Source organism: Podarcis gaigeae, assembly GCF_964106915.1.
Source record: "Podarcis gaigeae genome assembly, chromosome: 6".
Taxonomy (NCBI): domain Eukaryota; kingdom Metazoa; phylum Chordata; class Lepidosauria; order Squamata; family Lacertidae; genus Podarcis; species Podarcis gaigeae.
The window spans coordinates 69,103,075-69,175,163 of NC_139682.1; the positions used below are offsets into that span (position 1 = coordinate 69,103,075).

At 43.1% G+C, this 72,089-nt stretch overlaps 2 protein-coding genes and 1 long non-coding RNA gene across 3 annotated transcripts; 2 read left to right on the plus strand and 1 right to left on the minus strand.

The window, feature by feature from the left end:
* Nucleotides 1–6,275: 6,275 nt before the first annotated feature.
* On the minus strand, nucleotides 6,276–42,835 carry LOC310846622 (uricase-like). The gene is made up of 8 exons (XM_083743547.1): nucleotides 42,239–42,835; nucleotides 14,441–14,659; nucleotides 13,312–13,428; nucleotides 12,980–13,058; nucleotides 12,444–12,633; nucleotides 11,112–11,235; nucleotides 9,599–9,682; nucleotides 6,276–7,969 (listed from the first exon to the last, which is right to left on the minus strand). The coding sequence occupies exons 1-8, from the start codon at nucleotides 42,284–42,286 to the stop codon at nucleotides 7,823–7,825; spliced, it is 1,008 nt and encodes a 335-aa protein (XP_083599673.1). The 5' UTR covers nucleotides 42,287–42,835; the 3' UTR covers nucleotides 6,276–7,822.
* LOC310846666 lies at nucleotides 6,342–9,044 on the plus strand. The gene is made up of 2 exons (XR_014565431.1): nucleotides 6,342–6,481; nucleotides 8,423–9,044. It is a non-coding gene; the product is annotated as an uncharacterized lncRNA (long non-coding RNA).
* On the plus strand, nucleotides 22,090–37,914 carry DNASE2B (deoxyribonuclease 2 beta). The gene is made up of 6 exons (XM_083743520.1): nucleotides 22,090–22,232; nucleotides 25,832–26,009; nucleotides 30,812–30,893; nucleotides 32,129–32,290; nucleotides 34,418–34,618; nucleotides 35,333–37,914. Exons 1-6 carry the CDS (start codon nucleotides 22,123–22,125, stop codon nucleotides 35,710–35,712), a joined length of 1,113 nt encoding a protein of 370 aa, XP_083599646.1. The 5' UTR covers nucleotides 22,090–22,122; the 3' UTR covers nucleotides 35,713–37,914.
* Nucleotides 42,836–72,089: the final 29,254 nt, after the last annotated feature.

A 72,089-nucleotide genomic window follows, 5' to 3' on the forward strand; every position in this document is an offset into this window, starting at 1 on the left:
TGTTCTTTGAATTTTAAAAGATGTTTTGTGAAAAGCAGGGTTCTTTTTTCAAAAGAAATAACAACAGTTTGTGTTGCTCTGTAAGACATATTTTGTTTTGTTCTTGTTCTAATTTATAACTTATTAACAGTTCTGCTGGGAAAGTGTTAAAAGCGACATCTCTTTCATATTTTTAAATATTGTATTCTGATGGTGCTGTAAAAAAATAATAATTTGGCAACATGACTGGATTTATGAGCTGAACACCTCTATTTCCGAAAAGCAAAAGGATGCTGTCTTATTATTGTGAATTTCTGTTGAAGGACAACACTGTAGTTCAATCTGTTTTGATCAGTTCCTTATTTTAACTGCAGACTTGTTAAGTCAACAAAGATGTTGCTTGTGTTTTGATTCAGTTTGGTGTTGAGCTTTCTTTTATTTCAAAGTGTTTATCTCTCATTGTGAACCACCACAATCCCTGGCTCCGTATTGAAAGAAACCTTAATACTGCAACTTTCAGAACTGCAACCAACCTCACTTCAGCAAATGAAGATTTTCTATCTGCTGTTCTTCTATGTTGGGAGAAACTTCCGCTTCTGTGAAATCCATATTGGGATTTCTTCTACTTAGCATAGGAACTCCCGATAACAACAAAAAAGTGAAAGTGCTGCATCTTGATCCATCATGCAGATTTCCCAAAAAGTTTGATCAATGAATCATTGAGGACCTTCAGAGTATTACCTGAAGCCCCAAACTGCTTACAGTTGCCAGCATTCAAATTGTGCAGAGCTATGAACTGTGGATGGCACTGTGGTCTAAACCACAGAGCCTAGGGCTTGCTGATCAGAAGGTTGGCAGTTCGAATCCCCGCGATGGGGTGAGCTCCTGTTGCTCGGTCCCTGCTCCTGCCAACCTAGCAGTTCGAAAGCACGTCAAAGTGCAAGTAGATAAATAGGTACCACTCCGGCGGGAAGGTAAACGGCCTTTCCGTGCGCTGCTCTGGTGCACCAGAAGCGGCTTAGTCATGCTGGCCACATGACCCGGAAGCTGTATGCTGGCTCTCTCAGCCAGTAAAGCAAGATGAGTGCCGCAACCCCAGAGTTGGCCACGACTGGACCTAATGGTCAGGGGTCCCTTTACCTTTTTTTATGAACTGAGGAGGGCAATGGACTTCTGGTTTTGTTTTTGTGTAGTGGGGGGCAGAATCTATCCATTGGTTCTAGTCTAGTACTGCCTATGAGACAATGGCTCTCAAACAACTCTGCTGCTTGAGGTAACTGAAGGGATTCACCCAACCTGCCCCACCAGCAGAAGCCCTATAGATGAATTTCTCCTTGCCCAACAGGGCCTTCCTCCCTCCTTCCATGCCCGCCCTGGAAATTGGCAGGGGTGTGTGTGTCAAAAAAACTCCCAGAACAGTGTGTAGGGGAGGGGAAGGGGGTATCATTCTGTCTAGCAAGCTGAAATGCGCAGATGCAATGATTGGAAGATCGGATTCCACTCAGCCTAAGACTTTGTAATCGGCTGAGCAAAATTGCATCATTCCGAAATGTATTCAAATTCATTCACAAGGGAGGTGAATAGATTCGTAATTGCAGCACCATATCAGTAATTTATCTACATGTATTCCTGTTTCTTCAGGAGTGTCCATACAACATAAAGGAAGGAGGGCGGTTGACATTTGGATGTCTACCGTACTTTGATGAATTGCAGAAACGTGCCTGGCTGAGATGGAGCAATTCAGATATGACATGTTCCTCGCTGATTGATTAAGGGTGTTGCTGCATGTTTGGAAATTAATTAATCGGTTGCCACATGCTACATAGCAGCACTGCGTCACATTTCCAGAATTTAAAAGGTTCCCTTTGGAACGAGCAGACCACATTTCAAGAATGGGATTGAATTTCCTTAATAGAGAGATACTGATTTAACTACACTTGTTGTGATGTTTAAATGGGCAATTAACCAGCTTCTAAGTAACACAGTAGTTACCCGAAGGCAGCAGCCTTTATGGGCTGCAGATCCATTTCCGGCCCTGTCAATCTAGGATTATCCACCAAAGCTGAGAGTGTATGTGTGGAGGAGCCATGTTGCAGAGGAATGCTGCAAGACCATCTTCCTGAAAAGCTGGATGTTTGGCAACCAAATGGTTTGGCATGTTATTTCTTAAAGGGACCCAGTCTCTGCACAGAGCCTAAATTTTATTGATGTTCAGCTCCAGCTCTGTGCCCCATCTGGCTGCGTTCATTCCGTTCCAGGAGGGGGCTGTGGATTTCAAGGAGGAAGATAGAAAATGCGGAAGTTTTTTTCTGCCCCGAACTACAGCAGGGTTTTATGAATAACCGCCACCCCTGGTGGAGGAGACCCACTGGCTTTCCCGTCGCAGGACCCTGACACCACAGAGCAATCTCTTCCAAGCACATCTGGATGGCGACTGCCCAACGCAGCATTTTAGGCATCCGATTTCCATACATGTCCAGAATTTTCCGGGCATATGGCAAGCCTACTCCATTACAGATTTGTGTTTGCATAACACCAGTACAGAGAGAGAAAGTACCAGGTGTCTGGCGTTTCCCCTTAGATAGCAGCAGGTTCTTGTGTTGATATATTCCACAGATACCTTCATTGTACAGTTTTTGATGCCTACTTCAGGCAAACCTGCCCAGACATGTGATTTTATTATGTACCTCCTGTTTTTTCCTGTTGATTTTTGTCCATATGCTTACTGTTTTAAAGTTGGTTTTCATTGCTATTTTTAAAACGGATTTACCATTTTGTGTAAACCTCATAGAGATTTATTTATTTTTGATTAACTGGTATATAAGCTAAGGGTTAGGATACATAAGTGGGACTGCAACAAAATGCTGCAGCATGGAGCATGGGCCTTGTTCCAGGATGCTGGTAACCCTAACCTTGTTTTTCTCCCCATCTGCAATTATCAGGCAGCGTTTTGTACCCACTGAGCCTATTTGGTCCTCATTGGGATGTTTGGGGAGGAACTTCCCTTTATGGCTCTTAATTTTGGGTCGTTCTGCAAGCCTTGGGGTTTCCCTAAGCCTGCTAATGCCTTCCTCTTGAGTGCAAAGCCCGCTTATCCCCTTTTAGGGGCATGGTGGCTTTGCAAGACAGCCAGCGCCTCCCCTCCTGCCAACGATGCAGGGCTGGGTGTCAGGGTCTGATCCTTGCCGGAGCGCGAGCTTCAGCTTGAAATCCTGCTCTGCGTCAGCCTGTCGAATTGGCCAATGGCAGGCTGGCGTGGAGAGCTGGGCTTGAGGGAACAATCAGGCTTCCCTCAGGTCAGCCTGGAAATAAATGCTTACCCAATGCCTACGCCAAACCATCTGTAGCCAATAAAGTTGTGGCCTGATTCAATCCCATTCAACTGTGTTGGTCTCCTTTATTGGTAGTTCACCTGAGCCTGGGCCTGCAACAGTACTGCTTTGAGTACATAAGGATAACGACTTTGCTATTAGCATACAGAGTAAGGTTGATAGGAGCACCAGGGCTGTGTCTTGGCTGCCACAGGAAGTGTTCTTAGGTGCAAACTCAACAGGAAGTGTTCTTAGGTGTACACGGACTTCAAAAACCACATGTGCAGTTCTTGGGTTAGCATACAATGTTGGGGGCTTTGGACTGGTTCAAGCTCTTGGTAACCGCGGAGACTGAAGTGAGATGTTGTAGGCTTTTGCCCCTCGTAGACGTGTAACCCAGACTGCAGCTCAGTTCACTCAAGGCCACACGATTTAATGGGTCTCACTGAGAACCAAGCCTGTGCCTATCTTGGATTCCATTTGCTGGTCACGTAAGAGTCCGATGACAAATTTGGAATCGGAATGCTATTATGACTCGTAAAATGCACAACATGATGATAGGAGCTGGTGCAGCCCAGGGCCTAAGATCAGAGAGCCCCTGGCTTGATTCTCACCTCAGCCCTGGCCTTAAGCAATCTACTTTCTATCAGCCTCAGCACCTGCCCACCCACTGACATCTGTAAAATGGGGGATAATTATACTGACTTCCAGGGTTGTTGCAAGGACTGCAATAATACAGGGCATGTGAACTTCTTTGATCATTTAAAACACTACACAGTGGTTAAGTAATGCCCTCATTATTATTAATAGTATCTGTGTGAGAGAGTACGTGCATAGAGGGCTTTCATTTGAGGCTGGAGTTGGGGCGTGTGCCTCTCAAAAGGGCAGAGTTCAAAGGAATGAATGGCACCAGCTTAACTTGTATTAAGTTGAATCCCATCGCCTCACTTTGTCATCGGTAAATATAATGCCTGCCACCCTGCATTCTATTTAGTGCACTTCCTTCCATTGAAGTAAATGGTCTCGAACTCATATTATTGGATTGGTGTCGTGACTTGTACTAATAACACCGTCTTGCCCTTCAGAGTTAGTGGGACGCGGGTGGCGCTGTGGTCTAAACCACTGAGCCTAGGGCTTGCTGATCAGAAGGTCGGTGGTTCGAATCCCCATGACGGGGTGAGCTCCCGTTGCTCAGTCCCTGCTCCTGCAAACCTAGCAGTTCGAAAACACGTCAAAGTGCAAGTAGATAAATAGGTACCGCTCCAGCGGGAAGGTAAACTGCATTTCCGTGCGTTGCTCTGGTTCGCCAGAAGCAGCTTAGCCATGCTGGCCACATGACCCGGCTCCCTCGGCCAGTAAAGCGAGATGAGCGCTGCAACCCCAGAGTCATCTGCAACTGGACCTAACGGTCAGGGGTCCCTTTACCCTTTACCCTTCAGAGTTATAATTACATACAGCACCAGCATAAAGAAAGGGTGTGGCAAAACCATCGCCAGCTGCAGTCAGTCAGGGGTGGGGAACCACTGGCGTTCCAGTTGTTATAGAATATGGAATTGTAGAGTTGGAAGGGATCGCAGGGGTCACCTAATCCAATCCCCTGCAATGTAGGAATCTTTCATCCAAAGCGGGGCTCGAACTCATGACCATGAAATTAAGAGTCTCATGCTCTACCAACTGAGCTATCCACCTTTCCTGACATTGGTCATGCTTGGCTTGGGCTGGTGGGAGTTGGACATCCACCAGCACTTGCAGGACCACAGGCTAGTCACCTCTGAAGTAAACTCCCTAAGTAGAAGGGACTGGTCCAAAGATACTGGGACCAGGCTAGACTGTAGTACCTCTAGGACTAGAGACATGGGTGACGCTGTGGTCTAACCACTGAGCCTCTTGGGCTTGCCAATCAGAAGGTTGGCGGTTCGAATCCCTGCGATGGGGTGAGTTAACGTTGCTCTGTCCCAGCTCCTGCCAACCTAGCAGTTCAAAAGCACACCAGTGTGAGTAAATAGGTACTGCTGTGGCGGGAAGGTAAACGGCATTTCTGCGCGCTCTGGTTTCCATCATGGTGTTCTGTTGTGCCAGAAGCAGTTTAGTCATGCTGGCCACACGACCCAGAAAGCTGTCTGTGGACAAATGCCAGCTCTCTCGGCCTTTCACTGGACTTAACCATCCAGATGACCTTTACCTTTTACCAAACTAGACCACAGCTGGAACTTCAGTACAGGCCCAGATGTCCCACTGCTTCCCTCCAAATGTGCACTACAACTCCCATAATCCCTGACAATTGACCATGCTGGTGTAGCTGAAGGGAGTTGCAGTCCACAACATCTAGAAGTGTCCCAGCACTTTCCCTGGGTACTCCATGTCTTCTCTCATTTGTCCCTCCCTACTTTTTGACTTTTTGGGACATGGGTGGCACTGTGGGTTAAATCACAGAGCCTAGGGCTTGCCGATCAGAAGCTCGGCGGTTTGAATCCCCGTGACAGGGTGAGCTCCCGTTGCTCAGTCCCTGCTCCTGCCAACCTAACAGTTCGAAAGCACGTCAAAGTGCAAGTAGATAAATAGGTACCACTCTGGTGGGAAGGTAAACAGCCTTTCCGTGTGCTGCTCTGGTGCACCAGAAGCGGCTTAGTCATGCTGGCCACATGACCTGGAAGCTGTACGCCGGCTCCCTCGGCCAATAAAGCGAGATGAGCGCCGCAACCCCAGAGTCGGTCATGACTGGACCTAATGGTCAGGGGTCCCTTTACCTTTACTACTTTTTGACTGAGGATCCCTCAAACCTTTGAGCTGACATTAAATGCTTGCAGCTCAGATGAATTGGGCACTACCAATTCAGTGCATCAGCTCAACCCCCGTTGGTTGTTGTTTTCACCTTTACAACACACGTAATGAAATACACGGGTCCAAAGTGGGGTATAATAATATAAGTTTTTATATTTTGACACCAACAAGGTTTCATGTTTCGTTCAATAAACAGATTCAAACTGTTTTGTCGTTGCTCTTTATTCACCCATAATACAGATACATATCGAAACCTTACAACCCATGAAGGCATAATAATTAAAGAAACAGGAAATCTATAACTCCCTCAAGTATTAGCAAGCAGCTTTCTGCATGGAAGACAGGATGGGACAAAGAATAAAAAAATGCTGTAGTCCAAATTACTTAGTCAACTTTTGGCTAACATAAAGGTAAGTAACACCAGGTGATGTGAAGAAATCCATCTCAAGGTATAGTATAGGCAAGCGTAGAGTCCCACTATACTTTTTTACGGGCAAAAGCCAAGGCTGTTTTCAAACTTTTCCCACCAGTACAGTATGTCAAATTTCCCCACACATCGGAAATGTCCAAGGCTGCAAAGCAGCCATCAAGTTTTTCATAAAGCTTGACTTGTAGCAAAATCAGGAGAAACTTGCCTCCTTGAAGGACCACAACAATGGCTGCTGAGGTAGTAACATCAGGGCAGCACCAGATTTAGGGGGGTGCATCCGGTCCCCCCCCACAGGGTGCCAAGCCAAGAGGGCACAAAATAATAATAATAATAATAATAATAATAATAATAATAATAATAATGATGATGATGTTTTAAAAGCAATTTTTATAAGGGCAAACACATGGGTAAACTGAACCAGAAGGAATTATTGTGAAATAATAAATATGGGGGGGGGGGGAGAGCAAATTTGGTCCTCTCTTAGGGTACCACATTGCCAAAGTTTGCCCCTGATCACGGTAAGCATTCTTCAATTCCTCCTTTCCCCATGCATGCAATCTGCTTGCTCAGAAATCAAAGCACTATCAGGAGAAGAAACCCAAAGATTGAGGATTATTAAAGATCTACATAACTCTATAAAGGTAGCTCAAGCATTTCTTAGGATTATATAAATAGACATAGTTATTTTCCTACTCACACATGTCCCAGGCTTTGTGTATCAGAGGAGCAAAATACAGCGGACTCAACATGTTACTTGACTATCAATTAGTCAATACTGACATTGAAACTTCTATGGCCAAATTAAACAATATATGTCGGATGCAGCTTTTTTGCCGCGTTTATGGGCTAAATTTATATGGCGAATGCAAACTTTGCTAAGTTGGGGGAAAGAGGTCCAAATCTTTGGTTAGTGCAGCTTAGTGTCGTGTGGCACCATTGGAAGTCAAGGGATCTGGCATGTAAGCTTGCACTTGTCTTGTTAATATAAAGAAAAAAGGAATATCTTAATAGTTACTGCTTTGAAGTATCTACCGGCAGGCTTCCCACCTGTGAAATAAGCCCAGATTGTCTAATTCATATGGGAGGCCTGAAAATTCCTTGAACTCTAGGGGGCTGCTTTGAAAATTTTTGTTTTGATTTGATTTTCAAAAGAAGCAAAAAAGAAAATCATGGTGGTGTCAGCATTCAATTTCCTTTAGGCCACCTTGAAAATGTTGATCGCGTGTACACACACAAAGCTATGGAAAGTGTGGAGTAAATTAAGCAAGCTGATAGGAGATCAATTTTGCCGGATGTGATGATCTAGGAAGCCGCCGGCTGCTTAGTTCATCCCAATGCAGGACTTAAATCCAACGGAGTAACGGGGTTTACATGCGACGGGGCGTTGCTGGTATGTCCCTGGGCAGTCCTTCTTCCTGCGCAGCGTAGATGCACAAGCCCCAAAGGGTGTATCCTGAGGTGTCAAGATCTGTACATGGAAAACACATGTGTTAATGGGTTTGCCTCCAGCAGGAGTACCTACTACTCGCTTGAGAGTCTATATGTTCATAGGAGTTTTCAGCACAGAAATTACTTCTACAGTGGTACCTCGGGTTAAGAACTTAATTCGTTCCGGAGGTCTGTTCTTAACCTGAAACTGTTCTTAACCTGAAGCACCACTTTAGCTAATTGGGCCTCCTGCTGCCGCTGCCGCGCCGCTGCCTGATTTCTGTTCTCATCCTGAAGCAAAGTTCTTAACCTGAGGTAATATTTCTGGGTTAGTGGAGTCTGTAACCTGAAGTGTATGTAACCTGAAGCGTATGTAACCCGAGGTACCACTGTACTAATAACAACCATTAGTGGTTGGTGGTGTGGTGTCAGGGACTGGACTGAAGAGGAGGAGGAGGAGGAGTGGTAAAGATTGCCTCCCCTTCTCCTGTAGCTTCCAGAGAAGGGGGACACAGTATTGAATTACAGCCGAACTTGGAAGGAGATAGCAGATCAGAGACAGGTGAACAGATGAGTTATGAGGTGTTTGAAGAGGAATGAGGGGAGGCAGAGCAGTCAGCTGAAACGTCTCTGGACAGCATAGGTGAACCACCACCATCCCTAAAATTCGGCATTCGTTAAGAGTGCAAGAGCAATGGGAAGAAGAAGAAGAGTTTGGATTTGATATCCCGCTTTATCATTACCTGAAGGAGTCTCAAAGCGGCTAACATTCTCCTTTCCCTTCCTCCCCCACAACAAACACTCTGTGAGGTGAGTGGGGCTGAGAGACTTCAAAGAAGTGTGACTAGCCCAAGTTCACCCAGCAGCTGCATGTGGAGGAGCGGAGACGCGAACCCGATTCCCCAGATTACGAGTCTACTGCTCTTAACCACTACACCACACTGGCTCTCAACGCAGGGACGCAGAGGCATTTGTTCATGGGGGACCACCGTAGAGTCCGATGCTGTTGCTAAGAGAGGGGAGGAGGAGGAGCCCAGAGCGAACAACTCCATCCTTGAGGGATGTCTGGATTCTTTGTCTCTCACCATGAGGACTAAATAAAAGCATAAGCAAAACCTTTCATGTTTCCTCCCTGCTCCTTGAAACCATCAAGGGAGGAAGAAAATTCCTCAAGCCTGACAGGTGGAGGCGCTCACCTGACCAGCTACTGGTGTTGCTTTTGCTGACTAGGAGGAAGAGGGGGTGGGGACGGGGAGCTTGATGTGGTGCAAACACAAGCAGGACCACTTACACCACCTTGCCCCTTCTTCTCCCAGTAAGTCACAGCTATCAGGTGCAATTCTCAGCATCTCCAGGTGGGATGGGGAATGTTCCCCTTCTGAAAACCCAGGAGAGCAGCTGCCAATCACTGAGGACAATACTGAGCTCGTTGGACCAATGATCTGACTTCTTATAAGGCAGCTTCCTAAGTTTCTAAGAATCCTCTGTTGGAGAGCCCCAAGCCCAGCCTTTCCTCTCTTTGTGGAGAGGGAATGTCTTTGTAAATGGCTTCAATCTCCAGGGCGGATACGCTCAAAGACTCTGTTAAATTATCCTTCCTTGCCCCACCTCACTCCCATACAGCTCCACAGCAATTTATCCTGAAAAGAAGAAAAACACATTTCCTTACCTCCTTGTCGTTGCACAGTCCCAGTTTTTCTAGATCCGCCACAGAATAGTGGATGTTGGACATGATCACTTCCACTTCCTCAATCTGAAAGCATAAAAACATATGCATATTAGACCACAGGATGACCTTGTGCACTACAACTGCATTCACTCAAGTCTCCTTCCTCTGTTCTTGGCAGTGAGAGCAGAAGTCCGAGGTAACGGGAGCCAAGTATGTCATGGCCAGCCTGCCAATACTGTGAGAGGGGCTGAAGTCATTGGTAGACGGAGCCAGATCTTTCTTCCCGACACACCCTTCTCTCTCCTCCTGTCTCACTCACCCTTTTCCTCCCTGCCCAGCAGGCTGCAAGAAGAACAAATTGCTTTTGCCAGAAATCTGAACAGATTGATTACACAAACGGGATTTGAATTGAGGTTGTGGGCCACAGGCATTCCTGGTCTTGTAAACAATGCATAACAGCTACGTCTCCCTGTTTAAACTATGCATCTCATGGGATATGGGTGGCACTGTGGTCTAAACCACTGAGCCTCTTTGGCTTGCCGATCAGAAGTTTGGCAGTTCAAATGCCCATGACAGGATGAGCTCCCATTGCTCTGTCCCAGCTCCTGCCAACCTAGCAATTTGAAAGCATGCCAGTGCAAGTAGATAAATAGGTACCGCTGCAGCGGGAAAGTAAACGGTGTTTCTGTGCACTCTGGTTTCCATCACGGTGTTCCATTGCACTAGAGGTGGTTTAGTCATGACCTGGAAAGCCGTCTGTGGGACAAACGCCGGCTCCCTCGGCCTGAAAGCGAGATGAGCGCCGCAACCCCATAGTCGCCTTTGACTGGACTTAACTGTCCAGGGGTCCTTTACCTTTTACCTTTACTATGCATCATGGCCTTTGGCTACAAGAACAGAGCAAGGCACTGCATGGTCATGTCACATCATGTGTTGGGTTTACATGTACCAAAAAAAGGTACTGTTTTCACATGGAGAACCATACATTTGTTTTGTCCTTCCCTAACAGCGGGGATATGTAGAGAGGGGTTATTACTGAGCGGTAGAAAGCCCTGTGCGTTCCATATAGAAGACACAAACACACATATACACACACAGTTTACATCCAGGGCAGTTCCAGTCATACTGGATCTGAAGTAGCAGGGCTAGAAAACACATCTCCCTGAAGCCAGAATTCCCAGATTCCAGCCTTGGCAACTGCAGGCAAAGTCGGGAGAGAATGCTGTCTGAAATCCTAGACAGCCACCCTGCCAGTCCTTGTAGACAATATTAGCTTGGTGTAAGGCAGGTTCCTATGCTTTAAATTTCTTCATCTATCCACCCTCTATAATAGCCTGAGAGAAAGCAAAATATAAGCTTACACGATGATCCGCACATTGCCCCTCAAGTCTGAGTCATGGGCGTCCGAATTGGATTGGATTTGTGTTTTTGATGTAAACCTCGGTTTTGTAAGACTACGGTTATTTGAAGCATATTGCATGTTGTGAGGACAAAGAGATACGACGAGACTGACCTGGGGGAGTCTATCCAGGATGTAGGTCTGGATGCAGTTGACCGTCTTCTGGTAAGATGGCGAGTAGTGGCCTGTATCAGGTGGCCCGGCAAAGGCATCGAGGGTACACTCGTGGGCAGTTCTCCTTCAAAGCAACATGTAGCCATTAGAATCAAATCTGTACACACTCCATAATTCAGCTCATGTGTGAACTTGCAAGGCCAATGTCCTGTCTTCAACTTGCTTAGCTCTGTCCCTTGTTAGAGGTCAGGTCATGAATTTTAACAGCGCAGTCAGGAAAAGAAGAGAGAGAGAGTTCCAATGTGGGGCATGTGTCTAGGAATGAAGGGCTTTCCATGTGGTCGCATTAAGCCTGGCACAGATGATGCCCAGAGAATGGTCTGGGACTGTGTGACGCTGCAACACTGCTAAAGAGACACATGGGTGCATCTGATCAATTCCTTGGATCAGTGGAGTAAGAGTGAGACAGAAGCAGAATAAATATCCCCCCCAATTAATAATAATAATACCCCATCCATCTGGCTGCACTTACCCAGCCACTGTAGGCGGCTTCAAGCATATACAGAAACATAATAAAACTTCGAACATTAAAAACTTCCCTATACAGTCAAAAGAGAAGATAGACAGGGACTGGAAGGTGTTTAAAGGATACTTGTAAAACCATATTAAAAAATCAGAACTCCTATTAGAATGAACAAGTTCCATTTTAAATACTGAAATACTAAATAAGATAGATAACAATGTGTAATAGAAAAAGAAGCATGAAATTAGGTTAAGATGTGTGAAAGAAAGTAATCGAAATGGAAAGAAATTGCAATTGAGTAGATTGGAAGTCTAACACAAAGGGTGAGGGGTGGTGGATGGTGATGGGAAAAGGAATTATCTGTGGGATTGAGTGTAGGTATGTTTGAACATTTTTAAGGATTGTATAAAATGTATGTTTGTATGCTTGTATATTTGCAATATGTGTGTATTAATGCTGAATTATTTTAACAATAAAAACTTTTTTAAAAAAACACTTCCCTATACAGGGCTGCCTTCAGGTGTCTTCTAAAGGTTATATAGTTCCTTATCTCCTTGACAGCTGGTGGGAGGGCGTCACTACTGAGAAGGCCCTCTACCTGGTTCCCTGTAACTTCACTTCTCACTGTGAGGAAACAGAAGCTTGTTTCCACTGTAAAATGACAATACACACACCCTTCCCCAATTTGGATATTTCCGATCGAAATATTTCCTTTTTTTCATCCATCACAGGGCTATAATCATACTTAATATCAGCCATCTCTTCTACTGTGGACAAATGGGGTTGGGTTGGTTTGTATTTTACAGTACCATATGCAGTCGTAGTCAAGACAGTCTGTGCCTTCTCCATAACACCACTTGATGAGTGTTTCTATTGACAGTACTCGATCTCTTCTTTCTGGAAGTGTGGTGTATTTATCCTTGAAGAAGCCTTGAAATCCAGACTGGGTTGTTTTCATAAGCTTCAGATCCTTAATGCCAGAAAAAACAATCGGACTACCTGCAAGAGAGAGAGAGAGAGAGAGAGAGAGAGAGAGAGAGAATGGAAGAGAGAAATAGTCAGTTCTTTTTACAATGAAATAATTTAAAATGAGAAAATCGATATATGCAGATAAATTAAAAAGCACTTTTTAACAGGGCAATCGAGTGGGGGCTCAGTATGAATACTGTATTTCTCTTGCCTTCCAGGGCAAGGTAAACAGAAACACAAGAAATCCCACCTCTCTTTCTAACACCCACAAACACTTCAATGGCCTTGACAGCTCCTACTTCTCTTCAACAGAGAATAATAAAAGGTGTTACGTTTCTGAGGATTTCTGTCGAAAGAATGAAATTTCGTGTCTTACCTTCCAGAGTCCGTTCCACTTCACAAAACCGAACCCCTTCTGAGCTATAGAGAAAAGCATGGACGTGGGGGACACCATCCTAGAGAATGAAGAATATGGGAAATGTGCAAATAAATGTAGGCAATTTTAAAACAATTGGGGAAGTAATAGAGCTGGTTTTGGGGGGCAGCGGCGAAGTCTTATAAAGGTTAAGGTGATTCTGTGCCCTATGAACCCCACACACATTTGGTCCCCCTCCCTCCCTCCTTCTGACAACCCCACTTTTCAGTTGTTCCCCCCTGTGTGCAGGGAGCAACCTAGTCAGATGGGTGGGGTGTATAAGCTCAGTATACCTTTTCTAGGCGTTGCCATGGTACTTCTTGGATGAAGGCATTGCAGTATATCACATGGCAAAACGATGTAAGGAAGTGTTCACAGATGTCAAGGCCAAACTCCTCTATTGTTCTGATCTAGTAAGACAAACAGGGTCGTCAAACACCATCAGTTTCTGCCCTTAGATAAATACCGAGACATGACACTGTATTTTATTTTATTTTATTGCAATACGTTCATGTCATTGCAAACCTCTTGATTAAATGGGTGAAGCAGTCAAGCAGGCATTATGAAATGTATAGTTTATAAAATAAATGCCTTTATTGAGCCAATTGCCCATAATACTTTGGAATAAGGAGACCTGTGATTCTTCCAACTGCTAGCAAAAATTAAAGACAAAACAAATCCCTGGGTTAGCTCATGACATTTGGCAGAAGATTCCTGAATTGATGACCTTCATGTTCCCTTCCATCTCTACAATTCTGAGAGTCTATGATTCTGTGAAATAGATCTCTTCTGGCTTGTGCAAGATGCTTCCACTCAGTGGAAGCTTAGTGGAATCTGTTGGACTACAGTTCCCATCATCCCTGACCATGGACCATGCTGGCTGGGGCTGATGGGATTTGGAGCTAACAAATCTGGAGGGCCACAGCATTGCTATCTCTGCTGTACATGAGTAATAGCTGTGCCAATCTTCATCGACTGAAAGGCTTGTAAGACTGCACACTTCCCACAATGATACTAGCAATCTTGTGTTTCCTCTTTGGAGAAAGCTTTTCTTAAGAATTTTGTTGTTCTTTTCCTTTGGAAAGGTGTTTACATTTACCTTTGCATCCAGATAAATCTGCCAGTTGTTGTTGGCTGGCACTCCTAGCTCTCTGTGAGAGTTATAATACCAAAAAGGAAAGGAAAGAGAAAGAGATTTGGCCACAGATGGGTCTGTATCACATGATACGATCCATCTGTGGCCAAATCTCTCTCTCTCTGTTCCTTGCTCTTTGAATTGTCACAGACTCTCATTATTATTTTTGCCCGAGGACTGATTTTGCAATAGGAATGCAATTCATAAAAATGCAATTCATTAAGACAATATCTAGCTACACAAAGATTAAATAAAAAACGGTTGGAAGAGTGCTTTGCAAAACATACCCCTCGGCATTTGGCCAAAGCTTGGATTGTATTCTTTATGGTGTCTGTGGGGATCACTTGACTGTTGTCAGAATTCAAGAATTCGTTGACGGTGTTCAGCCTTATATGCACAGAGACTTCCAGTTCTTTGATGCAGTGAGTCGTGCCCTCTCGTCTAATGTACAGCAGTCTCACTGCGTTCTTCCCATACTCAGAATTCACATATTCCACATCCTTATTCTGTAACGGGAGGAGAAAAGCAATTTTGCACAGAATAAGTCAGGGCTAGAAGACTGAGGATGTGTTGGTTGGTACAAATGTCTTCGTGTGTATCCAAACCTGGTTAGAATTATCAATTTGCTTTAACATGAATGTTTGCATGGGATGCGGGTGGCGCTGTGGGTTAAACCACAGAGCCTAGGACTTGCCGATCAGAAGGTCGGGGGTTCAAATCCCCACAACAGGGTGAGCTCCCGTTGCTCGGTCCCTGCTCCTGCCAACCTAGCAGTTCGAAAGCACTTCAAAAGTGCAAGTAGATAAATAGGTACCACTCTGGCGGGAAGGTAAACGGCGTTTCCGTGCGCTGCTCTGGTTCGCCAGAAGTGGCTTAGTCATGCTGGCCACATGAGCCAGAAGCTGTACACCAGCTCCCTCGGCCAGTAAAGCAAGATGAGCGCCGCAACCCCAGAGTCCATCACGACTGGACCTAATGGTCAGGGGTCCCATTAGCTTTACCTTGCATGCAAAATGCACCAGATCTATAGACATCTATCGCATAGTGTTCTGTATGGCATCACCTTGAGTGCACTTTACCTACACATTCAGAATTTACGCTCATCGGTCTCGCACTTTGAGTTAGGCATATGGCACTGCAGGAAAACTACTCAATGCATACAGGTTTCCTGAATATTCTTAGTAGGTCAGCTCCCTGGGAAACAGTGGCTCACAGTGTTTATAGCACCTCACTGAACTTGTTTCTTGGTGAGACCACCTACCCCCCCCCCAAAAAAAAACCACACGAAAGCTACATCCAGATGGAACTGATATAGTAACTTTTACTAAATCAGATGCCCAGGAAGGAGTGGAACACCTATCAGTGATAAGAATCAAATTTCCATAAGTCATTTTTCCACTGTCCGTCATCACTATTAATGCTTTTGTTAATGCAGTTATTAATTGTTTTTCAGCTGCAGTGCTCAAAGAGATAAGCATCAGACACAACAACAACACAGTTAATGCATTAATGATCTAAGCACAAAGGTAGCCTGCCTCCTAATACATTTTTGCACAATTGGATGTTGCCTGGCCTCCAGGCAGAATCATAATTTTAAAAAAAACAACCCGCAGCATCAAATGTTGAGGAGTGACATGAAGCATCAACCTCATGCAAAAACGGAGCCCTTTCTTCCTTTTCAACAACTCTTTAAAATGTCAGATCTTGTCTGACAGGAGCATTTCAAAGAGAGATTTTCATTACTCATCGTTTTTGTATCTATTGACAAAGAGAATGCTGGGAAAGTTCAGTGGGGATTTTGGGGGATCTTTTTTTTCTTCTTGATGAGAAATTCCTGAGGGGAATTTATTTTTCCACAAACCTCCATAATATAAAATTTCTCTTGAAGCCTTGAATGAATTTACCTTCACCCAGAGGAAATATTTGATTTAGTTTGTTTGTAGTCCAAGCAAACAGCTAAAGTGTACTGATTAGAGTCTCTAGGATAGGATTAAAAATCGAATGAATGGATCAAATTAAATAACCCAAGAGGTTTAGATGAAATATATTGCTATTATCTTCTGATTACCAAGAATAAACAATGGACCACTTGGAGGTTCTTTACTGATGTGAATATAGGCTCGTTTTTAAAACACCTGCTTTATTAGAACTATTTTATTTTTGTCACTTGAAAAGTTGCTTCATCCTCATGAGTAATGGAGTTATCTTTAGTGAGTGACTTTAGAGGCAAATTAATGGACGACAAGGCCATCAATGCCTACTTGCCATGATAGCTATATTCTACCTCCTCTGTTAGAGGAATTTAGACAGGAGAGGATGGGTGGATGGCATCAGAACTACAACTGGAGACCCCTTGAATAGTTGGTAGCAAAGCTGCCAGGAAATCTTTTGTCAGGGAGATTTCTGGCTGGACCTCCCTTAAGTCTTCTGAAGGGGGCAAACCTCCTCTCCACCCCTCAGCTAAGGACGATGCACTCTATGGCTACCTGCAAAAGGAAATGAAAGACCAGGCAGGCCACAATTTTTGAGTGGGAAGCAGAAGAAGAGGTAGAGATTTGTGTTTGGGCTTTGTAAACATTGTTGGGAGGCAACGGTAGTTTACACCCTCACAGAACTACAATTCCCAGAACCCTTAAAGTACAGTTCCCAGGATGCTTGAGGGGAAGCCATCTGTGGGTTGTGACCTTTGCCTCCAGAGATCTCCTTCCAAAAAAAGCTGGATCTTCCCTCTGCTGAGAGAAACAAGGTGTAATTTGTGCCTATTTATAACCTGAGATATAAAGCGATGCTATTACTAAGATAACCAGCTAGGGAAAAATAAAATAAAAGTCTGATTTATGTTTTACAGATGCCTTCCTTTCCCGTTGTGTATACACACCAATAAAATCAGAAACCCTGTGCATCATTATTGAACACTTCTGCCCAACTTAATTTAATTACCCATCTTAGTGAAGTTTTACACAATACAGTGGACGCTCGAGTTGCGAACGTGATCCGTGCGGGAGGCACGTTCGCAACCCACAATGTTCTCAACCCGCAGCGCTGCATCTGCGCAGGCATGGGTCGCAATTTGGCGCTTCTGCACATGCACAAAGTGTGATTTGGTGTTTTTGTGCATGCGCGAGCACCAAAACCCAGAAGTGACCCGTTCCGGCACTTCCGGGTTTGGTACGGTGCGCAACTTGAAAACGCTCAACCTGGAGCATATTTAACCCGAGGTATGACTGTATGTGTAAATGTGTGTTTTGTTTACATGAGCAGCTGCATTTGTCAGTGGCACACTCTGAAGAGGTTATACGAGAGCTCCTTTTAGCTTTGTCGTTAAGTCCTATATATGTCAGCTCAGTTTCTTATAAAGTGCTGACGATGCGCATAAAGGTCTCCAGGCAAGAATCATCATCTCTTGTACTACAGGTTTCTCTTTGAAAATTACATTGCGCCTCACCTGCCGGTTTAGCAGCTTCCCAAAGGCGACTTACCTCCCGAGGAGGCTGGACGGGGCTGACACCTCACCTTCAAGTAAGCTGGATTTCTTGGGATGCAGCCTCTGAGGTGACATTAAATGTTACAACTCTCTCCTGTGACAGCAGCCAAATTCTTATGGAGGTTGTAATTCAGGGACGAGGAACCTTTTTCATCCCGGGGGCCATATTTCTTTCTGGGTAAGTTTCCAGGACCACATGCCAGTGGCAGGCAAAGTAGGCACAGCGACTAAGGCGAATGTTACTTTTGTACGGTAATCTAATTTCCACACACTTGTCCATCCTTCTCTATCCCCCATCTAAGTCAGCAAGAAACATGATTGGTATACAAAATATATGCCACCCTTTCCAGTTCATCTGGGTTCAAGGACATGTTCCAGCAGAACAAAAACAGTCTAGGAGGGTGCAAAGCATGGCCGTTTGAAGGGTGTGATGGAAGGGGGTGTGGCCTGCGGAAGACTCCTAAGGGCCAGTTGCAGGAACCTGGAGGGTCACATTTAGGCTCTGGGTCTGAGGTTCCCCAATCTATGATTGGGCTGTACCACTTAAAACAGAAGGAGGTGGGGTTCATGGAAGTCAACTGGGGAAATTCTACTTGTAGCACCACACCCTACAGAATGTCAAAGGGCACTCAGCCAACAATGGTCTCTTGCCCGTTTCCTATGGAATGCCCTTCCCTCTGCCTTTGCGAAGCTGCAACCATCAATTGCTTCAGACATCTTGTAAAGACATATCCCTGGCCCATATTTTCTCCAGTCCCCGCTTTATGTATTTGAATCCCCCTAATTCCTGTTTTAATCCATTTTTATATGTGCCTATACTTTACTGCCTTTATATTGTGTTTTCATTTTTTTCATTTGTTTTTAGTGAAAGATTTTCATGGATACCTACAACATCTCTGCTTTCAGTTCATAGAGCCTTTTCTACAGGTCAGCAACATTCGGTATGATGATATTGTCTTTTTATGTTGTGCACCGCTTACAGATTGTGCAGTTTATAAATGCTTTTATATAAGGAAGGAAGAGGAAGGAAGGAAGTCCTCAAATCCTGTATTTATAACAACCAACAAAAATGGTGGTTTGATTCCTTGCTAGCCTTCACTAAGCTCAAGCTCAAAATCATATTTGGATTAATTATCCTTTAGCATGACATGCCATATATACCATCAGGGGTATGTAAAGTGTGGGTGAAGAGCCTTTTCCACGGTTGGGTCTACCTACAGAACTCACTGGCAATAGAAATCCATTGGGCTGCTTCCCAGCTTTCTTTTCATGCACCTGAGATTCTTCATTCATTCATTCACTTATTTCTCAAAGTTTCTCAGAGCTATTTTCAGAACTAGCACACGATAGCCTTATGCAGAATAGGATCTTCCCATAATAGCAGGTGCAAAACCTGCCGACACATCACCTCCATAATAACTATTAAAATGCACATATAGCAACCATTTGAAATGCATGAAACTGAGACGTGGCCATCATACCATATAATCAAGCCTGCCAAATGCATTACAACAAAGACTAAAAAGCAGGTGTGAAGAAAAATTAGCCTGAAACAGAATGACCTCTCACTTCTCTCCACATGAATCGCCTACCATTTGTCTGTTGGTGCATCAGCAGGTCCTACAAGGGACTTAGTACAATACCATTACAATATGTGGTTGAGATCTCGAATATAAAACCATATAAAACTTTTTCACTGCAAAAGTAGGGGTTGAAACAGAGCCCACATTCGCATACGGTGGTCAGCCAAAAATCCTGGCTGGGGCTCCATTGTAGTCACTTTGCTTCTCGATTTGTCTGAGCAGCTGAACAAGCCAGGATTCAGCACATAGCTTCTCATTACATGCAGACTGGAAAGTCTTCTTCTTCAGAGATCACTCAGAGCCTAGTAAGATTGTCTGACATGAATATGGTCTTAACAGTGAGTCCGTAAATGACTGTGGAGGCCAATTCTGGATCTGCACATCCTTCCACAGTGGGGACATACTGGTAGGTTTCTGGGCAGGAGTTGATCACGGGACGGTTTGCCAAACATCCCTTTCTCTTAGCTCGTTTCTCCCTTTCATCCTGAGTTTGTGCTGGTAGTACAATAGCTTTGTAAACAAGCATTTTGGTTTCCCTGCAAATGTCCCAGTCCTCAAACACTCCACACTTCAATTGGGAGAAAGCTGCACTCAACTGGAAAGTATGGTCAATGTCTTCCAACCAAGCCAGGACATTAAGCAGCCTCTAAACCATATGGCTTTGTATCCTGGCTTTTTGGAAGACAGGAACCATAGTTTCTGGCTTTGCATGTAGTGGGAAGCTAAGGTTACGGGCTTCATCCTGGTTCTCCCAAAAAGGGAAGTATGTAGTGTCTGCAAAAGGGGTTGCATACCTTATGCATCCGGGCTTGTTCATCCAAGATCTTTGGCTCAGTGTTGCTTGCAATCATGGCTGAAAACTCTAGGCTGATTCATGCACCCAAATCCATCACTCAACGCTAAGTGGTAGCAAGCACTTGTGATCCAACGCAGAAGTCACATATTACCTCACCCCGCCCCCCCCCAAAAATACAGTGCCTTCTGGTAGAATGAGTTTGCACATTCAAATACGAGTCATCGAGCATTGAATATCGAAATAATGAGATATCAAAGGATGGACTGGGCTCTCCAGCAACACCATGAGGTCCTGTCACCCATGCTATGTGCGCTATTGTCAGCAGTGATGCCTTGATATGCTAATGTTTGTTTTTCTTTCCAGGAGTCTCAGACTGAAGAGATTGCCTACTTCCTAGCACAGCCAGTCATGCTTTGTTCTGTATGCAAGCATAGAATTAACTCTACTGGAAGGTGAGCTCTAGGAATTTCAAAAGCAAACATGTTTTTTAAAAATAAAATAAAATAAGGTGGTCTAATAAAAAGTGTCACATTGCCTACTTTGTGAGCACAAAAAGGGTAAAAAGATAAAGGACCCCTGGACAGTTAGGTCCAGTCGAATCTGACTATGGGGTGCGGTGCTCATCTCTGCTTTCAGGCCAAGGGAGCCAGCATTTGTCTTCAGACAGCTTTCCAGGTCATCTGGACTAAACAGCTTCTGGAGCAACCGGACACTGTGACGAAAGCCAGAGTGCACAGAAATGCTGTTTACCTTCCCACCACAGCAGTACCTATTTATCTACTCATGCTGGTATGCTTTTGAACTGCTAGGTTAGCAGGAGCTGGGACAAAGCAACGGGAGCTCACTCCGTCACAGGGATTCAAACTTCTGACCTTATGATCAGCAAGCTCAGGAGGCTCAGTGGTTTAGACCACAGCGCCACCCACATCCCTCTGTCAGCTACAAAGCTTTTTGAGTGACTTTGGAGGGTGGTCACTATCTCTCAGCCAAGCCTTCCTCACAGGGCTTTTGCAAGGATAAACAGATGTGGCTAAGATTTCCAGCTCCTAGGGTGAAAGTCAGGTTATTAATGTAAAAAAATAAAATAATTTTCAATGCAGTTTTGCTTTTCCCTTTCTGCTTCTATGCTCTAAATAAGGGATAGGGAAACGGGTTTGCCCAGTTGATCTCAGAATGACTTGCGGTGGATCAACAAGACCACCTCTCTTCCAACTCTTTAACATTAGTTACAACTCAGATAATTGGTTAATCAGCTATAAGTGGCATTGGCTTGTTTATTTAAAGTACTGTATTCAGTTTGACCTGCTTGGCCAATGTTGAATGTTAAATTTGTCTCAGGTCTCATTATATTATTATTACAGATAGGTAGTCGTGTTGGTCTGCCATAGTCAAAACAATCTGAAGAAGTGTGCATGCACACGAAAGCTCATACCAAGAACTAACTTAGTTGGTCTTTAAGGTGCTACTGGAAGGAATTTTTTTATATTATTATTATTATTATTATTATTTACTGCACACTTCTCCCAAAGAAGTCTGGGAACTGCAGTTTTCTGTTGCAGAACTATAATTCCCAGCAGCCTTAAGAAACAGTTCCTGGGATTACGTGGGGGACATCATGTACTGTAAACATGTGTTGGATATGCATTAAATGGATGGTTTGAGTGTGCCCTACATCTCTCTCTCTTTTTTCCAGAAGAAAACTCGGGGATTGGAAAACGGGGATTAGAGTTTTGTGTGAAAAGGCTGAGAGCACTCATTTCTGGTAATGGGGGGCGGGGAAATCCTGGACTAAGCATGACCCTTTTTTAATTCTAAGTGTATATCTCTATACTGTATACAAACACTTGGTCCCATTGGGTAGATCTTAGTGATCTAGTTAAAAAACAAACGAAAAGGTAGATCATTCTCACAAGCCTGCCATCTGCCCACTCATACTGTATACTATACCGTGAGTGACAGTGTGCCAATTTTTGCTGTGGTAGTTTCACTGCTCTGACGGCTGACTGTAAAACGAAACTGAATTGAATGGAAGGAGACCAGCGAGCTTCAGATAAGCTTAAATCGTCTTGCCAGTTTCCCCTTTTGCGATCTGCTGATGGAGCCAAGATGACTGTCAGAATTTTATGGAGCATATCTTTGCTGTTCTTTGGTACTGCCCTGCCCCTGTGGGCATCTCAAATTTCCTGCATAAATGATGACGGCAAGCCAGTGGACTGGTAGGTAAAACAGCTGGGTTTGAAGGAAGCCGAGGCAAGTCCCATATATATATGGGACAACATGAAGCTCCAACACTCAACTCTAAGAGAAAATAATTAGCAAATTAATATCAGAGGCTGTTAAAGTTGCCTTTGAACTATACCTCCAGAAAATGAAATGTAAGCTACTGAAATCTGATTAGTTTTCTGCGCAATTTATGCACATCATCGCATTATGACTAATTGCAAAACAGCCATTGATTCACAGAGGGCTTGTTTCTTTTGATCAAGAGAGAAAATGATTATGCATTACAATTCCAAGCCTCAGGGAAACAAGAGCAGTAAGAATAGCACGTATGCCAAACTTGCATCTCATTGTGGAAGTGTTTCCCTTCCTTCTCCCTCCCTCTCTTATCCAGCAGTACAGGGCTGACTAGGGAGGAGGCAGCAGGCAGCTATTTCATAATGTCTCCATTTCAATCTTGTTCTTCAGAAATATCTCTCGCATAACTATCTTGGGGAGTGAGCTGTCTCCTCGTATGACAGCCTTAGCATGGTGACACAATCTGGATCCCTGAAGCACATCATCTGCTTTGTTAATCAAGGCTCATTTTGCAGCTAGGCATATCAGTATGTGAAAGCTGACAGATAGGAGAAACGAATTGCTTGTTCTACACCTGTGGAGACGGTACTGTCAACTGTTGCAGAAAGTCTTTCGGCGATGATTGCATGTGCTGTTGAAATTCAGTCTCCAACGTTCATTTAAATCTGCTGACTCTAGGTCCACATTTGCAGATCCTTTTTTTTTTGAAAGACATGTTGTTACTCATACAGAGCCCAACTGGCAATGGGGGGATTTTCCTAATACAGTGGTACCTTGATTCTCAAACTCCTTGGTACTCAAACAACTTGGAACCCAAACACTGCAAACCCGGAAGTAAGTGTTTGCAAACTTTTTTCGGAAGCCGAATGTGCTCCATTTTGAGTGTTATCCTTGCAACTGAAGTGCCACACTTCCGTTTTGATTGTCACGCTGAGGTCTGTTCTGTTTCTGCTATTTATTTTGTGTTTTTGCTTTTGTGGCTCTTTTTGTTTTGTTTTTGTGACTGTGTGGAACCCAGTTCAGCTACTTATTGATTGATTGTGTGACTGCAGTACATTGTTTATTGCTTTCATTATATGGGTCAATGGTCTCGTTAGATATTAAAATTCATGTTAAATGGATGTTTTAGGGGTTATTTTTAAAAGTCTGGAACAGATTGATCCATTTTGCATTACTTTCTATGGGAAAGCGTGCCTTGGTTTTGGAACGCTTTGGTTTTGGAACTGACTTCCGGAACCGATTAATTTTGAGAACCAAGGTACCACTGCACTAATTGAAATATGCAGGGGGTGGGAGTACCAGGATTGCTGCTGGGGAGGGAAGGCTTAACACTATGCTCCCTGCACACTGCAGTGCCCCCCCGGGCTAATATTTAGTATTTTAGAGCTCACAATCTCATTCCTAACCAGGCATTGTAGTTAGGTTCTCAGCTAAGCTCCATTGACTTTGTGTACATCTATGCAAAGTAGGAGGAAGAAACGGCCAAATTTTCTTTCAGTGTGACTTTTAAGTTTTGTAAAAACAAGAACAACCCACCACCACCATCTTGCAAAACAAAACACAATTAAAAATCCCAAGCCGGCTGTTTTAAACTGACAGTATTTATGGCTTCCACATTTGTGTGGTTTGAAGTAACGAGGGGCAGAGCAGAAGTGAAACTCTTGCATGAAAAACTACTGCTCCTTGCAGAAAAGCAAAGGGTGCATTAATTTCTAATGACAACTCTTAGCAGAAAGGTGAAATAAGTTTCAGCAGGTGTGTTTCATAACCTCACTAATTATTAATCTGCTTGCATCCTCATTTAAAGCACGAGCTATTGTGATGGGGCATTGTTGTGATCTGGTAGGGTAGATTAAAAAAGAATGTTTCTCTGAGACCCATGGAAATTCCAAGGTGAATTGACATGAACTCATTTTTATATACTGTATAGGAAATGGGTTCTTTAAAAATCTCAGAAATATTTAATGCACAATGTGATCTTGGTGGGTTTTAGTTTGCATTCACGAAACAGCCTTGCAAATAAGTATACTATATACTAGCCCACACAAAAGTTTAACTCTCCTAACATGCCTAAATGCCCGTATGCCCGTGGTATATAATTTTTTTAAAAAAACCAGCTACTGTAAAGAGTTTCTCTCTGGTCAACTTGGAGATGACACTTACTTGCCACAGAACAAACAAGCCGCTATATATAGGCCAGTTCTGGCCTAGAAAAGGTTTACTAGACTATTTGCTCATACGCATCTGCATTAGGTATTTCTGATGTAGCCTTTAAAAGAAGGTATCTCTGCTTTACAAAAGCAACCTGGTAGCTGGGATGAATTTCTCATTTTCCATAGGTGACCAGTCTAGTGAATATTATGAAGGAGCTGACATAGCTTACTTGTACTCATAGGAGCCAACTCCTAGGGGCTCAGGTCTCTTCATCCCCCCCCCCAATATTTAAGGGGACCAGGCTTCCACAAAGTTGATGGGCATTGCCATTCAAATGGTGTGTGCCATGTCTTGTGATGGATTATGTGGGGTGGGGCTTACCTGCCCCACCCCAATATTTTATTAAAGTTGGCTTGTACTTCATATTATATAGAAACAAAGACAACTTTTATTTAGGCAAGTATTAAGTTTGGAAAGATAGGGTGCTTGCTGCCAGTCCTCTCCACTGCTCCCCACTCCCCCCATACTTAGCTGGAGAGACAGCAGTACATGGTGTGGAGATGTTTAACAAAGACCACACCTTTTCAGCACCAAGAGTTCCCTGATTCTTCTAAGAATGTTCAGGTGTTTGGGTTGTATTCAGCTAATGCAATTTATTTGTCATGGCTGAATTAGTCATGTTGGTTCATTTCAAAGGGTCTACTTTGAGTAGAATTTGTATCGAATTCCACCCACAGGGTAATGTTATTCCCAGTGGATCCCAGGTCATTTAATTAAGCAGAGGGGCATTTGGAACTGCATTTCCCCTGCTTTCTGGTGGCAGCCGGCACTTCTGACCTTTCTTGGAGTAATTCAGGAGTGTCTGAGACTTCTGCCACAGTTAAAGCATCCCACACAAGCCCTCTGTGGTTTCTTCAAGGTCATAATTGGAATCAACTATATATAATAGCATGTAATGAAGGCACAACATAGCTATAATGGCCAGAGCACAATGCAATTTTAATGTAACAGCATGCAAACCAGGATGTCAAAATATAAGTCCAAACTTCCAGGGAAAATATAATTAATCGAAAAATAGGAAATATTGTAAGAACTGGCTGTGCAACAGGCATTCAGACCATTAACTTGTCATCTGAATTTTAGCCATTCCCTTTCAAATGCAGTGATATACCTGAAGTTCAAGCGAGGTGCATCTGAAAAACTCATTTCAAGCTGGCGCGTTTACATAATTAGCTACTGACAATTTCCAAAGCTGACCATGTTTGCATCATTAGCTACAATTTGTTTTTAAGGTATAATTTTGATGCATAACAAACCTTTTCTTAAAGCACTCCCAATTTAACCCTACACATTTTTTCCCTAGGTATGTTCTTTACAAATTCCCTAAGCACATGAGTCACGATGTGGCTGGAACTGGGCTGGAATACATGTTTATGGATTCTTTGGCTCCGATTTGGAAACCAAGCAAATATTTTGTCAACATGACAGAAAGTGCTCTGGGACAAACGTTGCAGCAGCTCTACCAAACGTACAAGTCCGAGGCAAGTGATAACTACAAAAGCAAATGAAGCAGACAGAAAGGCCCTAAAAAAAAGTACTGAGGGAAATCTCAGTAAGAGTATTTAGGGCAGGGGTGTGGACCACAAGCAATATATTTACTATAACCATTCAACAACCAACGAGAACCGAGCAAATAAGTTACAAAACAGGAAACACACATAAAAAATACAGTGGTACCTCAGGTTACATACGCTTCAGGTTACATCCGCTTCAGGTTACAGACTTTGCTAACCCAGAAATAGTGCTTCAGGTTAAGAAATTTGCTTCAGGATGAGAACAGAACTCGGGCTCCGGCAGCACGGCAGCAGCAGGAGGCCCCATTAGCCAAAGTGGTGCTTCAGGTGAAGAACAGTTTCAGGTCAAGTACGGACCTCCGGAACGAATTAAGTACTTAACCTGAGGTACCACTGTATCCATAATACATACTGCAACATTAAAATACACCAGTTAAAATTAACTTGAATCTTCATAATCCACATAGATTCTAGATAAACAGCCAACAACTTTATTAGCACTTCCTTTTATATGTCAAATATAAACTATGTCAAAATCAAAATCCCGAAGAGTGAGACTCCACCTTAAAAGCTTTTGGTTAGAATTGTTTACTCTTGTCTGACCAACATAACGAGGAATGATCTGTTTCGATCGTAAACCATTGACCCCAGCGGTAAGAGCATAATTTATCAAGGGCCCATACTACAGCCAAACACTCCTTCTCAACCGCAGCGTAATTGCGTTCTCTGGGCAATAACTTCTTACTGGTAAATACAACAGGACGTAGTTCACCTTCAACACCATGTTGAAGCAGGATGGCACCAAGACCAGCTACTGAAGCGTCAGTCTGAACTACGAAAGGCTTCTTTTGATCAGGTGCGGTTAACAATTGAGACTGCAGCAAAGCTTGTTTTAAGGCATTAAAAGCATTTTGACAGCTATCGTTCCATACAATTGTCAGGTTGATATTTTTAACACAAATCAGCAAGTGGTATTGCAAAGTCAGTAATGAATCACCTATAAAACCCAATTAAGCCTAGGAAAGACAGGATTTGACGTTTGGCCTTAGGTACTGGCCAGTCCTGAATACTTTGGGCTTTAGACTCTAATGGCTTAATATGACCACTCCCCACGAGGTGTCCAAGATATGCCACCTCTCCTCAGGCAGACTGGCACTTCGAAACATTCAAAATTAGATCGGCATGTTGAATCTTGACCAAAACACTCTGTGCATGCTTCAAATGATCATCCCAGGAGTTACTAAAGACTGCAATATCATCTAAATAGGCACAAGGAAAGTTAGACATGCCATTGAGCAGAGAATTAATCAAGGCCTAGGAGCATTCCATAATCCAGAAGGCATGTTAATGAACTCATACAAGCCCATATGTGTAATAAATGCTGATTTGATAGATGTATCATGGTCCATATTAATTTGCCGATATCCTTGCCGTAGTCTGTGGCACTATCAACTCTGGGGCAGATCTCTTTGGAAAGAACTGTCTATAAAGCAACTCTTTCTCCCGCACTTCTACATACTTCTAAATTTGGGTCCTTAAGCAGTTCTTTCTTAAAGTCATGATCAAGAAGGGGTGAAGGAGAAGTCATGGTATTCTCACCAGACTTCGCCAAAGAAATTTCTGTTGACTCACAACCTTCATCAAATTGATTTGCATTTCCAGTGACAGGCTCAACACATTGGCTAGCCAGCCTTTCTCAACCTGTGGGTCCCCAGACGTTGTTGAACTACAACTCCCATCAGCCCTAGCTAGCAACAACATCTGGGGACCCACAGGTTGAGGACAACTGGGCTAGATAATTCACTAGCCTGCTGAGCTAAATGCTGTCTAAAATGAGATTGTTGTCTATAAGGCAAGGTGTAAACATACCATTTTTATGTACTAAAACTGGTAAGGACACTTTAAAATCTTTGTATTCACAATTCACCTGGGCTAGACTGGTTTTTACTGCTTGGCCCCCATAGGGAGTTACAATCAACTCTTTACCTCTTTACCTGAAGGAGCAGGAGCACAGCTTGGGAGTCATTTTGGACTCACAGCTCTCCATGGAGGCACAGATCAAATCTGTGTCCAGGGCAGCTGCCCACCAGCTCTATCTGGTACGCAGGCTGAGACCCTATCTGCCCGCGGACTGTCTCGCCAGAGTAGTGCATGCTCTAGTTATCTCCTGCTTGGACTACTGCAATGCACTCTATGTGGGGCTACCTTTGAAGGTGACCTGGAAACCACAACTAATCCAGAATGGCCTTGGCCCAGTATACCTGAAGGAGCGTCTCCACCCCCATTGTTCAACCCGGACACCGAGATCCAGCACCGAGGGCCTTCTGGGGGTTCCCTCACTGTGAGAAGTGAAGTTACAGGGAACCAAGCAGAGGGCCTTCTCAGTAGTGGCGCCCGGCCTGTGGAACACCCTCCCATCAAATGCCAAGGAAATAAACAACTATCTGACTTTTAGAAGACATCTGAAGGCAGTCCTGTTTAGGGGAGTTTTTAATGACTGATGTTTTAATGTATTTTTAATCTTTTGTTAGAAGTCACCCAGAGTGGCTGGGGAATCCCAGCCAGATGGGTGGGGTATAAATTATTATTATTATTATTATTATTATTATTATTATTATTATTATTAATATTATTAACCTTCTAAAATTTGGCCAGGTTGTAATAGCTTCTTGGATACTGAGGTAATATCAGCACCTGTGTCCCATAACCCAACTAATAAGAGGTTATTAATTTTAATTTCCTCACTGAATTGCACCTTAGCCCATCTAGATTCACACAGGTCAATTAATGTCATTCTCACAGTCTGTTGAGCCCCATTCGGCGCCTCTTCTGCATAACCATTTTCTGTTGAAGCACCTCTCCCCCAAAATGGAAATGTGACACACCCACACACGGTCAAAAGAGGACATATTTTTGCATAAGATGTTCACATGCTAATTTACAGGTTATAGGTGCTAATTTAGAAATGATTGTAAAATAGAAATAGAAACGCAATTATCTCACCGTAGTAGAGAAGAGTGTCCTTAAGTGACCTATGTGCCTGCTCAGTCCACTCCATCCTTGAAGTTCATTGCTGGACAACCAGACGGTCATTCAGTAGATGATGACCAAACAGAGGGTTGTCCTCTGAAAGTGGGGCACATGGCTACCCTAGGTAAAAGGGTGACTTGAGCGGCCATAGAAAAAAAACAGCACACAGGTGAGTCCTCATTAGGGATTGGCAAATTTGTCCATTTTAGTTTCTCATCTTAAATCCTTCATTCATCATGTTTTTCAGTTCTCGGGATTTCTGCAGCAATTTGCACACATGGAGGGAGAGGAATTAAACCCTCGTGAAAATTTGTCAATTTTTTGGGGTACAGATTTCTCCTAATAAACTTAATTTTGTATGCTGTTTTGACAAATATGCACATTTTTTGCAAGCAGTTCCCCCAAATATTTTTTGCATGTATGCATCTAATGAACATTCTCCCATAATACGTATGCATAGTTTGGTTGGAGAAGTGCACTGGAAAAATTGTAAAAGTGCAAATTTTGAAGAATAACTCTGTTTTGGTTTGTGCATTGAGTCGAGAAGTGCAAATTAGTTAGTGTTACATTAAAACACAAGCAAAACTGAATCCCCACTCTTAGTCCTCATATTTTTTAGATTTTTTAGGGGAACTTTTGCCATGAAAGAGCACTGAGAAAGCTAGGTTTGTGGTTGTCCTCCCAGAAACCTATGTCTACAGGCATTTAGCTATACTACACTGGGTTTCTTTTTAATAATTAACAGGAAGGATTAGCATCACAGCTAATTTCCACATTGTTTGGTCCCAAATCTGTGAATGCTACTAACCCTGAAACACACAGATGCACACAGAAGTATCCATGTGTCAAAAAAATGCTTTTCTCCTAGAGTATTGGGTGTGAGGCAGAGAATTCGCTCATCTTGGGGAGAATGCTGTCTGAAATGTTTAATGCAAGTATGCTTGTTTCTCTAGCTTGGTAACTTTCTCAAAAAACCAGGTGCAAGCTCTCTTTTGATTATCATAAGCAAGGATTCTGCAAAATGTAAAGTCGGACAGACTACTAACTTGGTCTTTTGATGTGCACCTTGTTGAATGAGTTAATTTTCTTATCTGTTCTCATTTTAAGAACCGAATCTATGATTTTTTTTAAAGTGACCAACAAGCTATTAAATTTGCATTCTCTTAGGAGCTGTTTTCTAAGTAGTGTGTATATTTAAATATGTAGTTAATGATTGATTGTTACTATTCATTACAAATAACATTTTTTACTAGGAGTTCTTAATTATATTGAAATAAGTAGGCATTAATATATATTTTAAAAAGTTGGCCAGACTGCCAAGATTGTATTAGCTTCTTGCCATCTTTCCAGCAGCTACATTTAAATACAATTAAGTTTTTTTAAAACTAGAGCTATGCATCCACTTATAACACACAGGAGAAAATGCAATGCAAAAAGTTCACTCTGTACAAAGGGTAATTTTGTAGGAGGGTAATTTTAATAGCATAGGCTGTGGGCCAATGTGACTGCTCGCTAGGGATGTAAGAATTTCTGCTTCAATTTCTGTTTTCTTTGGTATTTCCCAGCATCCCTACTTTTTACAACACTAGAGGTGATTTATAGCTGTGTATCTAGATTGTGCCTTTGGTTTCAGACCAGTGGCGAAGGACCCTCTTGTGTCAATGATAAGGAGAGTGTTGCTTTTTAGAATCATGTTTCCTTAAATAACATATTTAATAGACTGGTGTCTGTCTGTTTAGGAAAACAGCACTGCCTATGTGATATATAATGATGGACCACCTAACAAAATGAATTACAGCTGGACACATGGACATTCTAAAGGTATTATCAAGTGGCTTTTGGGCCCGTTTCCACCTGCTACAGATGAGTAGGGGTCCAGAAAACCACACAATGCCCTGCACACCTTCCTTGCTATGTGAGGGAGTTGAAGTGGGAAATCGGTGTAATGGCCATTCTGAATGGGAAAGCACTTTCAAGGATGAAAACCTTCATCTCCGCCACCAAAAAAAATTATAAAAGGAAAGAAATGTATTCAACCTCCTGAACAAAATAGAAGGATATACGTAAGCAAATGATTTGGTCATACTGAATGGATTCATATTTCATACTGAATATGAAATATGAATTCCTGGACAGAGAGTGACTTCTGCACCCTCGTATCTGGGTGACCCCAGAGCAGAACTTGCCACCCATATGCCATTCTGGAGCTGAACTCTTTTGGGAAGCTGTTTGGCGGTAGCAGAAAGTTAAGTGTGTAAAATTTGGCAATCTGAACCTATACTGAAGAAATGGCTATTTCCCCACAGATTTAGTCTTGATGACTCCACGTCTAATTGCTCTATATCTAGCAATCCACATTTCTCCACATTTAAAAGGTCGTGCATATCCTCCCCTTAAGGCAAATGCTGAAATACTTTCTGCAGTGAGGAAAGAAGATTTTTTAAAAACTATTCTAGAGAGGGATAATCAACTTCTGCAAAGTCATACGCTGGGATCTTGGCCAAACTTGTCACAAAATGTGGAGAAATCCTTGATTACAATGGCCAGTAGGCTGTTGCGGGTAGATTTTGAACTAATTAGTAACTTCAGCTATCAGGAAAGTGGCCCTTGGGAAGAAGGTGTTTAATGCATTCCTCTTTGAAGTTTTCTTGCTATTAGCTTTGCCCAGAAGTACAGAAGGAAAGGGTTAAGCACCCCTTTCCCTATTGGCCACTTCCCCAGTTAGAGATCCTGGTTGCCGAACTTTCACATCATGTCCAGTTTGACCCCAGAACTTTCAGAATCCGCTGAGAAAATGAGTGAGTTGCTGGTACCTTTTTTCTAGGCAGACACTGTCACCGTTGACTGTGTGGAAGACATGTGTGAGACTGTGCTGGGTGAATAGAAGGATCCCGTGCTGGGAAAAGTGATTCCAAGCCACATTCCTGTGTATTAGTCAGACCATTAAATTATTTAACTGGGATAATGCAAATGGAGAGAGGCTTTTGACTTTTATGTTCATGAAAATTCCCACGATGACACAGTTCCTTGCATTTTTCTTCCTTTATTAATGACAGGGTTTTTGCTCTTGGACCAGTCCCAAGGTTTCTGGGTTATACACAGTATTCCCGAATTCCCTCCATTTCCCGAGGACGGCTATGGATATCCACGCACGGGAAAGTTCAATGGGCAGATAGCAATCTGCATAACATTCCGATATGAGCAGTTTGCGGAAATAGGTAATGATAGCTTACTGTCTAGAAAGTGAGCGCAAACATGTCTAGATGAGTTTCTGGCTGCCGGTGTTTGTTACCTTAGATGTGCCTTATGTATGTATGGCTTGTTTTGAAACTTGCAGGACGGTCATCTTAAATCGTAATTGGTAGCACTTCAAGTTTTGAATCAAGAATGTGAAACTTGCTAAGTGCCAAGGCTCATGTGCCGACACACATTGACCGCAGGCCTCAACGAATTTGGCATACCATTTTCATGCATGTGGCAAATTATAATCATTAGCTGGGCATGCTGACTTGGAAGTCAAATGGGCCTTGTCCCCTAGGAAGAGCTTTTGAAACAGCAGTCTTAATCTCAGCTCCAATGAAAAGAGTTACAAAATGGTTGTTCTAGGGCTGGAAAAAGTTTACAAAGGCTTAACGCTAAGAGCAGTAAGTACTGTATGTCCAGAAACACAGATCTATTCAATGGTTGTGATTCATAGAATTGTACAGTTGGAAGACACCCTGAGCATCATCTAGTCCAATCCGCTGCAAAGCAGGAATATGCAGTTGTCCCATACGGGGATCAAACCTGCAACCTTGGCATTATCAGTTCTAACCAACTGAGCTATCCAGGCATAAGAACAAAGGACACATGGATATAAGGATGTAAGTCGAAGCACGCATATTAAGTGTCCCAGAAATTGAATGTTTTGCAACCGAATGTGTTTAGAGTTCAGAGATGAGCCATTACCTTGATTTTTGAAGGACTAATGTGACTAATACACATCTGAACTGTAAGTGTGAGATTAAGGCTGCAATCCTAAAAGTTCAAGTATTGCCTTTTCTCTCAACTCAAAAACATATTCAGCTACAAAGAAACAGATTTCAGCAATGTAGCCATACTTAATATGTTTGCTTACGATTACAACCTTTATCACAAATATTGAAATCAAATGGGTTTTTGTTACATTGTTTTTGGTTTTAGGGACATAGACTTATTGCTCTTTGGGTGTTCAAACTAGCCTTGGCAACCATGAAAGCTAGAACCTTTTTCAAGTCCCAGAGCAGCCATTGCAACACCTTTTTCTTATTTCCAGCATGCATGCATGTGTGCAGTTACTTTAAAAGGTGACTTTTTGAAAAAAGGAAACTTTTTCAGTGTTTTATATTTGCTGATTCTCAATTCCACATGGAATAAGCTGCATTTCTGCAAATCTAAGGTGTCTGTCTCAAACTGTTAACAGTTTCCCACTCAGATTCCAAAGTATGGAGATGCTATGTTGTTGTTGTTGTTGTTGTTGTTGTTGTTGTTGTTGTTGTTATCATCATATAGATACCTACTGAGAAGTGAATTAAATGGGACTTACTCCCAGGTCAGTGTGTATGGAATTGCAGCTCAAAATTTGGTCTACATCTTTTCCAAGTTTTTTCTGAATGAACATGCCTATGTTTGGGCAACATAATCACCTGATCCTGGGTGAAGCACAGACCAGAAGCAGAATCTATGGCTAAAGATGAACCATATCTGCTCAAAGACTCTCAGGAGCATCAACTTTCACACAAGCACTAAGCAGGGGATGAGGAGAACTTTCCTTGATGTTCCTGGGACAGTGTCAGGGGAGAGGTCCATGTTGACATTTCTGCTAGGAGAGGTATAAGACTATGCTAGCTGTATGGGTTGCAAGATCACACGAATCTGCTGGGCACAGGAACAAGGAATCAGTGGGCTGAAACTAGTGTTCACCCATGGAATATGATAGGCATTGGCTGTTGTTTCTTTAAGTCTGCAAAGGATATATGATTGATTATACCCTTCTCTCAATTTCCACCATGTTTTCGGTGCATTGAAGCGTATGGAGTGGAATAAAGTAATGACAAGGGAACAACAAGACAAATAACGTAGTTTTTGGCAGAGGAAGAACTGCAGCAGTGTGGAAACAGCGCTGCATGCAAAAGTGTAAAGCAGAAAACAATTCATTCTAGAAACTCAGGAATCAGATGGGTGTGTAATAGATCCTGCCTACATCCTCTCAAAAAAATTCCTTGTACCAATGCTGCTTACATACGTTCTTCAAAACCAGGACAGTATTTAGCACTTTCCCTGATTTTTTCTTTTAAACATAGCTTTTGTTTTTCCATTTTCTTCAGATAAGCAATTGTTATTCTACAACCCAAATGCCTACAACTGTTCCATCCCAAAGCCCTTTCAAGCAGAGCTCCTCAACTTGCAAACAATGTGTGCAGGAGCACAGCTGCCTTCAGTTCCTTCAAATCAAAGCCTTATCAAGCTTCAGTCAGCCCAGGGAGAAATTCTTTTCAACTTTGCTAAAACACGGTATGATCACGAAGGTAAGAATATCTATCATGAAGTTATTACTTTTGTGGAAATGGGGGAGGAGGGGGCTTTGAGGGGATTCGTGACAGGAAACCTGATGCATCAACTACTGGACGTCTTAGAAACATTTAGCAGTATATCTATATATTTGCATATCCGTAATAACAAAGGGATGGATAATAATTCACCTCCCGCTGAGGGCAGAAAAATTGTGATAATGGCAGTGAGGATGCAACCCAAATCTGAACACTGTAACACCTTAATCAAAACTGAACAACCGGGGCCTTAATCATTACAAACATCTAGAGGTCCTTCAAAAAATGTAAGTCCCTCTAACAGGAAACTCCAGGGTCCCCTTGTGGACAAGACTGGAGCCATTGAGAATGAAACGAAATAAAACAAAATGAAATTGAAACCAAAGTGGGGTGGGGGTGACCTTCCTTCAAACTAGCCTAATGAGTACTGAGTATGCCCAGTTCTCACAGAAAGCCATAAGATACTGAATGTCAGCTGAATAAGAAAAAGAGACAGAGAAGCAGGGAGAGTTTATTTGCCACTTAAAAACTTCAAAGCCATGCTGGATCAGACCAGAGGCCTGCCTAGTCCAGCATTCTCTTCCCTCAGTGGCAAACTGAAATGAAGTATACAAACATTAGCCCTAATGGAGTCAATTTAAGAAGCAAAGCCAGTGACAATTTCTCACTTGCCCCCAACTCCTTATTTGCCAGATATCTACATAGCCTGGATGGCTCAGAAACTGCAAACAAACTTCCTGGTGGAATCCTGGCAGCGCAAGGGACACCGACTGTTCTCCAATTGCTCCCTTCCTTACCACGTCTACAATGTAAACCTTGTTGGCACACCATGGAACTCCTCATTCTCATCCTATTACGACCATTCTAAGTGGTGCGTTTCTTCGCGCCCTGAAGACCAATGGACATGCGTCGGAGACCTAAATTATTCCCCTCAACAGGCTAAGAGAAGTGGTGGCTTCGTTTGCACCCAGAATCCGCATATTTACATGGCTTTCAGGGCATTGGTTCTCCATTATTATGATTGCCGTGAGTTTCAGGAATTTACACATGCAGCACAGACCTCTGGCCTCTAGGTCCTTCCTGAAAAGTGTAATTTTTCCTTCTTTCTTAAAAAAGAAACATTTCTGGTCCTCATGGCTTTGGAGAAACAAAAAGAGGCTTGGGCATGATTTCAGGAAACAGGCTGGTTTTTCGTGCCTGTCCTGGAAGATCACATCTACTTTCTTTTTTTACTCCTACATTCTCCAGTCTTTTCTAAGGACTTTGTATTCTGTAAAATACCCTAATATCAGAATTAGATATTATGTAACTTCAAGCAGGCCTGTATGATTTAGATAATTGGTTCTTAGAGCAAAATTGGAGAGATAATGTTAGTGAAGCATGTGGGCTTCCTTGGTATATAATTTGGGTTTGTTTTTAAGCTTGAAGTGACTAAAAACACAGGTTGGGTTTATGAACCTAGCATGCCTACCAGTTATGTAAAAGAAGGAGGACAGTGTTGTTTTAAGTGCAGTTTCAGAACTGCTTCTCACAAATACTCCTGAAAGAGAAAACCTGCTGAATTGGAAAGGGGGATAAAATTTGATTCAGTTTGCATTTAAAGGCCAAACTACCACATCCACACTTCCTGAAACAATACGAAAACTGAAACACAGCCATCTTTTGCAATTAGTAAGCGCCTGGATTTTGCAACACAGTTTCCCAGCCATTTACTAGTGGGGGTGGGACGTACATGAATGCTTTATATTTGGCAAAATTACTTTGCAAAAATGTATGTATTTGGAGAAATCTACACTGAAGTGCTGATGAATTTTCAGGGTTTATATATACACGTATATCACAAACCAATGTGGAGATGTAGAAAACTGAATTTATATTGGAAAAAATAAGAAACTGAGAGTGCTCAGAATTAACAGATTCTCCCACCCCTAAAGTGTATTTTAAAGGGGAATGTGGCCTAACCCCTATACTTAATAGTTCTTTTGTACCTGGGTCTTAGTACCCATCTTCTCAAGATGACTGAGGGGACCAAACGCAATGTCTTGAGGTAACATGCGTGACGTCGTGTAGAGCCAGGGGAGCGGGGCCAAACACCTTCTGAACACTGAGGGGGCCCAGACCCCTAAAGAACCAGGGGTGTGAAAGTACCTCAGCCCCTAAGAGCTGGTGCATGGTACCCCATATGATTTAGCAAAATGTTTTATCAGTCAGGATGTTTGTCACCAATCAGAAGCAGGGCTTTTCCAGTGGTTTCCCCCGCAAATGATGGTATTCTCTCCTCCTATAGGTCAAATTGGCACATTCTGGCCCTCTTCTGCTTTCTCTTCTGCTGTTTCCTCTTCTGCTTTCTCTTGTTGTGTAATGTTAGTTGTAGCTTTAGAAGTAATTGTTGTTTTGACTGATATTACAACTGCTTTGTTATGATTATTGCGAGACACCTTATGAGCCACAAGGGTTGAAAAGCAATTTTTAAAAATCCAAACCAATAACGAAGACTGTAAGCCTGTCTATACCTACTTAGCTGGGAGTAAGACTCATTAAATGTCTGATCAGGCGTGTAAAGGATTGCACTGAAAGAATCAGCACTCAGAAGATCTAGGTTCAACCAAGTCAACAGTTTGGGCCTCTGCTTCTAATGTTGCAAATTGCAAAGCATTAAGATGCCTGTAAATTTGAGTTAGCATATCCCCTGCAGCTGTGTCATGGATAAACTTGGGTTCCAATAGTAGTGCTTTACAGTATGTGCATGAATTCTTGACAATGAATTCTTGACTCTTGACAATGTCTCTACTTGGAGGGGGCAGGGGTGATGTCAGGGTGGGAGAGAGGGAATTACAATAAAGTTGCACTCAGCAACTGCAAGGATTGAGCAAAGGCTTCCCTTTTCACTTTCAGAAATATTAAAGCAAGAGCAAAAAAGCATATAAGGAGGTTTTTGAGCTGAAGGTCTTTGTATTGAGAGGTGGGGTATCAGGGCTTATAACCACGTCCCTGCATAATGTCCATATTCCTATATAATGGGAAAGTATGGGTAGTTACCCTTCCTTCCCGATTAGTGATGAGGAAGATGATTCAATTCAGTTTGCACTGAAAGGCGATCCTGTCATTATCACACTTCCAGAAACATCCACTCTTTCTGAAATGCGAGAAGTTAAACGCAGCCTGATCTTTGCACTGGAAGTTGGTTTTGGTAAACCGCTCAGAAGCTTTCTTATAATCAAGTGGCATATATACATTTTGTTGAATAAATTTTAAAAAAGATTGATCCTTTGGCATTTTGGTTGCATTTGTGTCTTATTGGTTTCAAACTTGTGAACTGCTAAGAGGACAAGCTTCAGTATGTGACGGTGATTGCTCTTTGCTTGGAGAAGCTGGTGGATGCCTAATTGCAACCATGATTAAGGTCCAGATCGTAGCTCCAAATTGGCTTCCGCAAAGAACAAAGCTTGGAGAGACAAGGTGAAAGGGATGAAATATTTGTTCCTAGAGTCAAGCAGCACATACAAACAGCTAACTTAAAGATTTGGTCAAAAACTTGGGTGGAAATAAGCACTTTAGATAGGTTACGTTGACTCAAGCTAAGGTCACCAGAAGGCAACCCAGAGAATATTTGCCCTGTTGCAGGGAGGGCAGACAAGAACACAGGGGGAAGAACAGCAGCCTCACCTTCTGTTTGATCTGCATCTTTAAAGGTGGCTTCACGTTTTCCAATTGCAACGTGGCAGCCCCCACCCCAACTGAATCAGAGCAATGAACAAAGTAGACCATTGCAATAAAACGAAGGCTAGTAATTAGTAAAGATCTGAAGGCAGCGCTCTTGTTTGTTGCACAATGTGTTTCAGAATAAATGCATCCTTTGCCATAACTGTAAGTGGCAGGGAAGGAGGAGTCTGGCAGAATTCCTGCTTCCTCATTCACGCCAGACTAATCTTGGCAAATTTTGAATAGGACGTGTAGCAAAAAGGCACAACTGAAGAGAACTTCTTGTCACTGCAAGCAGGCAGGTTATTTTGTCCACCCGTTTGGTTCCCTCTCTGGCAGTAGGCATTTAAGCAGTGTCTTTCAGGGAAACAAAAAAGAAGCATCTGCACCCCTAATCCAACACACCAGCAGATGTTGGGCTTTTTGCTGTCTGTGATAGATCCTCCTCTACAAACCAAAGAACATCTGCTTCAGAGTCTAGTGCTGCCACACTGGGTTAAGTGTAGAATATTGCAAAGCAATGTCAACCATTCTCAGAATGATGACCACAAACAAGCATACAAAGCCAGATTTCCAAGGAAGAACTAATACCATATGCACAGCATGCACAGTTTAAGAACTAAATTTCTGGTTAAGGTTGCAATTTTCAGGAAATGTTCCTGGCAGTAGATCCCCCTGGGCTGTTAGGAGCTCCTAGGCTGTTAGGAGCTATAAATGACAATTGTGTGGTGTAATAAATTATTAGATTTACTTCTGGGATAATCCCTTTCCTGCCTCTCTTGACAATCCCTGCTTCAGCCATGAACTCAGTGCATGATCTTGGACTATAGTCACTGACTGAGTTTGGACATCGTGATAAACAATGGTTTATCATGATGGAAATGAATCTAGTCTCTCTAGGACTCAGACACCCTCCTCCTCTGATGAGGCCATACAGAATTTGTTTTCATTATTTATTAGCCACAGTTTGTCATATTGTTCAGCCTTGACAAACTGTGTTGTTGTTGCTTTCTTATCTTGAAACAAGACAGCTCCAAACCATCGTTTATGAAGCTGGGTTTAAATTAACCACAGTATAGGGTTTGGAAGTGGCCGCACACAAAACAGCTGTACTTGGTCAATCTGTCTGTCTCTTAAAATAAAAGCTGTAATACATGTTTCTTACAACTGATAACTTACCACTTTTACTGAACTGTAGCTTATACCTACACTTTTAAAACCAACACGCAGATGATAGTTCTACCAACATTTTATGCTGTGAAATTTGGAAGACTTACTGGAATTTCGAACAGCAAAAGGGGTGAGGAATTGGGCTTCGGCAAAGATTCCCCACATCTGGAAACTGTATTTACACAGAGGCCTTTCTCTCGCAGAGACCAATGACCGAATATGGTTCTACAAGTTTAGAAAATTACTATATATTTCACAGGCACGCCCTACATTCCAAAATCCATTTCATTTGAGGGCAACTCTTTTCCGTGCTTCCTCACCATCTTCCATAACAACAAATCTTGAGTCATATGTTAAACACCAGTTCCATTTTACACAGCTAAAATGTGATAGCTTACTGTCTCGTAGCACATCTGACTTGGAGATTTGGAAATAAAACAGGGAGGGGAGGATCAACACACAGTGATACACAAAGCCTTCAACAAAATATTGAAAAGAAGAGGGAGATTCTTGAACAGAAGCAGACAAAGATGTCTAAGAGGCAATGCCACATGTTTTTTGCTGTGTATTCAATGGGAAAGCACACATTTTTTTATCTCTTCCAATCTCTGGGAAATGTCTGTGACATTCGCCCTTACTTATGCTTACCACTTGAGATCAACAGGACAATTACTGCTGAGTAAATGTGCTGAGGACGCGGCCTTAGAGAGTGAAGAAATAACTCGGATAGCATATGATGATTGGAATTTTTTCCTGGTAGACTTGCATAACAGGAGTTGTACCAGATCAGATAATCTTACTACAGAAAGTTCCCCCAGTTGCTGCCCAGGTTCTCCCAAGAAACCCTTATAGCTTTCCCATTGTATGCACCCATCCTCTGATTTTCAGAATTAGACTGCCTCTGCATACATAATAGTCATGGACAGACTTGTCCTCTGTGAAATAATTTAACCTGTTTTAAAATCAATCTAGTGTGGTGGCCATCACCAAAAGTTAATTATACAGTGGTACCTCGGGTTAAGTACTTAATTTGTTCTGGAGGTCCATTCGTAACCTGAAACTGTTCTTAACCTGAAGCACCACTTTAGCTAATGGGGCCTCCCACTGCTGCCACGCCGCCGGAGCACGATTTCTGTTCTCATCCTGAAGCAAAGTTCTTAACCTGAAGCACTATTTCTGGGTTAGCGGAGTCTGTAACCTGAAGCGTATGTAACCAGAAGCGTATGTAACCTGAGGTACCACTGTACACTGAATGATACAGTACCCCATTTGTCCTTTCTGAATCTACTTCCAGTCCACATCATTGGGTGACCCTGAGTTCTAGTACTAAGAGAAAGGGAGAAAAATATATCTGTCCACTCAATCCATTGAATGCATAATTCTATTAACCATGTTGTCTTTTCCTCCTGAACATCATACACTGACCCCAATTTCACCATAGTTCAAACACTTAAATCTGTTCCAGAGAGCATTAGAGATAAAACACCCTGAAACTCATCCACCACAGTCCCTATTGCTAGTCTGACATTTATTATGTCTACAAAACACATCCTCCTTGCTGTAGATTACAATATAAAGTGAAAATTTCTCTCTGTCACGCATAGCAGAGTGATGAAGTAGTTGCCTAGTTCTCCGAACACAATTTTACTCCAAAAACGGAAATCAAAATATGCTCCCTGTCTGACTCCAAGCTTTCTCTTTTGACTGCATTTGATAATAAAAAGAAGGATCTCTTATATCAAGTGTGTACTAATTCATAGCCGCTTGCAATGAACTAGACCACCAGTGGAAATTACCAGAATCAATGCAGTCTTGGTACCTAACGATTAATGTTGTTAGGAAAGAGAACATGGCAAATGGACCTATCCCATAGATTTGGTCAAACCAGATTCCTCTCTGTCACATTTCACAGGTCAGTAAAGATTCTTTCCATACAAATACTATCTAGCTAGTATGTTCAATATGCTTCAAACAAGTCTGAAAAACTCCTGCTGTGATTCTAACTCACTATCTTTCATCAAGATCTTTCAGTTGGTTATAGTTTTGTTTACATGGTCTTTGTAATCATGCTAAAAATGTTCAATAGAAACATTTTTAAGAAATATATCCGAAACTCCAGTGCGTAGAAGCCAAACATTATGAACACAGAACATGAAACTGAAACTGATTTCATTAATTATCATGGTGTAAAAATACACTAGGTAAGAGATTGACAAGCTAGATAATCCATTAAAACCTCTGTAGTGTGAATTTAATTTCACAGGCATCTGCAGAACTTGAATGGAGAGTGTTCCAGTATAAGCAGTTTGGCATCATTAAGAAAGTACTACTCAAAACATTCTGCCTATGAAAGGCTCGGTCACTTGAAGACTAGGAAATAGAATTTTAGACATCAAGGAAATAGGATTATGTGTGTTTGGTGCCATATCCTTTTTTCAAGCTGGTGGCTACATTCACACATCTTTCATTTAGAACTTTCCTCAGTGCCATAAACAGAATTTCCCTTTTATTTAGCACTCCCCATTATCCCCAGTGCTTTCCCTAAAGACGTTTACATCCACACACACACACACACACACACACAAACAAACACCACACACACCCCGTGATTCAAACACTGACTGTAAAATCTGCCTACAATAGCATGTTCATCTATGTTCATCTGAGATGCCTGTCCTTAGCGATGTGCTAAGGCACAAAGCTTTTTAAGAACGAGATCCGACTTACAGTAAGGTGGCACGAAGTAGGTCTCTGACACACTGTAGGTCTCTGCATTCTTGACTCTTGGAGATGGCTCAGGAAAGTAATAGCAACTCAAATTATCTTCTGGCTGCGGCAGCTGCTGCCGGTGCTTTATAAAAAGTGTCGTCTTCATAATATGTAAGGTGGAGCGATGATTGAGGGGTTGGCTTGACAGATGTAAATATTGCAGCACTTATTCACTAGCGCTGCATTTCTTCTTTTTTTCTGCCTCGGGCAGAAATTTTAATGAAGGAATCTATCCGTGACAACAAAGGGAGCAGAGAGGCAAAGGGATGAATCCTGCCACTCATATTTAAAACAATGGGAGTTTACCTTCAAACTTAATGGTAACAGGACTTCAAAGACTGAGCAATTCCGGATTGAAATAAATAAATAAATCCGAGGGCAAGATGCTAATTTAAAATCAATTGGCACTATACAACATAGCTAAAAGAAGGCCAATTTCCACATTATCGAGTCTAGGGTTGCCATGTTTTCTCAACAGTGGTTATGGGGCTGGGAGTGTCTTTTGCTACAGAAATTACCTTTACAAAAAAGTTGGTGCCAAGTAGCAGTGAGGGGTATATGGGTATGGAGCATAAGCACCATTATCCATCAGTGTATATGCAGATCCTTCAAGTGCCCCTATTTTCCAGGGACAGTCCCAGATCTACAGAAGCTTTACTGGTTTCTGATTTGATCACAGAATGACCCTATTTTCATCAGATAAATGTTGGAGGGTATGGAGTTATGTGTGACACACACACACGCCCACAACCAAGCCAAGGAGATATGTAACTACACAACCTTTAGAAGACACCTGAAGGCAACCCTGTATAGGGAAGTTTTTAAATGTTTAATGTTTTATTATGTTTTTATATATGTTGGAAACTGCCTGGAGTGACTGGGGCAACTCAGTCAGATGGGTGGGGTATATTAAAAAAGTTATTATTATTATTATGGAACAGAACGTCCCTATTTTCACCAGATAAATGTTGGGGGGTATGGCTTGACACTTTACAAAATACTAGAGGAGAAGTCTGTGCTCTGAGATGCAGTATGACAGGATTAAGGCAGGATAAAAACCATCCTATATACTAATTCTTTCTTTCGATAATGTGGCTTTAATTCATTTTCATATTTAAACTGTTTAACATAGTTGCATTGAGATATATCTTTGTTTACATTATAGCATATGACATGCAAAAATTACATAAAAATAAAACAACAATAAACACTCAGATAAATGTCTCTGAATATATTCACAAAGTTGTGTCAAATTATATATACCTAAATGATTAGAGTCATTACAGATAGGAAATGATGTAGGTTGCATGTGTATTGCTCAGATTGGTGATCATAAGTAAAATGTATTTTGTGTTAATAACAATTAGAACATACAGGAATTTATAGGATGTGGGGAAGGAGGGGGGAGGAAAAAAATTATCACCTGTACTTCATGTACACCAGATTGTGCTGTAAACTATGAGTTCTTTTCTACTATATGACTCAATATTTGTGTAATCACTAAAGTCACACCAGTCTGCACAAAAAGTGTCGTGTTTCTTTTGACCTCTTGCAACTTTTAATTTATGTGTCAGTTTTTACAATTACGCGGTTTGCCATTACATCATTATGCCATTGCTCCATAGTTAATAAATGCAGTGATTTCCATGCCCTGCAATAGTTGCACTTGCAGCTGTTAATAGATGTGATATGATGCAAATTGGAAACAAAGAACTCATAACACGACTATACAAGTTAAGTAGAGATGGTGCTGGGGGTCGGAAGGGACATTCTTTCACCTCTGGTGGACCTGCCCGAAAGTGAAGGCCTTTTGGGAAATGATTCATAATGAACTAAAAAAGGTACTTAGATTTACCTTACCTAAGAAACCAGAGGCCTTCCTCCTGGGCATGGTGGACCAGAGAGTGCTTAAGAAGGACAGAACCTTTTTTATGTATGCTACTACAGCAGCAAGGATCCTGATTGCAAAACATTGGAAGACACAAGATTTACCCACACTGGAGGAATGGCACACGCAGTTGATGGACTACATGGAACTGGCCGAAATGACTGGCAGAATCCGAGACTTGGGAGAAGAAACATTCGAGGAGGATTGGAGAAAATTTAAAGACTATTTGGAAAAACATTATAAGTTGTATGAATGTTAAAAAACGCACCTTTTAGGAAATTCTAGCTTCAGTAATGTTAAATTAAAGAAATGGAAATTAAGGTACAAGGAGTCAGAGATAGAATAATGAAACAACTTTATTGTGTTAAAATGAAAACGTACATGATTTGGGCCACAATATATTTGAAATTGGGTAACATGATAAAAAGGAAGATACAATAAGTATTGAAACAAGTTAACAAATTGCAGACGTTATGCTTCACAGAGAATGCAGGGTTGGGAGGACGTGGGGAAGTCCAACAGATTTGGAAGAAAGAGTAAGAAAAATTTGTAACTTTCCTTTTCTACTTTTATAATATGCTCTTTATTCTTTTTTCTGTATTTCATAAAACTAATAAAAGTATTATAAAAAAAACAACAGAAGGCAAAAAAAAAAAAAGAGAGATGGTGCTGGGGGTCGTGGGCACTGTCTGCCTTGTAATCAAAGATATATTTTTTGTAAATACATTTCCCCAGAACCTTTCTATTTTTGGACACTCCCACCACAGATGCTGATATTTCCCTATATACCAATTCTGAGTGTGGTTCCTTGTACAGTCAAAACAACAGCCCAAACACAAGAGGGAGGTATCAGTAGGCTTGAGGGAACCCAAAGTTTCGTCCACCTCCCAAACAAAATATTGGGAAGGGGACTAAGGGAATTTGGGAGCGGGGAGCCCAATGCAGAAATGAGATTCCGACTAAACATTAGGAAGAACTTACTGACAGTAAGAGCTGTCTCTGTTATCAGAGCTTTTTAAACAGAGGGTGGATGGCCATCTGTCAGGGATTCTTTAGTTGTGATTCCTGTATTGCAGGGGATTGAATTATATGATCTTTGATGTCTCTTCCAGCTGTCCAATTCTATGATTCTACAATCATGCACCTCAGTGTAGGAGGAAATGTGGGCTAAGCGAGTGATTAACGGGAAGTCATGTAAACACCCCGCAATATCAGGATGAATGCTCATCACCTTGTAAGTAAATCAGAATGCATGTTCAGTAAAGACCAGACATAGCCCAACCATGGCGTAAGCTTTGTGTATGCAGATCAGTATGAATGCTGAATAAACAGCTCACCTGGAGGAACCCATATACTAATATCGCCCACACACAAGAGGAGCGTATCAGCAGACTCAGGGAAATCTTGAGGGTGGGTTTTTTTAGATAGTTCTGAGGTTTGCAGAAGTACAGTGGTACCTCAGGTTAAATACTTAATTCGTTCCGGAGGTCTGTTCTTAACCTGAAATGTTCTTAACCTGAAGCACCACTTTAGCTAATGGGGCCTCCCACTGCCGCTGCACCGCCGGAGCCCAATTTCTGTTCTCAACCTGAAGCAAAGTTCTTAACCCGAGGTAATATTTCTGGGTTAGCGAAGTCTGTATCCTGAAGCGTATGTAACCTGAAGCGTAAGTAACCCGAGGTACCACTGTACTCAGAAAATGCAACTTTCCCGCAGGGCATTTGCAGAATGAGAGATCCAATTGCTGCTGCTATTAGTAACTGTTATTTAGTGATTTGCTGTTCTGTGTTTTAATGCAGTGTTTCCCAGCCTTGTGTCTTCAGCTGTTTTTGCACTACAGATCCCACCATCCCTAGCTAGCAAGACCAGTGGTCAGGAATGATGTGAGTTATGTGCCAAAAACAGCTGGAGACCCAAAGTTGGGAAACACTATTTTAATGGATTGTGCCTTTAATGGATTTAATGGATTCTTATTTGCATGTTTTAATCATACACCGCCCAATGGCTTGTGTAAAGGGCAGTACAGAATGCATTAAGATAATAGATAAATAGAAAACAGCTAAAAGTAGCCAAGTGAGGACTACCAGCCTCAGTGCGGACATGGAATGCTCCCGGACTGTTCAGGAATATAAAATGGAAAACTGAGTGAAAAGAGGATTTAGAGAAGTCACTCCTGGACGAAGGCAAGGCTCTGATTCGGTATAAAGCAGCATCCTCTGTCCCAAGCATTTTGTTGCAAGTTCCACTAGTGGATTAGTTATGTTTGTGAAGCTGTTTTCTAGATTTCCTTTGTCCATAGTAAACAATGATAAAATGGCAGCGCGCTCTACTTTTTCAGGAGGGCAGTGACCGCAACCTGCAACAGATATAGGCACATATTTAAAGCCATTGGTTTTTTAATGAACTTAAGTATGCCCAGTTCTGTGCTAGAAGATGTTTCTACAAGTTCTTCCTATCAAGCAAATTTTGTGTTATTAGATTACAAAGCTGTGTATCTCCAGAATACTGAAATTGCTAGGCAGGGGAGCCAGCCCTACCATTAGGCAGAATGAAGTGGCCACCTCAGATAGCAGATGCAGATGGCAGGGGGGAGGCAGCAAGCAATTGGTAGGCTGAACTGTGTGTACCTCACAGCCAGTGTTGTGCCCCCAAGTTAGCCATCTGCCTTCAGGTAAGGATGTTGCTCTGAAGTAAGATTCAGCTGGTCAGCATCTGGGACCATGGGTGCCCAGGGGCGTGCATGCTGCAGGAAAGCAGGTGTCTGACGTCAACACATCTATGGTGCGCGCTGATGTCACATGCCCAGGCACATTTTGGGTGCCCGCCCCCCTGGCTCCCTCATTGGTAGTGGCAGATTTGCTCTTGGGTCAGGTCTGATCTGGGGCAGAGTGGAGGAGAGGAAGTGGTGTCAATGTTGCCACCCCTCTCCTGCACTGGGCTAGCTCATGATGGAGCAGCCAGCTCCCTCACACCCAGCCTCAGCTCTGTTTGGGTGGAGAGTTGCCACAGCGCCCCCCCCCCTCCTGCACTGGACAGAGAAGAGGAGGAGAGGCGACTTCCTTCCTCCTCTTTCTGTGGTTCCTTAAATTTATTTTTATCATTTCCTGCATATTCTAAATTAACCTAACTTATTCTTTCATTCATCTACTTTAATTAGATACTCTTAGGGAACTACATGTTATTACAATAATCCAATGTCCTTATCTGTTAACAATTTGTTTCTAAATATTCTACGGACCATTTCCATTCTTTTATAAAAAGTTTGTTATCTTGATTTCTTATTTTTACAGTAAGTTTCACCACTTCTGCATAGTCCATAAGTCTTAGTATCCATTTTTCTTTCTCCAGAACTTCTTCTTCTTTCCATTTTTGGGTAAATAACATTCTTGCCGCTGTAGTCGCGTACATGAATAAATTTCTATACTGTTTAAGTAGTTCTACCCCTATAATTCCCGAAAGGAAAACTTCTGCTTTTTTATTTTTACAAATGTTACTTTAAACATCTTTTTTCAATTAATTATATATAATTTCCCAGTAAGCTTTAATCTTACCTCAAGTCCACCACCTTCTTTCTCTTTGCTTTTCCAACACTTTTTCAATTTTGATTTATACTGTTTTGCCAATTTACTTGGTGTTAGATACCATCCATGTAACATTTTCATGTAGTTTTCTCTTAAACCATAGCATGCTGTAAATTTTATATCCGTATTATATCCCTCCTTGGTGTGCATGAACCGGGCACAAAAAATTGTGGGGGCCTGGCCCCTTCATGGGAAATGTTGTGTGGGCTGGAGCACCCAGGGCCCCCCCTGCACCCGGCGCCTATGCTAGAAGTTTCCTTCAAAATTGTTGTTTAGTCGTTTAGTCGTGTCCGACTCTTGGTGACCCCATGGACCAGAGCACGCCAGGCACTCCTGTCTTCCACTGCCTCCCGTGAGCACTCAGGGCTGATTTCCTTAAGAATGTATAGGTTTGATCTTCTTGCAGTCCATGGGGCTCTCAACAACAATAATTGTCCCTATTTTCATAAGAGAAATGTTGGAGGATATGGCTCTGCCTTTTCTGCAGAACCAGCAGGGGTTCACTCTAAATCAGACTTTTGTTTTCCTACCCCCCCCCCCGAAAAAAGATGGCATTGCTGTCGTGTCAACCAACTTTAGATCAGGCTGTGACACAGTAGTGTATTCCGGCCTAACATTTGAAAGCCAGTGCAATAAATGATAAAGCACAAGAAACGATAAAGCAACAGGTAAAATTGGGTCTCCTTGAAGGGGTTGGGCGGCAGAAGATATTACTTAATCCGTTATTCTTTTGATTTTGAGGGCTTAGTCACACTTAACTTTTGCCCTGCTCTTGCCAAACACAGGGCCATGCTTAAAAGTTCCATGTTCCATGTTCAAGCGGTTTGTTTGTTTGTTTGTTTGTTTTTGCCCTGGAGCTTTCCCTGCTCAAATTGCCATTTGCTCTGATTGAGCTTTAGAGAGCAGGTTTTCACAGGGAAAGCTCTGGAGCAAGCAAAGGGGGAGCACTCAGACACAGAACTTTAAAGCAACAGACCATGCCTGGAAAGAGTGGGAGAAAGGTCAGTGTGGATAAAATTGAAATTGAAAGATCCCGTATTCGACTCATCCCAAGGCAGGACGCTATACATACAGAGATACATACCTACCTACATAATAGAGATCAGCCTTTACCAGCATTCCTGAGAATCTTTACTATCCTGACATCACCTGCCTCATTATGCCAGCTAATGCTACGCTGCAAAAACTGTTTGCTAACACACAATCTGATAAGACATCAGTTTCAGCAATAAATATTCAGCACAAAATTCTGCAGCACTATAGGTATCAACCTACACACAATGCAAATCAGTTTCCAGAGAAATGCTTACATCCTGTCCTTTACTTCCTCCCAGAAGATCTTTTCTGCACATAATAACCACAAGCATAGGAGCCAATTCCTAGGGGCCAAGGGGACTTTGGGTTCCCCCATGAAATATTTGAGCATGGGGGCAGGTCCCTCCAAAGTTGATGGGCATTACCAATCAAATGGTGTGTATACACCATGTCATGTGATTGATTATATGGGCATGGCTTACCTCCCCCACCCCCGATATTTTCACCCCTGACCACAAGTCAGTCACACAGCCATCCACCTGCCTCTCTACCTGCCCCGCACTTGATGTCATCCATGCAGCACCAAATATGGCCCTCCTTGCTGCTATATAGGATTGCGCTGTTAGTAAACATGCCGTATCTGTTCTCCCCGTAACCATGTATCACCTCATGTGAACTTCTAATGTTGAGGGGAAACCTGTACATGCCTGCGCCATAAAAGAAAAACACCATATCTGTACTCCCTTCCCCCAGCTTATGAAATCTGGACTTGCACTCCCTTGGAAAAAAATGGGCTTAACTGTCAAAGCAATGCAGGAATCTCTGGTTTAGTCAGATATTATTTGTGTTTTGTTTCCCACTTCATGTATACGCTATCATTTAAAGAATAATTACTTAAGCTTTTGCAAGAGCCCGAAGGTAGAAATCAGGGTCATGGAGTACATTAAGAATCATGAATGGGCCAAAGATGAGGACACATTACCAGGCTGACATTTTGATTAAGTACATTTTCTGGCAATGTCTTGTGCTGTCATCATGAAGATGAGACTTTGTGAGGGTGAAAGAGAGAGCGCAAAATATGGTCTGAAGCTCAACATAAAAAAAACTAAGATCATGGCCACTGGGCCCATCACCTCCTGGCAAAGAGAAGGGGAAGAAATGGAGGCAGTGAGAGATTTTACTTTTGTGGACTTCATGATTACTGCAGATGGTGACAGCAGTCATGAAATTAAAAGACGCCTGATTCTTGGGAGAAAAGCAATGACAAGCCTAGACAGCATCTTAAAAAGCAGAGACATCACCTTGCCAACAAAGGTCCGTATAGTTAAAGCTATGGTTTTCCCAGTAGTGATGTATGGAAGTGAGAGCTGGACCATAAAGAAGGCTGATCGCTGAAGAATTGATGCTTTTGAATTATGGTGCTGGAAGGGACTCTTGAGAGTCCCATGGACTGCAAGAAGATCAAACCTCTCCATTCTGAAGGAAATCAGCCCTGAGTGCTCACTGGAAGGACAGATCCTGAAGCTGAGGCTCCAATACTTTGGCCACCTCATGAGAAGAGAAGACTCCCTGGAAAAGACCCTGATGTTGGGAAAGATGGAGGGCAAAAGGAGAAGGGGACAACAGAGGATGAGATGGTTGGACAGTGTTCTCGAAGCTACGAACATGAGTTTGACCAAACTGCGGGAGGCAGTGGAAGACAGGAGTGCCTGGCGTGCTCTGGTCCATGGGGTCACAAAGAGTCGGACACGACTAAATGACTAAACAACAACAATTGTTGTTGCTGCTGCTGTTATTGTTATTATTATTGTTGTTGTTATATATACACCTCCCATCTGACTGGGTTGCCCCAACCACTCTGGGCAGCTTCCAATATATATAAAAACATAAGAAAACGTTAAACTTTTAAAACAACAACAACAACTTCTCTATAGAGGGCTGCCTTGAGATGTCTTCTAAAGGTTGTATACTTACTTATCTCCTTGGCTTGGGGGTCACATCACTCCATACCCTCCAATGTTTCTTCAGTGAAAATAGGGGTGTCCTAAGGATCAAATGAGCTTCACTGAATGCCCATGACATTTTGTGTTTTGAGGCAGCAAAAAAAAAAAAATGTTTATCTGTCCACTTTCTCTATAATGTGCATAATTTTTTACACTCTGGCAACCCTAGTTGCAGAAGATGCAGCTTCCAAGTAGAAAAGGCTCAGCACTTTTTAGCCTCCCACTCCACAGCAACAGTTGGAGAAAGATGGCCAGGGATTTTTTTTTGGGGGGGGGGTGGACGATGAGGAGAAAATATAGTTCTGTTCCCTACCTGTCCCCTGTCCTTTGCTGCCTTTGAGCATTTGCAGGAGCAGCAGCCTGAAACGTCCCAAACTTCCTAAAACAGTAATGTGGGGGTGGTAGGGAGATGACAGCTACCTGCTCTCAGGTAATGCTTCCATCTCATATTCCCACAGCCAAGCTCCCAGACATCCCAGGGAGTGGACATGGTTTAGGGGGTGGGGGTGAGAGAGTTTATGCTTCTCACCTGCACAGGATAATTACCCACAAGCTTCTTCTGTCCTGATGTGATCCACCTGTATTTTAGATGAATGATGAAAGAGGAATGAATCTGGAGATGTGATTTGAACAATCACACCTGAGGAGAACTTCTTCCCTTCCTTTCCAGCTCCAAACCCTCCCCCAAACTGCTGCTTTCCATAACATTTAAGATAATTATTTCTAGTCATTTTCAGCTTTGCGTTCCAAGATCCCAGCTGACCAGTTTTTGCCCCATGTGCCTGGTTGACCCTCTTGGGTGGACTCTGGGTGGATTCCTCGTTGCTTGAAAAGAGAAAAAAATGAGTGGATTTCCCACTCCCGTGAATTTATTATTTAAGAATGAAATAATTTAAGAATTAATCTTTGTTTTCCACAAGAAGGGAGTGTCTTGTGTGTGTGTCCTGCCGTTACCACCCAGAGAGACTTGCCATCCCACTTCCCTGGCTGGGCTGCTGAGGAAAATGGCCGCCACACCAGGTTACATCCATTTCCCTGACTAGTGCAGCAAAGAGGAGCCCGGTTGGAAGCCCAGCTTCCTTAGCACATTCAATGAAACAACCTATTCTATTTCCCGCCCATATACATTTCACACATTGTCAGTCATAAGTCAAAGCCTGCATCAATCTGGATTTTTTTTTAATACATGAAAATTCACATTTCCCCTCACAAAATACATAACTGTGTACACATTTCACCCTAAAATATGCATTTTAATACGTTTTAACCGTATATACATTTTTGTATGCACTTTTTTCCCAGCTGAGGACTATATCACAGTATTTGGAGGTGTGTGAAAACCAAAAAAAAATTGCAATCCAAACCGTGCATTAGATTGGGAAGTATGAATCAGGAAGTAGTGCCAACTTCTCTGCTACTTTGATCCTCTTCCTCTCTTTCCCTGTAAGCAGCGGAGACTTAGCTGCCGGGAGATAAATTGAGCACTGGCTTCCTATCATGCCATCCACTACTGGAATCAGGCCAGTTTGCTTTAAAATGTGGTCTGAATGAACTCTCTGAGAGTCAGAGATTTCCTGGATGGCAGCAATGTTCCCACAGCAATGATGACCCATGACAAGTAGTGAGCAATTCTGCTGCTGCTGCAGTCATGGTGGCAGAAAAAAGGATGGGTAGACAGAGATAAGGAGCTATGCCAACTACCTGGGCCACTGCATTTGCTTGCAATTGTGAAACCCAGGATGGTGGCAAGGTGAAGTTGCCACTCTGTTGGCCCATTCCAGCTGCCCACCAATGCCAGGACAGCCCAATGCCTACCTGCCAGCTCAGTAGGCTTGCCCATCTTGGAACAGCATCCTCCAGGAATTAGGAAAGTGAGTGGTTTGCAGAGGGTGGGTTTACCACAAACAGCAGCAAGACCACAGAATCATAGATTCATAAAATTGTAGAGTTGGAAGGGACCCTGAGATTCATCCAGACCAACCCCTTGCAATGCAGGAATCTAAACTCAAGCATTCATGACAGATGACCATCCAACTGCTGCTTAAAAGCCTCCGAGGAAGGAGAGTCCACAACTTCCCGAGGGAGACTGTTGAACAGCTCTTGCTGCCAGAAAGTTCTTCCTGATGTTGGACCAACTAGTAGAAGCCGCTAGGTTAAGGTCCGTTTTCTGTGTTTGTACAATGCTTGTCCAATATATTTTGCTGCCTGAGGTAAAGGTCAAGATTCCCCCCTGCCCCAACAGAAGTTGACTGGATTTGGCTGTTGAAACTAACTTCTTCACTGGTAGTGAGACATCCTTTTCCACTGTACCAGAGGAAAGCAGATTCCCTCAGAGGGCAAAAGCAAAAACTGTTTTATACACATAGCTCTATCTTTCAGCACCTCACTGACACTCCTTGTCACTTCCACAGTAGCTGCCACCTGAGGCAGCTATTTCACTTTGCCCAGTGGCAGGGCTGCTCCTACCACTGGGAAAGGAGAGGCATAATTGTGAATATGCAATGTCGCCAAGATGTTTTGCCACAGCATTGGTTAAATTAAGGGCAACTGGTTGTTGTTGGCTTCCATCAGTCTCAGGAGACAATGGAAGTGTGCATCTTTGAGAGTGAAGTCAAAGCGACGGAGAGTTACGGTGCCTGCTGTGGCTGTAGAGACCGATATGGGAGAGACATGATATGTTGCAGCTGGACAGAAATGGTTTTACGGCAGCGCGACTGGTTCCCCCACACTGAGCACCGAGCAGAGATGCGTCCCAAAAAGCACTTGCACAGCAATGGGAAGGAGGCATGGGGGCTCTGACATAGTCCCAGAGTCTTCCCACCACCTTCCCAAAGTCTAGTTAGCGCTTGCCCAGCTTTGGGAAGGAGGTGAGAGGATTTTAGGACCCGTGAGGGCTAGGAGTGGGGGCACCACATTTTGGCCTAGCTCAGGATACCATTGTAGCAAAGTCTGCCCCTGAGTTAGGGCATCCAGTTGTGTTGGTGCAAGTACACCATGGTGTTTCTTCTTCCTGCACACCTCCCAGCGCTCATGCCTCCTCAGGTCACATTTGCAGACATCTTCGTAACACAGAGTTGGTCTGCCAACAGACCTGGTGCCAGAAGCCAGAACATCCTTGGGGATCCTGCCATCTTCCATTCTGTGGGCATGGCCAGGCCAGCGTAGACGTCGCTGAGAGAGAAGTGTGAATGTGCTGGGAATGTGGGCTTGGGAGAGCACATCTTTTTTTGAAACTCTGTCCTGCCACGTGATGCCCAAAATCATCTTGGCACAGCGCATGTGGAGCGCATTGAGGCATCGTTCCTGGTGGCTGAAGGTTGCCTGTGACTCACAACCATAAGGCAGTGTGCTGAACATGCAAACCTGGTAGGCCTTCATCTTGGATGTTAGCATCACATTCTCTCTCTCCCTTCTGGAGAGAATAAAGTACAACTGATCAGAAATAAACACAACAGCCTTTTGCATCCGGACTCGGTTATTAGTGAGGCGAGTGAAGGTGGAATGTGGCCAAGGGCCTGAAAAAAAATAGAGGGAGGAAGAAATCATGCAAAAATGTGCTCTGCCAAATGAATGCATATTTGTACCATCCTGTCATGAGAAGAACATTGTTTCCTTTTACGTGGTAGGCGTAGCGAGAAACGCCTATTGGATAGATTAACAAAAAAATAAAACAAAACAAAAAAACCTTACTGATGCTGTTCTGTGGTTCTCTTTAAATGAATAATTAGGAGTCTGGCGTCAATTTCGGATGATAACTACTGCTTTCTTAGTACAGCTTTCCGAAACCTGTGAGACCAGTTTGCTGAGAGAAAGAGAGAGGGAGACTCTCCAGCAAAGTTATTGTGCTACAAGCGTTACATCACCAGAAGGAACTGTTCGTGGCTAATCAGGGATCTTGAGGGCATCCCGCAGCTTCCTGGTACACATACACACAGATTGAGCTTGACAAATTAATGCAGCGCATTTCAAGAGTTGTTTCTCATATTAAGAAGAGGGGCAGAGAAACACAATTTTTATTTGTTTGTTTGTTTGTTTTGCTGCTGTTGTTGCTGAGGTTCCGTAGAGCAGAAGAACCATCGCCACATCCACAGCCCAGCCACTTGCAGCAGCAGAAGCAGGGGGAGCAGCAGGTGGATTGGGCCCGGTGGCACTGGCTGTGAGAGCAATTTAGGACCTAGTAGACCTTGGGCCAGCTGAGCCCCACCTTCAGGATGTTCCATTTTGGGGTTTTCCACCAAGCTGTGCTGGCAGGGAAACTGCCAGCGAGCCTTTCAGCTGCCCACAGACTCATTCTGTCAGCAGCAATTGGCAGGAAGCCGGCTGAGCCAGCAGAAGTAAGCAGAGAGACACTTCTGCTCTATCTGAACACTCCCCTCCCCACAGCCCCACATCAGGGGGTTTGGGAAGCAGCCCTAATCTGGAAATAAGTTATCTAATATGGATGGGAGCCTTAAAGCCCCTGCCCTCTTTATTGTTATGAGATTGTGGGTGACAGAAACCCATAATCCCTGGATTTAGTAAGTGTTAGAATGCAATTGCTCCTTCATGGATCACTGCCTTGCCATGGCGAAGGGGCTTGAATAACTCAGCGAAGCTATGAGTTATGCCGTGCAGGGCCACCCAAGATGGACAGGTCATAGTGTCCATCTTGAAAGTGTCCATGACTCTTGAGAATCCCATGGACTGCATGAAGATCAAACCTATCCATTCTGAAGGAAATCAGCCCTGAGTGCTCACTGGAAGGACAGATCCTGAAGCTGAGGCTCCAATACTTTGGCCACCTCATGAGAAGAGAAGACTCCCTGATGTTGGGAAAGATGGAGGGCACAAGGAGAAGGGGATGACAGAGGACGAGATGGTTGGACAGTGTTCTCAAAGATACAAACATGAGTTTGACCAAACTGCGGGAGGCAGTGGAAGACAGGAGTGCCTGGCGTGCTCTGGTCCATGGGGTCATGAAGAGTCGGACACGACTAAACGACTAAACAACAACAACAAAGAATTTAACCCATGCTTGGAGAGTTAAACTGGAAGTCAGACTCTTAATAGTGGGACTCGGCTTCTAGGGTTCAGGAGATTGCCTGAGAGATGGGCCATTAACACTGGCTTCAGTGGCTGAATCTAACTTAATGTACCACCTCTGTTCTAGAGCTATATGCAAACATAGCAGAACGAAAGGCAAGCGGGGGAACACCAGGACAGGTGAACTCCACCCAAATGAAATAATCACAGAGCAGCAGCAGCTATGATAGGAATGTTAGTGTCATATTCAGAACGTCAGTTATTTGAATACTGCACATTCTTCATTTTAAGGTGTATTGAAATCTTCCTAGGCTTAACTCCTTCACAGCAAAATGTTTGTCATGAGCATGGGTAGTGTTTATACATCTGCCCATTAATCCTTTATTCATCCCACCCTTTTCAGTGTGTGCCCCTGCCACTTTCCAAACTTCAAAATGTCCATTTTTAAAAATAAAAGAGTGGGTTTGTTGTGCTACGCTGGCAAGAGAAATTCAATACAGGCAGGTGAGTCGGAGAACGAGAGAGGGGGTTTGCATGGGCCTGGTCTGGTGGAGTCATGGGAGAGAGAGTTTGAAGTTACCTGCACCAGGTAAAGTAATTTTAGCCTCTGCTTCCCCCAATTCCCCTCCAACCTGTCCCCTATTTTCCCTGACCTGTCTTTTATTTTGCTAGACCAAAGGCATCAACCCTAGAGTTGACCTATGTTTCCTCAGAGACAATGAAATTTGCAAAGAGCAAGTAGAACTCCGAGTTGAGATCTTCTCTTTGAGATGTAGTTTGTGGGCTTGGGTGTCAACACTTACAAAATCCATGAGGATCTGCTGTTAATCCGCACCCTCTCTCTTTGTTCAAAAAACAAGTGAAGCCATTCTGAAATAGGGTAATTGTGGATGTTCTTTCATGTCAAAAGTAATCCTGGCTCTTGAGCATAATCTGATAACACATGAACAAAAGGCTCTTCATAATGGTAGAAGACACAGATAAACTAGGCCTGAGTACAGAACAGTAATCCCGGTCGGGTAACCTATTTAATAGGGAATTAAATGAAATTAGATTTAAATGAAAGCTGCATAAAGGACTGGTAATAATCCTACAGAGGAGTGCTCAATCTTTGAAGTCGGGGATCAGAGTGGAAAAATTGAACAAAAAAGAAAAAACCCAGCACTATAGTCAGACTTTAAGATTGTTCTTGGCTTCAGCTGCACATTTACGTGAACATTTAGTTTGGCTCAAAATCCAAACTTTTCCAGGTATTAGGAATGGGGAAGGAATTTCGTTCAGCAAGGGCAAATATACCTCATTCGCACTTTCTGAAACAATACATGAACTGAAACATAGCCCTGCTTTGAAATCCACATTTCTCCAGGCCCCCTTTGAAATCCACATTCCTCCTGCATTTGATATTGCCGTGCTCCATCCAGAGTAAATCAGGCACAAAGATGCATATATGGGTGGCTATCTGTCATGGGTGTTTTTGCTGAGATTCCTGCATTGCAGAGGGTTGGGTCCCTTCCAACTCTATAATTCTATGATTAGTGAAAATACATTATATTGGGGGCAATGCTTTGAAGGATGTGCATATTAGGCAAAATTGCATCTGTATACGTAACAGAAAGTTGCATTGAAATACTGATGAATTTTATAAATAAGATAAAATAAAACTGCATGCTGATGTGGAAGTGTGGAGAACTTGAATTTAAGATTGGAAAAACAAAAAGCAACGAAACCCAAACTGACAAATTCACTCATCCCTACTAGGTGTAAGAAGGAAATGTTCTCGGTCATCAGGAGCCCAGAAAACACTGATAACACTTGAATAACCACGGATAACCTGGTTTCTTTTATTTAGTACATGACATCTAAGTAATGTCAACCATATACTAAATAGAACAGAACAGAAATGTTAGTCTTTATGGTACCATATTGTTTCTGCAATCATATAGAAAGTCAGTTCTTCATTTTGTCTGTCCCTAATCTTGTTCTATACACATGTCAGCAAAAAGATTATGGAGTCCATTGGCTGTTTGGGTTCCTGACATAAATTCCAGTATTAATGTTTATCCTGCACCATTTATCCTGGTTCTCAGTTAGGGGGTCTGGGGACTTAACTTGTTAATTGTACAGTGAAAGCCACAATGTTGATCCACTGATCACCCAACCTCTGCTTGCTGGCAGGAGAAAACTTGCAAAAGAGTTGCTGGATGGCAAGGGGGTTGGAATTGGGGGGGGGGGGGAAACTCTGACACAGTTCCTTGGGGCTCTTGCGATTGGAGGGGGCAGAGAGAGAGTGCAAATGGCTTGCTCCACAAGGTGGGTTCACATGCTTATCGTTTAAAAAATGTAAGAGGTCCCTTACCCTTGCTCTCTACTTTTTAACTGAAAAGAACTTCTAATTGAAGAAGAAGAGTTTGGATTTGATATCCCGCCTTTCACTCCCTTTAGGGAGTCTCAAGGCAGCTAACATTCTCCTTTGCCTTCCTCCCCCACAACAAACACTCTGTGAGGTGAGTGGAGCTGAGAGACTTCAGAGAAGTGTGACTGGCCCAAGGTCACCCAGCAGCTGCATGTGGAGGAGCGGAGACGCGAACCCAGTTCCCCAGATTACGAGACTACCGCTCTTAACCACTACACCACACTGGCTCCCCCCCCACCCCGTCAAAAAAAGTTGTGATCATTCAAGGGCTTTCAAGGGCTATCAAGTTGAGATGACTCCTGCACTGCTTATAGGTAGGGTTTTCAGTGAATCTTGCCTTATGGGGTTGGTATTCATGTCTCATCTTGGCAGTCCAACAGGGGATATAGCTAAGAAAATTGCCACTATGGTTAACACCACTCACCTTCTAATGATTTAGTTTAGTGCTAGGGCTGGGCGATACTTCATTTTTTAACATCACAATGTATCAGCAGCCAAATACTGATATATCATGATGACTGGAATTTATCTCGGCTGCTTCTTTCAAGATACATAGGCCTACATGATGCCTCTCAAGGTCAAGTCCAAGCTGAGGAGCATCAGCTGAGGGGTGGAAGAGGCCTCCCACCCACCAGCTGAACAGCTGCAATGCCTCAGAAGGCATCCTAGCCCCCAGCTGAGAGAGCCCCGATGCGTCTCCAGCTTGCATGCAAACAGGAGAAGCACCAGGACTCCCTATAGCTGAGGTGGGAGGATTTTAAGGAGCCCACACCCCACAAGCCAGCAGCCGGCTGGGGGCTCTGTTAACTGCTCAATGGAGGGGAGCAGCAGTTTCAGGGAGCCCACATCCCACCGCTGGCTCGTGCAAGCTGTTGGCAGGACAGGGACTCCATACTGGTTGACTGAGGCAACGGCAACCATGCGCTCCTCAGCTGAAAAGTTTAAATAAGCAGGTAAAGGTAAAGGGACACCTGACCATTAGGTCCAGTCGTGACCGACTCTGCGGTTGCGGCGCTCATCTCACTTTACTGGCTGAGGGAGCCGGCGTACAGCTTCCGGGTCATGTGGCCAGCATGACTAAGCTGCTTCTGGCGAACCAGAGCAGCGCACGGAAAGGCCATTTACCTTCCCGCCAGAGTGGTACCTATTTATCTACTTGCACTTTGATGTGCTTTCGAACTGCTAGGTTGGCAGGAGCAGGGACCGAGCAACGGGAGCTCACCCTGTCATGGGGATTCGAACTGCCGACCTTCTGATCGGCAAGCCCTAGGCTCTGTGGTTTAACCCACAGGAGCAAATTGTATTAGCACCTTGCCAATGCAGCTTGTTTCTCCCCCTGTGGTGGTAATGAGGGCAGAGCAGACTGCTGCTCCTGAGTCCCTCGGTTACCAGCGCCAGCTGGAGAGAGTCAAGTGCAGCAGCTGTTTCACTCATGATACGTATACTGCCGAGTGAAGCAGCCATCGCACTCTGCCCCTCATTTCAGTCCAGTCCTCATTCCCAGGCAGAGGCGAAGCAACCTGCTCCTGTTATGTATTGAGGTTCTCACCCTGGCCACCTATTGTGGCAAAACTATTGTGTATATAGTTTTCACTCAGGTCCACGTCAGTAAATTTAGGCGGGAAACCCTGGTTTGTTGTTGTTATAATGTTGACAGACGGCTGCATATAAAAGCAGGCCGGCTGAGCTGTTTGCTGTTCAGTTCAGTTCCAGCTTACTTATAAAGAACCACTTGGAGAAATCTCTGTGTCGTCTGCTATGTCCACCCACTATTTAATAGCTCTGGTATCCAGAGTGGGGCTCGTCCCAGGGGGCGTGGTGCGCTGCCCTCAGGCAGGTTGCTTTGCCTCTGGCGTGTGGCGAGCTTCTCGGGGGGTGCCACTGATTGGAGGTCAGCATTTTGTCACACACCCCCCCCCCCCTTGTAATGGCACCTGGGGCGGACCACGCCCCCCCATCACACCTCAGAACGCCCCTGTGCCCAGGCCTATTTAGTGCAAAAGGCAGACTGCGTGGTTTTGCTTCCCCCCCTCCCATGCATGAAAAAAGCATAACCAACCAGGAGTTAAGCGCACTTGCTCAGAGTATTTTCCTTTTGCTTATCAAGGTTGGCAAAAAAATAATAAGGATAATTGCAGTTTGCTGAGAGTTGTGAAACCGCATACACTCAGGAGGTTTTGTGTGCGTGTGTGTGCGTGTGTGTGTTTAGTAATCCATCAATGTTTATGCCCTTATAAATGTTTTTAAAAGAAGACGAAGAGGACCCCAGCACCATTAAGATAGGGCCATCCCAGCCGTGAGATGCCGCAGTGACCTGCTGAGCTGTGCTAAACTCACCTTTATCCGTCCTTGACAGTGTGTGCACTGTTCCATACAAGTGACTGCTTCAAGGTGAGGAGAACGGGCAGAGAGATCAACAGGACTGGGGAGTTTTGAGGTATAAAAGCAGCCTTTCCACCCAGCGTAGCAAGCTGGAGAGGCTATTCCTGAAAGCGTGAGAGAAAGCGGCAAAGCCTGCCCAAGACATTTTGCTGCCTGAGGTGGAACAGCAAAATAGTGACTCTCTGAAGTCAAGATATCAATGCCACCCAGGTTGGTTTTTTCCTGTATGTACCCTCACCTGCTCCCATGCCAACAGCAGAAACACAGCGGTAAGAAAATTAAATAACTAACCATTTGCAGCCTGAGCCTCCCTCTCTGCCTAATAGTAAGCCAGCTCTGCAGGGGGGCGGGGGAGGCATATATTCTTCACAGAATGGAAATGTCAGCCATCACTTCCAAATTACTTGTTTATTAAACATCCATCTTTATTTGTTTGTGGTGTGGTTATATGATGCTGTGTAAATAATAATAATAATAATAATAACTTTCCTTACCACAAAGGGGGAAGCAGGTTTGGTTCCCTAGAGCGGCAAAAGCTTTTAATTGCCCAACATAAATTTTCCAGTACTCAACTGAATCCCACCTCACAGTCTAGATGTACCCAATGTATTTTATTCTTTTTTTTTAAAAAAAAAGGATGATCTTCCACAGGATTATCAAGCGATCTTGAAAGGGGGCAAACACAAATGGACTCACAGTTACCTTTGTTTGCATTGAACCTAGAAAGGATCATAGGCTCTTTTTAAAAAGGTTATCAGTCCTATCAGCATAATCAGGAATCTGTTCTGTATTTCTTGGTACATGCAGAAGAAAAGGATATCATTAGCATTTGCAGTTTTGTAATAGGCAATTTTTGTACAGGCTCTAGGGTGTTTTAGGAAAACCTTCAACCTCTTCCTCCTCCCTTTGTCACCCTGCTTCTCTCTGTGACCTGAGATCAATAATGTAATTTCTGCAAGTTGTGTAATCTAATAATGACATATTCCGGAGGCTATTAGGTGGAGGTGGTTGGTGGATTGTATATGTATGTGTGTCAATCCTACCACCTACACACGGGTGAAAGAAAATAATTAGTTTTCTGTGATGGTACAAACTGTCAATGCAACAAGATGATTTTGTTTTAAGCAATCTTAGTTAGCAACACAGCCCCTTATTTAAACAGAGTCAGCTGCTGAAGGAGAACTGTCTCCACTTGTTGATTGCAGGTTAAGGATGAACTCTTTGAAGATCGTCATTCAGTTTTGAAAAAGTTTCTATACCAGAGCAACAATTCAGCACAGAGTTAAATATGTTTAAGCTCCTTGAAAGCATGAGGCTTAAGTGCAATTAACATTCTTAAATCCACCAGCCTAACACCTTTTAGCGTTATTCATTGAATACAGAAAGCGGAAACGATCCATTCGAAAATCAGTTGCATATTCTAATCTATGCCTTTGTAAAATGTATAATTATAGGAAATTACAAGGTGTGTTTCTAGGGTTCCTTATAAAACCACACTCTTCCTCAAGGAACATCTAGACTTCCTCTTCCCAACCAGGGAAAACTAAACACAGTTTATTGGTAATGAGTTGTTTTGGTGCGGCCAGCTAAATGCGATTTTCTAAAGGACAATTCATACTTTATGCTGCTGCAGGTATATCATTTGCATGTACGCAGGCCTCTATCATAGCAAGCAGGACTGAACTGGGATATTTTTTTGCCTGAGGTTAAGGACAAGATGGCACCCCTCCCCCATCCCCATACATTTAAAGCACAAGGCTTTCTCCCAAAGAATCTTGGGGAACTGTTATTTATTATGGGTGCTGGGAACTGTAGTTTGGTGAGGAGTAAATTACAGCTCCCAATATTCTTTGAGGGAAAATCATGTGCTTTGAATGTATGGTGACGATAATCAGATGAGACTTGCGGTCAAATCTCATTTCAGCACAGGCAAAGGGACAGTATTTTCTGTTGTGGCTGTGGGGAACAGGATAGCTTAGGAGGAGCAGAGCAGATGACCTTGTGGGACTCTGAGTGGATACTTCTTGTTTCCTGACATCTGCCACCCGAGGTAGCTGCCTCACTTGGCCTAACAGTAGGGCCAGTCCTAATAGTGGACACCAAAAATTACAAAGGGGGTGTGCAGCTATAAGTTTGTAATTGACAGTTACACACCAGTGAGGTAGTTATGATCTTAGTAATGTCTTTTGAGAACAACAGGCTACATACAGGTGGTGTTAATTCTCTTTTTTCACAGAAGACCTGCTTGGGAAAATGAGGCTCGGTCAGATTTTGACTGTAGGTTACATTATGCCATATTCCGGCTGTTATGTACTGAAGTACTCACCCTGGGCCAGCAGGGGGATACTGTAGATAGTTATGCAAATAAGGGATCGAAAGTGACGTTCAGTGATTGGGTAGTTTTAGAAAATTGTTACAGTTACGTTGTACTGGAGCTCTATATAAGCAGGCTGACTGAACCCTTCAGTTCAGTTCTGTCCTGGCCTGTGAATAAACAAGGGCTGTTGAAGAATTGCTGTGTTGTTTGATATGTTCACCCACAACTTAACACCGGCATTAATCACATGTAGGGGCAACAAAGGGAATGTGGGGCCTCTAAATAGGTGCCATTATGTAGGGCATTATGTAGGGTGGAGGCTTGAGAGCAGTGCCTTTACTGGAAGGATGCAGAACGAGCTGTAAATTACATACTTAAATGGTTTGCTTTAGAAGATCAAATGCTTCAGAGAAAGTGTCTCTCTGAACAGACAGGACAACCTGCCCTCAAGACTCCTGGTTTACAGTAAAGAATAGCTTCCTGGAATAGTTCAGCCTGTCTACATGGTGCTGGTCATGTTGTTTGGTGTGACATAGGTAATTTTAAAAAGAGCTAAATAGGTGGCGTGGGATTGGTGCTGTTGCATGGGGCAGAAAGGAAGAGGACTTTAAGTTTGCCCATGCCATCAGAATTGGGCTCCCCACATACTGCAGACTCTCCAAGTGCCCCCATGTTCCAGGGACAGTCCTGGATTTACAGAAGCCATTCCGGCTTCTGACTGGATCCCGGAATGTCCTGCTTTTCCTTAGGACGACCCTATTTTTTCATTGGATAAATGTTGAGTGGGGGTATGGAGATATGCGACTCCTGAGCCAAGGGAATAAGTGACTATAACAACCTTTAGAAGACATCTGAAGGCAGTCCTGTATGGGGAAGTTTTTAAAAAAATGTTTAATGTTTTATTATGTTTATATATATGTTGGAAAGTGTTCAGAGTGGCTGCGGCAACCCAGTCAGATGGGTGGGGTGTAAATAAATAATAAATAATATTTTTTTTATTTATACCCCGCCCTTCCCAGTTTAAGAAAACCAGGCTTGGGACGGCTAACAACAAATTTAAAACACTTAACTGATGGAACAAAAAACAACGTGAATAACAATAAATTCAGAATTCAAAAATCAATTTAGGGGGGGAAATCCATCCAATAAACATTAGATGATCACCAGGACTAGCTGGCTAAATTAGTCCTATTTGGGCCAGCGAGGAGACAAGGGAAGAATTAGCTGTGGGATCCCAGAGCAGGTAATCTTCATAAAAAGGGGAAGGGGAGGGAAGGAAGGGGAATAGATCAGGCTAAGTTCAAATTGAAAGCCAGGCGGAATAGCTCTGTCTTACAGGCCCTGCGGAAGGAAGTTAAATCCTGCATGACACTGGTCTCATGGGAACAGAGCATTCCACCAGGTCGGAGCCATCACTGAGAAGGCCCTGGCCCTGGTGGAGGATAATCTGACTTCCTTAGGGCCCGGGACCTCTAAACTATAATTATTCATGGACCTTAAGGTCCTCTGCAGGGCATACCAGGAGAGGCGGATAAAATTACCATTATTAATAATATTATTATGGAATAGGACATGCTTATTTTCATCGGAGAAATGTTGGAAGGTATGATACTATGGCTGCTATGGGTGTAGCCAGGGGGGGCAGGGAGGGGCAGCTGCCCACACTAAATCAATAAAAATACATAGCAAACTGAGGTTCTGCCCCCCCCCGGCCTAACAAAAGGCATGCCCCTCCTAACAAAAATCCTGGCTACCCCCATGGACTGGCTGCTATTCACAATGAGAGGAGAGCAGTGAGGAGAGGGATTTTGAGCAGGGAAATGGTCTAAAGGAGAAAGTGAAGCCTTCTTTCCCCACTGCTGTTGGAATACCATTGACCGCGGCTCTAGTGCACACCCTCCCAGTGGTCTTCAAAACCAACTACACATGTAGTTGGCCATAATCCATAGACTTCTTGAGGAATACTCCTTTTTGATGGGTTTTCTCTCAAATCAGCTTCCATCCCATTTGAAAACAGAAGGCCACAGTTAAACTGAGGTGTGTACAGTTCAGGCGGCCATTGTGCACGCACGAATGGTGGGCACACATTGGAGTTTGGGGCTGGAGATTCAAGTCCAGGGAAACAAATCAGGTAATCAGCACCTGATGCTAGTACTCACCACTGTCTGGTGTGTACATTAAGTGCAAACATGACGTGAAACCCAGCAGTGGGCACGGGAAAACCCTGCTGCGTTTTAAAATGCTAATCCTTACACAACCATAAAGAGAACTCTGAAGGTTTTGGGAGCGGAGAATTACAGTTGCCCGAAAACACTATAAAACAGAAGCAAAGCTTCCTGGAAGAATACGAGAGCAATTCCTCAGGGAGTTTCCTGGGTTCGCTGGAAGGCAGGTGCGGTTTTGTATGTTGGAGGTAAATGCCAACCTTTCTGTTAGTGGCAATTAGATATGGCTTAAACATCATTAATAAAATATACATTCGTGCACAGAAGAAAATTGCTTATCAGGTGCTGGCAGTACTGCAAATAGCAAGCTTTATTCTTTACTGTGAACCGATTAGGTTCACTTTTGTCCTTTGCAATCTGTGCTTCTCCCAGCCTGTCTACTTTTGCTAATGCTGTTATTCACATATGTTGAGTAACAGTGGCTGGATTCCAACAAGCTGCTCAGAGAAGAATCCCCATGGAGGCTTTTTCTTCTTTTTTGTGGGGAGGAGAATCTGGGACATTTTGACATGCTGTGAGATTTTACTTTAGGAGTGGCAGTATAAAATGTTGAATGAACATCCTCCTCAGCCTCAAAAGAAATCTTACTAGCCTTATCAAAGTCTCTCACTCTCCCCCCCCCCCAATCGAAATTCTTCGGATATTTCCTGCAAATGTCGCTTTTGCTTAATTGCAGAGGGACATCCTGGGCACCTCCAGATCCTCGCTGTTCAAGCACACACAGTGGTACCTCAGGTTAAGTACTTAATTCGTTCCGGAGGTCCGTTCTTAACCTGAAACTGTTCTTAACCTGAAGCACCACTTTAGCTAATGGGGTCTCCTGTTGCCACTGTGCTGCCGGAGCCCAATTTCTGTTCATATCCTGAAGCAAAGTTCTTAACCTGAAGCACTATTTCTGGGTTAGCAGAGTGTGTAACCTGAAGCGTATGTAACCTGAAGCGTATGTAACCGACGTACCACTGTAGTCAATTTTTAGTGACTTGCCCACATTAATCTGTATTTTTGTGATTTGACTTAAACCTCTGCAAATCTGAGGATCAGAAAAAACCTACAGTGGCACCTCAGTTTTTTAACATAATCCGTTCCGGAAGACCATTCAAGTTCTGAAACGTTCGAAAACCGAGACACAAAGGGTGGTCTGAGACACAAAGGGCAGTCTGCAAATTTAATAGAGAAAATTGAGAAAAATACAGTGGTACCTCAGTGGAAGCCATTCAACTTCTGAGGCACGTTCAAAAATGGAAACATTTACTTCCAGGTTTACGAGTTCCAAAACATTCGTCAACAGAGACGTTCAAAAACCGAGGTACCACCATATATGGAAATGGGTGCTAGATTTCCATTTCTCAGTCTCGGATATGCTTCCAGAAGTGTACAGATGGTACAATGCTCTGATGAAGAGCTGCCACATAAAAATCATGCCCCACAATCCCAGATGGGAGGCTAGTTGTCAAGCAGTGAGTGTCTGAATTTGGGTCTCTGCATTTCTACACTTCAAATTGCTGTTGGGATTATGTCAATGTAAACTTCATGGCTCTGACTCCAAAGAATCCTGGAAACTGTAGTTTAGTAAGAATGCTGGCAATTCTCTGTTAGAAATCCTCATCCTTCCCCTCAATGCCTACAGGAAAATATTATTTTTTTAATAATAATTTTTATTAGTTTTCAATTACAGTCCAATAATAGCCTCATTATAACAATGCCAATTTATAATACAATTATTAATACCAATTGTTCAAATACCGAATTATATAATTTAGATAAAGTGCCCCCACCCCGCATGCTAGATTTGGTGATTTGATTATTTTCTTTATTTCTGCGTTCCAAAATTTTATTAATTTCCATTACATTCAGATCATAAAAACAATCCCTTATACAACAACTGCAATATGAATAACTTCTATTCATGTTGACACATTAAATGATTTATAAAACTACAAGTGAGGAACTCAAACTATATCCTTGTTCTTCCTGTGTGTGGCAATTATTCTGTCCGTGGTGGAAATTACTATTAAACCAGTGTAAGTTTTTGGTCCTCTATCAACCAACTTGGAGTAAGTCTTGTTGAACTTAATGGGGAAATATTTCTGAGCAGACATGTTAGGGCTGTACTATAATTGCTTGGAAGATTTTAAAAAAACCAGTCAAGCTATCTCTCTAACTATATCATGAAATAAATAAATCTGTTGCACAGATAAATTGTAGAGTACCCTTCCAAACTTACGTTTACTGTCTGAACACATACTGAACCATCAAAAGGCTTGAATACATATGGAACACTGCTTTGAGATCCCTGAGAAACAGAACATTTTTGAAGGTTGTTTGGAAACCCAGCAACTTAGATGCTCGGAATTTGGTTGTAGTTTCTAAATGCAAGTGCAGGAAGGACACTCTGCATCCGCCTTTGAGTGTTCTCTGCTTTATTACTACTGATGTTTCTGGTCTGAGAACCTGCATTAAGGTTGACAGCCCTTGTTCAGATTGAGACCTAACTGTATGCTTTATAAGTTCTCTGTTTTCCGTGGTGCTGTGGGTTAAACCACAAAGCCTAGGACTTGCCGATCAGAAGGTTGGCGGTTCGAATCGCCGCAACGGTGTGAGGTCCCGTTGCTCGGTCCCTGCTCCTGCCAACCTAGCAGTTCAAAAGCACGTCAAAGTGCAAGTAGATAAATAGGCACCGCTCCGGCGGGAAGGTAAACGGCGTTTCCATGCGCTGCTCTGGTTCACCAGAAGCGGCTTAGTCATGCTGGCCACATGACCTAGAAGCTGTGCGCTGGCTCCCTCGGCCAATAAAGCGAGATGAGCGCTGCAACCCCAGAGTCGGCCACGACTGGACCTAATGATCAGGCGTCCCTTTTCCTTTACCTAACCAACAGACGGATAACTGGAAGTCCCTTTTTATCTACAGGTATTTCCTTCTTTTCTATCTCTCCTTCTTTTGGTAGTTTATTACTTTTATCATTCTCTCTTATTGTATTTGGGTAAGAATTGCATGCAGGTGAAGGTGAATGATACTTTGACGGGCCCTTTGTGAGAGGAGGGAAAGAGGGGATTTCACAGGCTATGAGAAGAGAGGGATGCTTACAGGTGAGAGCCAGGAAGGCTCACCTTTTTCTGTACGGGATAAAAGTTAAGATATAGCGGGGAGAGAGGATTTTGTAGTTTTCAATTTCTTTTTATCACTTCTAGTTTCTCTCTTGTTAGTATTCTTTGTAGATTAGCTCTTTCTTCTTGTTGTATCACTAAAAAATTCAATAAAACTTTCCAGGGGGAAAGAAGTTCTCCATCTTGCAAAGCAATACAATTAACAGCATGATATTGTTGCCCGTGTATTGCCTCAGATCTGACAAGGTCATCTTTTTCTCCCAGGAGATGTGAGAGCCTGCTTATCTCACATGCCAATCTGTGCAGACAATCAGCTGTCTGATAGGATGCCAGGATTGAATTGATTCCTGGGATAACGTAGGAAAACGCTGATTCCGGCAGACGAGGAACAAGAAGATCCTTATTTGTGGTAGCCTTTTCCCATAGTTTGACTACGGCAATTAAATTAAAACATTTTACTGCTCTCAAACCAGCCTCCTGTCTGGGGCAGTTGGTTTTGATGTGGGTATGATTTTTCACAAGGTAGCACATTCCAGCTAGCGCTTCCCTATCTGCAGAGTGAAGTGCTACAGCCCCATGAGAGGACTCTACCACCTAAAACAGTGGCAATCTCCCAACAGCTCCTAATCAGGGAATTATGCCTTCTGTACACTTGTGAAAAGTGCATTATTTTTCTTGATTTGTAAGCCACACTCAGAGCTTTTCCAGTTGATTAGCAGAGTATAAACACTTTGAACAAATGACTGTTCACGCTGCTGAAGGTTCAGTATAACCTTAGCATTATGCCAGCTCCTTGAGATTCACAGTGCTTCTTTTGCAAATTCGGATATATAACAACCAGGAACCAGGTGCAAAGTAAGACTGAAGATGACAGTATCTCCGTGTCTGTTAAGAGTGCTCTTCTCTCACCACAGGCCCACACGTTTGGGTTTAAAGCAAAGGGCTTTCAGGACTCATAATTTGTCAAAGTGACCTCCCCAACATAGTAATTTCAGAAACAAAGTTCTGAATCCGTGTTTAAAATAACTACCTAGACTTATGCATGGGGGCATGTGCTAATCCAGTGGAATCTTCATTGGGGGGGATGTGGAAAATGGCATGATCAAGTTTTTCAGAAGATAAGAGCCAAAGCAGTCAAAAAACTCAAGATTTAGAAGCAAAGGGCTTGCTCCTGAATGGTGGGAGATTGTGGGGACTTTCTGCATTGGTGCAACAATAGTGTATTAGTGGTGCATTTACACAGGACTGCCCACACAATAATCCACTTCATTAGATGTTCTGCAATGCCTCCCCTGTTGCACTATTTCCATTTAGGGAAGTTTTTAATGTTTGATGTTTTATTGTGTTTTTAATATTCTATTGGGAGCCGCCCAGAGTGGCTGGGGAAACCCAGCCAGATGGGCGGGGTATGTATAAATAAATAATTTATTATTATTATTAGAAAGGGTCTTTTGCACTACAGTGTAACAAAAAGTAGGCAAAAAAACAAACTGGAGCATTTGTGGTATCAAAAAGAATAGGATTTGAGCAGGAAATTATGGGCAATGTCTTCTGAAATAAGAGAGGCCCCATCAGTGTTGGCATTCCGCCGGCTCCTAAAGACACACCTGTTTCTCTGACCAGTTTCATCTGATTTTATTGTCTCAGCTCTTTTTAAACTGATTTAATTGTCGTGCTTTTTAAATTGCTCATTAAATTGTATTTTTTAATTAAGAATGTTTTAATGTCACAATGGAACGGTTATTGTGTATTTTATTTACAATATGCATTGACTGTAAACTGCTTCAAAGCAATTTTGGCATAAAAGCGGTATATAAGCAAATAAATAAACAATTCTCTCCAGGCTCCCAGGGAGAGGTCTTTTCCCATAATCTGTTACCTGGTCCTTTCAATGGGAGATTCCAGGAACTGAACTTGGGACATTTTGTGTGTGAAACACATTTTCTGCCATTCAGCTGTGGTCTCTCCCCAAATTTATCTACTGTACTTTGCTGGCACAATGCATTTCTGAAATGGGGAATAATAAGATCTAGGCAATGAGCTAATTTAATACAGTAATCCCAGTTTCCTGGAAAACAGGTGTGATGCGTAGGAGGTAAACACCAATGATTTTATTTTGCTAGTTGGAATTACGCTATTGAAACCTACCGATCTTTTTTGAACAATGGAAAGAGCCTATCTAACACAGAGAACATTATTGCTTCTTTCGCGTTCGTAAGTAGAGGTACCACTGTACACAGAATGCATTGCTTTCTATCTTTCTATTTCTTTATGCTGCACTCCCATCATGCATGTAGAGCTAATGACTCCCCCTTCTCCCCCTCTGAATCCTGGGAACTGTAGTTTGTTAAGAGGGCTTGGAATTGTACCCCTGTGTAGGGCATGGGTAGGCAAACTAAGGCCGAGGGACCAGATCCAGCCCAATTGCCTTCTAAATCCAACTTGCGGACGGTCCGGGAACCAGCGTGTTTTTACATGAGTAGAATGTGTCCTTTTATTTAAAATGCATCTCTGGGTTATTTGTGGGGCATAGGAATTCATTCATTCCCCCCCCCCCCAAAATATAGTCCAGCCCCCCCACAAGGTCTGAGGGACAGTGGACCGGCCCCTTGCTGAAAACGTTTGCTGACCCCTGGTGTAGGGCTTCACTGCCTTTGCTGCATGACAAACAGAAATTGAAAGTTACAAGTAGGTATGTTATGTACTGAGTTGAACTAAGTTTGTTATTGGTATGAGCTTCCGTGTGCATGCACGCTTCTTCAGATTGAAGGGTTATGTGGTGGTGGAAGCTGGGTCCTGAGGATGAGTTGCTGTGTGAGGCAGCTCTTAAAGGCACAGGAACCTTCCAGAATAAGGGAGGCGCCCACTCACTTTGTTGAATGTGTAATAGGGCAAATGTGCTCGCGCAAAGCAGGCACCTATAGTCCACTGAGATCTGAGCCAACTTTGCAAGAAATGGTTGGGTCTCTTTTGAGGAAGCCAACATTTTCTCTGTCTCACTTCCTCTAAGCATGGAAACACCCATGCCCATGTTATGTGAGGACAAATAAAAAGCTGGCGGTGATACACTTCGCATATTAAAAGACATTATAGAACTGGTTATTGCTATTTAACATCCATATTGTGCCAGCTGTGGGTACAGGCACAGGGAAGTGAGGAGGTCCTTGCTCAATGGGTTGTAACCTACATTAGTGCCAAGAGGCAAATTCCTCAATGATTGCCCAAGGTTATTCACCAGAAGCAGTCAAAGAAGAAGAAGCAGAGTTTGAATTTGATATCCTGCTGTATCACTACCCTGAGGAGTCTCAAAGCGGCTAACAATCTCCTTTTCCCTTCCTCCCCCACAACACTCTATGAGGTGAGTGAGACTGAGAGACTTCAAAGAAGTGTGACTAGCCCAAGGTCACCCAGCAGCTGCATGTGGAGGAGCAGGGAATCGAACCCGGTTCACCAGATTACAAGTCCACTGCTCTTAACCACTACACCACGCTGGCTGCCTTTTACTGAGTCAGATCATGGGGTGTCTTCATCTCAGTATTCCATACTCTGATGGGCAGTGACTCTCAAGGATCTCAGACAGGAGTTTCTCCCAGGTCTACCAAGTGACACGAGGGATTGGACCTGGGATTTTCTGCATGAAAAGGATGCAGTCAACAACAGAGATGAGGTCTATCCTAAAGACTGCTTGTGGATGCCGTGCTGAAATTTTAAGTATGGGGGCTTTGACGACTTCCTGAGGGTGCCAGGAAGTGGTTCCTCAACTGTCCTCTGAATAAGAGCCAGTTCACACCGGTTCACACTGGAACAATTCTGAACTAGATGGGACATTAATTACATA

Excerpts from the sequence above, each read along its gene's own strand:
- DNASE2B (XM_083743520.1), top strand. The coding sequence starts at position 22,123 with ATGACTGTCAGAATTTTATGGAGCATATCTTTGCTGTTCTTTGGTACT. Across the intron at positions 22,233-25,831 it reads GACGGCAAGCCAGTGGACTG|GTATGTTCTTTACAAATTCC; the intron begins GTAGGTAAAACA and ends TTTTTTCCCTAG. Across the intron at positions 26,010-30,811 it reads ACCAAACGTACAAGTCCGAG|GAAAACAGCACTGCCTATGT; the intron begins GCAAGTGATAAC and ends CTGTCTGTTTAG.
- LOC310846622 (XM_083743547.1), bottom strand. The coding sequence starts at position 42,286 with ATGCAGAGACCTACAGTGTGTCAGAGACCTACTTCGTGCCACCTTACT. Across the intron at positions 12,634-12,979 it reads AGTGGAACGGACTCTGGAAG|GTAGTCCGATTGTTTTTTCT; the intron begins GTAAGACACGAA and ends TCTCTCTTGCAG. Across the intron at positions 9,683-11,111 it reads TCCTGGATAGACTCCCCCAG|ATTGAGGAAGTGGAAGTGAT; the intron begins GTCAGTCTCGTC and ends TTATGCTTTCAG.